The sequence below is a fragment of the Myxine glutinosa genome, chromosome 8, assembly GCF_964187855.1.
Source record: "Myxine glutinosa chromosome 8, kmMyxGlut1.1, whole genome shotgun sequence".
Taxonomy (NCBI): domain Eukaryota; kingdom Metazoa; phylum Chordata; class Myxini; order Myxiniformes; family Myxinidae; genus Myxine; species Myxine glutinosa.
In genome coordinates, this window is record NC_136268.1 from 87,624,650 (window position 1) to 87,696,738 (window position 72,089).

Genomic DNA, 72,089 nt, shown 5'->3' on the forward strand with positions numbered 1-72,089 from the left:
TCGCTCTCCTCCTGTCCCTCATGTCCCTCAATTTGGTCCTGGACCGACCCTGCCTCACTCTCCCCTACCGGACCCCAGCTGTCTTGGTCTGCCATAGCGCGACTTTCAAAATTCGGGTTTTTATACAACAAAACAAATTTCGGCCGTTATAATTTCGTCGAGCGCAGTAAACGCGCTCTGAATCGATTCTCCCTCCCTGGTTTGGGCCTAACAACGCGCGGGAAACGCGCTCCGAATCGATTCTAATTGTTACAAATTTGGGCCTAATAAATTTAGTCCCGGGTTCGAATTCCACTCCTCGACACCAATTGTTACAGACGTGGCTTAGATGTTATTTACCGAGCGGTTTTGGTATGACCACGTCTGCACAAGTTACCCGATTATACTCGAACGTTGACTAATCGCGCTACGCTAGGTCAATAAAGGCAATAAAGGAAAAGGACACACGGCTGGGTTTCAAATGACACGACACCCAGGGTTCAGTTCTCAAGACCTCCGGAGGAGGTTATATTAAGGCGGAAGGTTAGATTACAACTACAAGAGGTACAGCATAGAAAGACAAGCACTTAGACACACTCTTATATTATTCCCAACAGACGACAGATAAACGGGACAAAAGGCTGACTCACACGGGGTTTGATGGCAAGGAAAGGCAGAATCGATGGCTCCAGGTGCACCTGGGCTCGAGGCAGAATCGACTCGGTCCGGTCCAGAGATGCGGGAAGGTCACAGCGCTCGGAGATGGTGACTTGTCTGCTCAGGCTGGGGGCGCATCTGACGTCACGTCCGCTACGTGGCCGCGTATATCCGGCGGGGAGTGACACGCCCTCGGCTCGTTAGCTCCGCCTCGTGGAATCGGCACGTTGCTTCTCATTGGGTGCGTGCGGGGGGGTTTACCAGGCTCCGCCCTTGACGGGGGACTGACAAGGAGCCCCTTCGTGGTAACCCCGTGGAGCGCATGGTCCGGCGCGCATTGTCAATGGCGGCTAACCGAGCCGGTGTGATGACGCACACTCCCCCCGCGCAGCGTCGTTGTTGTTGTAATTGTTGTTGTAGTTGTAGTTGTAGTTGTAGTTGTTGTTTGGGGAAGAAGATGGAAGGAGGTATGGGAAATGTCCTAAACTCACTACTGGTGCCATATAATCACATTCTGGTGCAACGAAGAGTCATAATTAATGGAAACGAGTCCTTAACTGACATAGACTAAGAATAACTAGCAAGATGTCCGAAAGTTGTCTACGTGTGATGCGGTGGACCTGGGCACGACATTTAATGGGGGAAAAAGGGGAAGGTCGGCTCTACTGATTGTTGTTTACAGACAATGGGACTAGGGAATGGGGGATTGGGGATAGTTGGGGAGTATTGGGGAAATAGGGGAATATTTACAAGCGGATATGGAGGCCAAATTCCATATTCGCAACAATATATATATATATATATATATATATATATATATATATATATATATACTGTATATATATATATATATATATATATATATATATATATATATATATATAAATAAAGCAGTAAAGTATGTTTGTTTGTTTGTTTGTCCTCCTATAACTCGAGAACTACTCATCGCAGAGAAAAATCAAAGGCATATTCGGAATCAGTACGTCTCAGAGCAACTACAGCACACCTTAAATTTTAAAAAACTTCGGGTTTTAAAATTAGCGTATTATGCATAATTAGCACTAGCAGAAGAGGGAGGGAATCGAATGGAGGGAGCGCAGTGCTCCCTCTAGCGCTTCGCAGCGCCAGCGCTTCTGTTAGCGTAATTAGCGTATTTCGGAACGTAAATTTTTCAACTTCATTATTCGGAATCAGTACGTCCCAGAGAACCTTCGTAACGTTAATTTTTCAACTTCATCCGATTGACATGGGACCAACGGCATGTGAGAAAGAGTGAAACATACATGCTACATTTATTTGGACTTCCGGGTTCGTGCCGCCAACCCTGTTAGGCGCCTCTTGCGGCACATAGGGAATTACCAGTGAACTGGTACTCAATTTGCCGACCTCGGTGGGATGACAGGCTGAGTCAACCCCCCTGGTGTTAAGGGGGAGGAGGAGGGGAGGGGGAAGAGAAGGGGAGGGGAATGGGGGGGAGGAGGAGGGGGAGGGGGAGGGGGAGGGGGAGGGGGGTAGGGGGGGAGGAGGAGAGGAGGGGAACGGGAGGGGGGAGGGGAGGGGCCCTTCTTCCCCCCAGGGCACCCCCCGCACCCTCCCCTCCCCCCACTTCCCCTCCCCCCCCTCCCCCCCCTTCCCCCTCCCCCCCCTCCACCCCCCATTCCCCCTCCACTCCTCTTCCCCCTCCCCTCCTCCTCCCCCCCCCTTCCCCCTCCTCCCCCTCCCCCCTCCCCCCCGTTCCCCTCCCCTCCTCTTCCCCCTCCCCTCCTCTTCCCCCTCCCCTCCTCCTCCCCTGCCCGGCAATGCCGGGTACTTCTGCTAGTATATTATATATATATGTATATATAATATATATATATATATGCACATTATACACATATATACTGTTGCGGATATGAGATTGGCCTCCATCCATATCCGCTTGTAAATATTCCCCTATTTCCTCCATACTTCCCAACTATCCCCAATCCCCCATTCCCTAGTCCCATTTTCTGTAAACAACACTCTGTAGACCCGACCTTCCCCTATTTCCCCATTAAATGTCGCATCCAGGTCCACCGCATCTCACGTAGACAACTATAGGACATCTTGCTAGTTATTCTTAGTCTATGTCAGTTAAGGACTCGTTTCCATTAATTCTGACTCTTCGTTGCACCAGAATGTGATTGTATGGCACCGTTAGGAAGTTTAGGACCTCCCAATACCTCCCCGCAGCTCTTCCTCACGGTTCAGCAACAACAACAACAACAGCAAACAACAACGGCGGCGGCGCGGGGAGTGCGCGTCCTCACTCCGGCTTGGTTGGTGGGGGGTGTTGGGAGGGCACCAAGCCTTTCCAACGAGCCGCCATCGGACATGTGCTCGACGGGGTTACCAAGTAGGGGCTCGCTGTCAGCTCCTCGTCAGGGGCGGAGCCCGGTAACCCCCGCACCCAATAGAAGCGGCGGACCGATCCCATCTGGGGCGGAGCCAACGAGCCGAGGGCGTGTCACTCCCCGCTGAGCATGCGCAGGAAGAGGGAGGTGACGTCAGATGCGCCCTCAGCTTGGAGAGAGAAGGACGCCACCTCCGAGCGCTGTGACACCTCCCCGCATCTCTGGACTGGACCGTGCTTGATTCTGTCCCTGAGCCAAGGTGCACCTTGTGCTATCGACTGCCTGTCCTTCCCTGCCATCAATCCCTGTGTAAGTCAGTCTTGTTCCGTTTGTCTGTGGTCTGTCTGGGATAGATAAGATTGTGTCTAAGTGCCTATCTCTTCTGTGTCTTTACCTCATTGCCTTGTAATCTACCCCTTTTCTCCCCCACTAATTATATCCTCCTCCGGAGGTCTTGAGAACTGTACCCCTTGCGTCGTTTCATTTATCCCAGTCGTTGTGTCCTTTCCTTCATTGATTTAGCATAGCGCGATTTGGTCAACGTCGGGTGGAATCGGGTAAGTTGGGGAAGAATCGGGGGAACTGTTAGGTCGCGGCAATACCACCGCTCGGTAAATAACATCTAATCCGCGATCCGTAACAATACATCCACACACACACACACAAACACACACACATATACACATACAGACACACACATATATACACATACACAAAAACACACACACACCTACAAAATTCATCAATTTATAGCAGAAGGAACAGCTGGGCAAGTCGTTTCACCAGTTCCTCTATCTGACCATTAGTCATCGCGAATCTGTTGAACTGTTGGACCAGGGAACAATGCAAGGAACTGCAGAAATTTCCAAGAACGCATGAAATGCCGTTTCTGACGATCAATTTTTAAAAATTTCCTGGGGGAGGACCCCCAGACACCCCCCCCCCCCCCAGCGCTATAGCTTCATGCACCCCACCGTCTTGAAATTCCTGGATCTGCCCCTGCAGCTACACCAACTTCAGTTTTCCGCCAGCTATACCGACTTCATTTAAGCCAGGTACACCGATTTCAGTTTTCCACCAGCTACACCGGTTTCAGTTTTCCGCCAGCTACACCGAATTCAGCTACACCTAGGCCTACAGATGTTTGCGAGGGCTGCGTACTCGATCGACTGACCATTGTCGACCAAGCTCTCACTCTACGCAATGCGTATTCATATTAGAGAGCTTCGTAAGCGAACCTCCATGGCAATTGCATGTATATGTAAATCCATTCAAAATTTCACTGTCATTCCCCATTCCCTTGGGAACAAAATTTCATGTTGTCATTTCAAATGTCCCTTCCATGATCCACCATCTTGCTCACGTGATCTTATTCGCAGTATGGTGATATATCTTTTTCCGGTGACGTCAAACGTTTTGTATACACTAGAATCCCACATTCTCTGATTTGAGTTTTTATTTAATTATAATAGGTATTGTTTTTAATGTTTACTTCATCTCTTGGCCTTGCTGTGTTTTAATTTGTTGGGTGTAGTGACTAAGGTAGTGTAGCTGGTGGTACCTCATGAGATGGTTCATATATCTTTCGACTGACCATTGTCGATGAAGCTCTCACTCTACGCAATGCGTATTTTCATATTATATAAATGGATATATAGCCTACCTGTATCACTGTATGACTGTATATTATTACCCACTGATATCCAGACGATCATTCTTGAGGTCTCTCAACGTGACTCGACAAAGGGTTTGCCTTTTAAATGGGTGATCTGGTTACTTTAGATCACATGACTATATTTTATTTTCAGATCATTGTACAGTGAAGTACAGTAATGAACGTTCGGTGGTAATATTCTGCTTAATGTTGTACAGTGCGCATGCGCAGAACGCTGCCCTCCTGCCGTCACGTTTCCATGACGACGCACAAGCCGATCAGACGGTGCGGTTCCCCTTCCCCATATAGAGAGGTGTTGATCATGCGGTCTATCGGGATTTGGCTCAACAAGACCAAGGTAATAAAAGTACGACCTTTGATGCTGAATGTTCGATGAGACCAATCGCTGACGCAGATTTTGTTGAAAGCGTCATGGCGAACGGTGCTGGTCCTGGCACACGTTCCACGGCAGTGCGGGGAGGCGACGCGATCTGCCCGACGATGCAAGAAAGGTTCACGAAGCTCAATAAAACGGTACACATGCTGGGTAAGGCTCCACCCGCATTCACCATTTCGTGCTCAATCATACACCATATATGTTACTGTTTGATACGTTTTGCAACAGCGTGCTCTCAATGCTCGGCCGTGTGAATCCCATTTAATGGGATTAAATGGGATTATACATACTGCAAAAAAAATTAAAAAGTAACAAACTGATCTTAATTGAGTTTGGGCAAATAATTATATGACAAAAATTAAAAAAGGAACATGTTTAAATATAATCAGTACCCCTCTGAAAACTGAGAAATTTAAACGAAGAAAACATAAATTATAGTTACGATGACGGGATTTATTATCTACTCAACTCTATGTCACCTCAAATCCCATTATAATATTACATAGAAAACTGCGAATTGTTAGTTTTGAATTGCGACCAAAGGAGTTATATCACCTCCACCTAATTTTCTGAGTAATTCAATCTTATTTTATAATCACCATCCACTTTTGACTTTACTATAACTCTGAACCCACCCTGCATATCCACAAACATTTCCAACTTCTTTTAAAATTAATCATTAACTCCAAAGTAAGGCGACCAATGACGCATGGCACACGGCAAGCTAATCGAGGCTATTCACTGGAATTTCCGAACACCTGCAAAGTCCAAAATCCAGTAAGTAAGTAAGCAAGTAAGCACCATCAACAGAATAATTAGCAAGTTGCTCATTGATTCAACTTACTACAGTCAGTGTGAAACAACTTATCTTAAACACAGACCAGAGAAACCATGAATGGGATGGAAATACAATTACAAATAACATTTCCATTCGTTCGTAACATACATAGCAAATAATAATAATATTAATAATAAGCGTAATTACACATAGATTCAAAATTGATACAAAACTAAAAAAAAAAAAAAAAAACATTGCAATGCGTTTCGAAGCCTACTCCGAAGCCCTGAGACTGGCTCACTGAACCCCTGGGGTTCGGTCGAACCCCAGGTAAAGAACCACGGCTCTAGAGGCTTCTGACAGGGAAAACAACAAGAAATTCAGATGCCATGCCTAATATCTGAACAACGTTGAAGGGCAATTGGGATGCTTGAGGCTGGTGTAAGCCAGTGAACAATTGCCCAACGTCCGAGTCCAGATTTTGCCTCCATGCTGCTGATGGGCGTCAACGGGTATGGTGCAGAGGTGGGGAAAGGTATGCATCATGCTGTATTCAATCGTTGGGGAGGACCCAGTGTGATGGTATGGGTTGGCATTTCCACCCATTTCAGGACACCTCTGGTCATCATCGAAGGCAATCTCACAAGTCAGCGTTATGTCAATGAAGTTTTGAGACCTCATATGCTGCCATTTCTCCAGGCTCATCCTGACATCGCAGTTTTCCAGCAGGACAACGCTCAACCTCCCGCGATGGAATCTCCCGCGATGAAGCTATCTCTGAGGGCCTTTCACTCACTCACCGCAGGCAGGTAGGTGGTCTTTCTGTCTTCTACCGACTCCTCTCCGGCCTTGCTCCCCCAGCTCTCTCTGTGCTCTGTCCCCCAAATATTCCTACAGGTCGCACAAGATCTGCCAGCAACCCTCTGATGGTTAAACTGCCGAAATCTCGGCTCTCTGCTCACCTTCACTCTTTCATTCCTCTTTTCTCCCGCCTCTGGAACAAACTCTCACACTCCCTTCAATCCCACTCCTCCCTCCAGGTCTTTATATCCCCCATCCAAAACCTTGATATTTTCTACCCCCACTAATTCACCCCAGATCCACCTTGTTTGAAATTCCAACTTCTTTCCTGGAAGTCCTGGCAGTGTCCATATGTTTTATACCTCTCCCACCTCCCCTGCCCATGCCCCCCCCCCAAAGCCCTCTCCCTCCCACAGATCTCTCGATGTCCCCATGTCTCTCGGTCCCTGCTCTCAAATGTTGTGTTTGTGTCCTTCCCCCTCTCTCCCCATCTTGTCTACCGCTCCCGATGTTATATGTTTTATGTGTCGGTTTGTCTTTCTGTGTGATTAATGTTCGCTCTTTCACGAGCCTCGATCTTGTATACAAAAAAAACCAAAAAAAAAACCCCATGCTGCTCGCCTGACCGCCAACCTCCTCCAGGAACAGGGTGTTGAAGTGATGCCTTGGATGCCTTATTCCCCTGACCTCAATCGCATTGAGCATTTATGGGATGACCTTGGTCGACGTCTTGCATTGAGGAGATCAACAGCTGTCAATTGGAAAATGCTCATTCAAGGCATGCAGGAGGAGTGGGACAGACTTCCCCAGGACCGCATGAGACGTTGGTACAGAGCATGCGTCGCAGGTGCACAGCCTGCATCACAGCTCAGGGAGGACACACACGATATTGAGGACTGCTGTCATTCTGTCCTTGACTGTTAGGAGTGTTGTGTCCATTCCTGTGTCATTTTGTTTTGACTGTATTCAGTTGCGTGCCTTTGTGTTGCAGTGCTGTGACTTTTGTTGCACCACCCCTTGTGATGTTCATGCTTTTTGCTTTTTTGTGATTGAGGCACCCTCTTGTTTATTGACATGTGTTTAGTAAAAATAGCTGAACTTACATATGTGTTCAAATATTTTTGCGTTGAGGATTTCAATGAGTGTCCTTCTAAGGATGTGATAAGTTTCTCTTGATGTTGAGTATGTCTTATTATAATAGAGCAAACGCATATGGTTATGTCGCTATGTTTGTCACTATGTTTATATGCGACGAAAACATCATCTTCTTCAAATAAAATTACCACCCCCTCAATTAACCCTCTTAATTGCGTTGACTGCTGTGACCACTCAGACCTTTGATGACCCTTTAATTCCCCCAAGACCCTTCAGACCCTTCAGACCCTTCAGACCACCAAGACCCCTGAAGACCCAAATTACCCTGAAGACCACCAAAGACCCAAAACCCCAAAGACCCAAAATACCCTTCAAGGCCCTGAGGCTCAAAAAGACCCTGAAGACACCAAAGACCCTGAAGACCCAAAACACCTCAAAGACCCAAAATACCCTTAAAGGCCCAGAGGATCCAAAAGACCCTGAAGACCCAAAACACCATGAAGACCCAAAAGACACCGAAATGGTCAAAGATGCCTACCCCTCTGAAACGACGTGTGGTGAGGCGTGCAGAGCGTGCCGAGTCACGCTAGTATATATAATGGTATAACTTTCAGTACTAAAGCTCTGACATTGTAAAATTGTGATAACTGTGCTCTAACTGTGCTAATTGGGTGGCTTATTAGAAGAGGAGCAGAAGACCTTCCATGACTACACCCAGAATGTTATCAAGAAGAACCACGAAAAGATCTGTTTTCTGCGCAAGGACAACCAGCGAGTTCGCCACACCCTCACCACCACATTGCAGGTGGGACGTCGCTGGTTATTCCTTAGTGGTTAGATGGCACCCTCTGCTGGCAGGCTTTATATGGCGTCCCCTGTGACAACCTCAAAGGAGAGTGACAACATTTATCGTTATTAAAGTTGCTTGATCTAGTTTATCCAAGCTAAATAGCCTTTAACTTGTAAAAATATTTCTCGACCCTACAATATCTAATTTGCCTAAAAGGACCAGAAGGATGTCTCACTTGGTTGTCTGCTTACCTTTCAGCAGCTGGTTCTGAGTGCAGTTGTAAGGAGAAACGAATCTGACTCTGGTAGGGGTACCAACCTGGGGTAATAGGTATTCAGATGTTAACAATCAAGAGGCCAAACCTTTGGATGTATGCGGGCAGACAAATTGGGATTATAGATGACGTCACCCATTTTCAATGAGAGCGATGTATTTGGGGCATACGATTTTGAAGCAAACACAGAGTTGAGGCATTCAGCCTTTTCACAGGAAGTGTCAGCTGTGTAGCCATTTGAGGTGAGGGAGGTTATGGAGGGAGAACAAACACCAGAAACATACTTGACAAGGTGCCACCAGGTTTTAGAGGAGGGAGACAGGTTTGAAAGCTCATTCTTGGGATTGGGCAGATGCTGTTTTCTGGCTCTCCAGAGAGTAGACACACTTGGTGCGAGCTTTGTGGAATGATTTGAGGTTGTCGTCAGTTGGATTTGCCTTCCAGAAGAATGCAAGTTGATTCAAGGCAACTGCCTCACCACAGGATTGAGTGTACCATGTGCGTAAGAGGATGGGTATGATAAATGAAGACAAGATGGGATTAATCTGTGCATAAAGGAGAGCAGGTGGCTGTGGAAGAACTTTCAGACTGAGATACTATCAGGGTTGGTAGATATAGGAGACTAGTCTGAAGTATGATGGCGTTTTGCAATCCATGCCAGTTTTCTGCCAGACTGTGAACTGCCAGACTCGCCGGCACTGAGATTGTACTCTGAGAATGGCCAGAGAGATATTGACCTTGACATGATATTGATAAGCACATGATGAGATTAATCAATTGGGCAGAGGAAGAGCAAGATACTTTGGCAGGGAAGTTTGTGATCACGAAATCCAGCAGGGAGGATTTTCATTGACAAGAAATCCAGGTGGGAAAGTTTACAGATTTGGTCAGTCCAATGGATTCACAGAAGTCTTTTGCAGAAGTGCCATGGATGGTGACAGAGGTACCAACAACCAGCAAATTAGAATGGTGACAATTTAAATCACCACATATGACGAAGCAAGAGTTGGGATGAGTGGATAAAAGTTGGTCCATGTTGTCTGAGAGAGAGATGGCGATGGAGTAGTCACTGTTTGGTGGAGGAAGGTACAACACAGAACAAACATGAGTCGGGAGCGGAGGGTTTCTCAGACATTCTTGCTCTTTTATTCTGATGAAGGCTAACACTTGAAATGTCAGCCGTACCTCATTTCCCCACATATTCTTATTGACTTACAGTTGATATAATTCATTGTTTAACTTGTCTGACAGCATAGACTGACCCGAGCCTCCATTCAGACTTGTATTCAATGAATACGTGTATTGACAATTGTCGGAAAAAAAACTTTTTCTCCTTTACCATGCTCATTGAAAGCTGTGCTTGCCTGAAGCAATTATACTATATAAGGCAGTGTTTGCCTAAATAATGAAAATTAAACTGTTTTTCAGCATGAAGATGAGAATGCTTTTGAGAGAATTATACAAGCAAAACCAGTAGAAAAGGCAACATTGAAGCACAAAAGTAAAGAGGTAAGGCTATTTGTTCACCTCCTTGTTCTTCTCTCCTTTTTCTTTTTAGTATTTCTTTCTTCTATCCTTCTCTTCTCCTCCTCCCCCATATTCTTTTTTTTCACTTTTTTCTTCCACTTCCTCTTCATTGTATTCTTCTTTCCTCTCGCTCCTCTTTGTATCATGAGCAGTACAGGCATCACAAAGTGTTTTAAAATCCTTAACAATGCCCAATACATCAACAACAACAACAACAACATGCATTTTAAGGCCATTTTCCCTGCTAGAGCGGGGGTTAGCCTTGCGGTCCCCATGACAATCTTCTCCATTTTGCCCTATTTTCTGCATCTCTCCTTGTTAACCCCCTTGCCCGCATTTCTTCTTCCACCATCTTTAGCCAAGTCTTTCTCGGTCTTCCCCGTCTTCTACTTCCTTCTACATTCATTTCCATCACTCTTCTCAACCAGTCACTTTCATCCTTCCTCAACACATGACCAAACCATCTCAACCTGTTCCTCTTCACAGCATCAATCACAGGCTCTATTCCCATCATCTTTCACAATTCATCATTTGTCTTCCTCTTTCTCAACTATACTCGGCACATCCACCGAACCATTCGCATTTCCACCCTTTCCAGCCTTCGTTGCTGCTCTACGTTCATTACCCATGTCTCGCTCCCATAAATCAGAACACTTCTCACACATGCAGCATACACCTTTCTCTTCAGCTTCAATGACACTCCCCTCCTCATCAGCACGCCACTCAGTTCCCGAAACGTCTTCCATGCACATCTCACTCGAGCAACCGTTGCCGAGTCTGATCCACCTTCTCCATTCAGCATGTCTCCGAGGTAGCAAAATGTTTTCACACCTTCCAGCTTCACGCCGTCCCCAAGATCCAACTCAACATTTCCGCCATCTGCAGCTTCCTCTGTGCACACCTTACATTTGAATGTAGCTGCCACACTGGTTAATGACCCTCTCAGACCACTACATTTTTGATGAACCCACTCACCGCACATTGTACATTGAATGGAGTTCACTCCGACACCCTTCCTGCACACAGCACATGGCCACTTCCCAGTTCTTTCCACCTCACCACATGCTTTACCACTTGCCATCACCTTCGTCTTTCCTATATTCACCTTCAGACCTTTTGTCTCCATACATTCCTTCCACTTGTTCATCTTTTCCTTCAGTCCATCCATACTTTCTGCAATCAACACCAGATCATCTGCATACAACAACTCCCACGGTAAACCCTCCTTTACGTTCTGAGCCAGCACCTCCATCACAGCTACAAATAGTAGTGGACTTAGTACCGACCCCTGATGCACTCCCACCTTCACCTCAAACTCACCACTGTTCCCGTTCTTCGTCCTTACAGCTGTGCGCGCTCTTTTGCACATTGCCATCACTACTCTGATCAACCATTCCTCCACTTCTAACTTCCTCAATGCCCATGTCAATACTTCGCGTGGAGTCTTATGTCTTATGTCTCTTATGTCTTATGTCTTTCAATCCTGACAAATCTCACACTCTTACGATGTCTCTCCGAAAAGACCGACTGTACAACCCTCCCATCTACTTTCTGAATAATCCTCTCCAAGAAGTTCTGTCACTCAAGCTTTTGGGTCTCACTATCTGCCATGATCTTTCCTGGGAAAACCACATTTCCAAGCTGGCCTCCAAAGCCAGTCGCCGACTGGGCATCCTCCGTCGTGCGAAGTCCTTCCTTGGCACACCTGAGCTCCTCACCACATACAAGGCTTTCATCCGCAGCTCAATAGAATACTGCTCTCCCCTCTGGGCTGGTGCTCCTGCCTCACACCTAGCTCGTCTTCACGCTGTTGCAACCAAAGCGTTCAGAATCATTGGAATCTCCCGCGATGACGCTATCTCCGAGGGCCTTTCACTTACTCACCGCAGGCAGGTTGGTGGTCTTTCCGTCTTCTACCGACTCCTCTCCGGCCTTGCTCCCCCAGCTCTCTCTGGGCTCTGTCCCCCAAATATTCCTGCAGGTCGCACAAGATCTGCCTGCAACCCTCTTATGGTTAAACTGCCAAAATCAAGACTCTCTGCTCACCTTCACTCCTTCATTCCTCTTTTCTCCTGCCTCTGGAACAAACTCCCTCACTCTCTTCAATCCCACTCCTCCCTTCAGGTCTTTAAAACGGCTGTTCACCACCATCTCTTATCTTCCCCAATCCAAAACCTTGATCTTTTCTACCCCCTCTAATTTCACCCCAAATCCACTTTTTTGAGGTGACTTTTGTCTTCTTTCCTGGAAGTCCTTGGTGTCCTTGTGTTTTATACCTATCCTGCCTCCCCCCAGGCCCTCTGCCTCCCACACATCTCCCGATGTCCCTGCCCTCAAATGTTGTGTTTGTGTGCTTCCTCCCCTTCTCTCCCCATCTTGTCGACCGCTCCCCTTTTTATATACTTTGTTTGCTTGTTTGTTTGATTTGTTTGTTTGATAAATGTTAGCTCTTTCACGAGCCTCGACTCTGTATACAAAAAAAGAAAAAAAAGAAAAGAACCTTATTGAATGCTTTCTCCAGATCAATGAACCTGAGAAACAACTTCTCCATGTACTTCTGCTGCAACTGCCTCACAATAAAGAGCGCGTCTGTCGTTCCTCTTCCTGGCATAAATCCAAACTGCATTTCGTCGATCTTCACCTTCTTCCTTATCCTCCTCTCCGACACCCTTTCCAATACCTTCATTCCATGCTCCAATAACTTTATCGCTCATTACGAGCCACACTCCAGAGGGTCACCTTTCCCCTTGTATAGAGGGACGAGGGTACTCAGTTCCCATCCACTGGAATGCGGCCTTCTTTCACCACCAGATTACAGATCTCTGTCATTCTCTTCACACCCCAACTTCCTGCTGCCTTCAACATATCTCCCACAACTCCCGTCGGCCCTCCCGCTTTTCTACTCTTCATTGCTTTTATCGCTTCCTCAACTTTCTTCTCAGTTATCTTCTCTGCCGGTCCTAAAACTGGGTTACTCCCTATGTTGCCATCCCATTCATTCTCTGTATTCAACAGCATTTCCATATATATCTTTTCCATCTTCCTTTAATTCCATCTGGGTCCACAACGATTTGTCCCACTTCATCCTTCAAGCAACTCACCCCCATCACATCACACCTCTCTTTCGCTATCTGCTTTGCAATCCTGAATACCGCTGTCTGACCCTCTTCCAAAACCAAGCATTCTCCGAACATTTTCCTACATGCCTCCTGCGCCTTTGCTACCTCTTTCTTTGCAGCCTTCTTGGCTGCCTTATAACTTTCATGCTCTGCTTTTTCTGTTCACGTACCCTTCGCCTTCTGCCACTCCTTGAACTTCTTCCTCTTCTCGTCAATCCTCTTTCCAACTTCATCATCCCACCACCATGTTTCCGAGTGCCTCGGTGGTCCTTTTGTCCATCCACATACCGCACCAACGGCTCCCAACAGACTATCTTTCATTGACATCCAACCACGTTCAGCTCAACCACATCATCGTCTACCCTACTCAGCCTCTCTTTTAATGCCTCCCTTACTGTCACCTCTTTCAACCTCCACACCTTCATTCTCGGTTGGTACTTCACCCGCCGAGCTCTCCTCGCACCTTTCACCCTTATGTCGCAGACAACCAAGTGGTGCTGTGAAACAGCCTCCTCCCCCGGGATCACCTTTGTGTCCCGGAGGTGCCCCCTATCTCGCCTACGCACCATCAGGTAGTCAACGGTTGTCGTCGACCCACCTGACGTGTATGTAACAAGCTTATTATCCCCTTTCTGGAACTGAGTATTACAAATCAACAAATCAGCTCCATCAGCAGACTCCAAAATCCTTTCACCTTCTCCATTTCTCACACCATATCCGTAACCCCCATGAACTCCCTCAAAACTGTCCATACTCCTTCCCACATGGCCATTTAGGTCTCCTCCTACCACAACAACTTCCTCATCTTTCACGTTTTCCATCAGCTTCTCTATCGCACACCAGAACTTGTCCTCTTCATCGCTCTGACCAACCTGCGGAGCATATCCCGAGATGACGTTCACCAAGAGCTTTCCAATCATCATTTTCACCATCATCAACCTATCACTCACTCTAGTCACACTCACCACACTGTCTGCAAACTCCTCAGAAAACAGGACACCAACACCATTCACGCCCTCCGGGCACCCTTGCCACACAAACTTGTATTTCTGTCCCTGCCTACCCTTCACCATTCTCACACCACTTCCCTTCCATCTCGTCTCTTGCACACAACATATGTCCACTCTTCTTCTGACCAATACTTCCACCACTTCTCCTGATCTCCCTGTCATTGTCCCTACATTCCATGTCCCAAACCTCAGAAACCGATCTCCACTTCGGGCTGTATCCTGCCCATATGTAGTTGTAATTGTCATGGTTGTCTTTTTGAGGCAATGTTTTTATGGCCGGATGCCCTTCCTGATGCCAACCCTCTTTGTCCCCTCTTACGACATGCAGGGATACAGTGTACCTATTCTAACCAGGGTACACACCGGGATAAAGCTTTGAATAATACCAAACGGGTTTAATCCCGAACAAATAAACGGAGAATGAAATCAATAATAACTATATACAATATAGTAAAATAATCCGATAAAAACTAAGGCGTCAAGTCACAAGCACAGACGGGGCGAGGGACACAAAATGGCGACTTATCTCTGCTCTTTCAGATGACATAAGCTTCCCAAGAGAAACCAGCACCCAAAGCATTTTGAACAAAACCTCAATGCTGGTGTCCATGTTGCATTCAGTGCCGTAAGCTTGCTTTGATAGAGCTGATATTTTTGGTGACGCATTCTTGTGAGCTGACGGAACCAGGAGCCCTATGCCCCCGTCCGTCTAGGCCCTTCGGGTTGAAGGCACGGCCACATTTTCTTTTCCTTGGCACGTCGGTGTTGGTGAACGAGATCGTGAGGACGAGCACGGCCGGAGCGACTGAGCGGGTGCGGCCTGTTCACTTCGTGCACGGAGCCAGTAGTGAGCGGACCGTGCAGTGAGGCCTAGTTCCCGCCCACGGGCAGTGCAGCCTGTGGTTTCCTGCGTGCACGGAGCCAGGAGTGAGCGGACCGTGCAGCAAGGCCTAGTTCCCGCCCACGGGCAGTGCAGCCTGCGGTTTCGGTAAATCGCGCGCAGGCGCATTGTCACATCCTCGCAGGTCATGCACATTGCTGATAGAGTCTCAGCTGATAGTGCCCAATAGAGTCTTATAATTCTTGAATATACTGACCAATAATTTATTTGTACGACGGCATTATTAATTTGGAATTTTTTCATTGTGAGGAAGAATGGGATTAATATTGACTCCTGGAGGACTTTCCGAATTACAAACGTATCTAATTAAGGTAGAATGTGTTATCAATCGATTTGAGTAGATCCAAAATGAAATATTATGGAAGCATGCAAAATGCATACTTTGGTGAAATTTTTTTGGACCATCTATCTATAATTCCAGTAATCTCTGTGTGTATGTTTGTATGTTTGTATGTTTGTATGTTTGTATGTCTGTGACCGCTGTTTCTCGACAACCACGGGTCCGATATACTTTAAACTTGCCAGGTATATTGCTGGGGACCCGAGGATGTGCCTTTTCAAGGTTTGAAATTAATCGGACAAGTAGTTACCGAGCTATGGCGATTTAGCCGTTCGCCGTTCGCTTTGGCGTTGCGAATGGACCAAACCATTTCATGTAAATAGAGGGGGGGGGGGTTCTGTGGTCGTTGCGAATGGACCAAACCATTTCATGTAAATAGAGGGGGGGGATTGTCACTGTACTCGCAAGCCGTTCGCCGTTCGCTTTGGCGTTGCGAATGGACCAAAACATTTCATGGACCAAACCATTTCATGTAAATAGAGGGGGGGGGGGGGGATTGTCACCGTACTCGCACCCACGTACCCACGTACGGGCATTGCACCCACGTACGGGCATGCCCTAGTACATACAATGCGTTTTATCTGTAATGTTTAGACAATACTTATCTGTCATTCTAATTCTTGCTTTTCATTCTTCATATCTTGCATATCTTGCATTGATACATACCCGACTTCCGCTTCCGGTCCGGTATGAAGAGGACGCAGGCATCACATGCTCGCCGCTTCTTCGACCGGGCCACTGTCAGTTGCTTGCTTTTTTGGTGGTCGTGCGGATTTTTTGGCCATTGAGTCTGCCCTCTGCATAGCCCCGGCTCTGCTCCCTGCTTCGCCTGCCCGGCTCCTTCGCCTGCTCGCTGTTTCCTCGGGCACGCTCTCGTGGGTTGTGACCATCGCAGCGGTTTGGTGGCGGTTTCCCGCCGTGATCTAGATTTGTAGCGGCGGCGGTCGATTGCCGCTGCATTTGCCGCTTTGCCGTGATCAACCTTGGCCTCGTGATCGTCTCTTTGCTCCTGCCTGCCCTCTGCTTGGTCCCGGCTCTGCTCCTGGCTTCACCTACCTGGCTCCTTCGTTTCCTCGGGCCCGCTCCTGTGGGTTGGGACCATTGTTTCACCTCCTCAACCTTGGCCTCGTCTCGTCTCGTCTCTCCGCTCCTGCCTGACATGGCTCTGCGGTACTCCGCCGCAAGGCTCCTTCTGCTCAATACCCGCTCCACCCCATCATGCATCTCTGCCATCAAATCAAATGGACTCCTCCGACGACCCAGGTACATTCACCGTGGCTCCGGTCGTAAGTTTGTATACTTGCAATCAGGTCACTCCATCCCCGTCCTCTGGTCGGCTCAGCGCACTCTCACTCTTCGTCCCAGCGCACCTGGTCACAGCAACGCACACAATCGCACCTCCTGCCTATGAACACTGGCTAAATCACCTGAATTCATCCCTGCTGTTCAAAACAACATCAAGCTCACCCTGTTCAACACCCGTACCTCAACAACAAATGCCTCATCCTGAACGAATACATCCTGGATAACAAACTGGACTTTCTCTGTCTCACCGAAACCTGGCAACAGCCTCTGGACTACTACACACTCAACCTCACCACACCCAATGGATATTCCTATGTCAATAAACCACGCTCGGGGGGCCGAGGTGGTGGAATTGCCGTTATCCACCGTCAAGACATCAGGACCAGCCTCATCCCCATCGCCTCATCCTCATCATTTGAACACATGGCTTTTAAACTCTCTGGTCGCACGCAGTCAGTCATGGCTGTCGTCTACCGCCCTCCCAAACCACACCCATCATTCCTGTCTGACTTCTCCTACTTTCTGACCCAGCTATGTTCCCTCTCCCCCTCAATCCTCCTCCTTGGTGATTTCAATATCCACATGGACTCCACTGACTCCACAATAACCACTGACTTCACTGATTTACTCACCTGCTTTAACCTCACTCAACATGTCGACTTTCCTACCCATATCCGTGGTCACATTTTGGACCTTGTCTGCTCCACTGGATTAAATTTGCACCATCTCTCTGGCTCCGACCTCACCCTCTCTGACCACTTAGCTATCACTATGACCATCAACATCCCCACCCCAACACCAAGACATTATCGCACTATCAACTTCCATAAGCGAAACGCTCTTTCACCTACCTCATTCTCATCCACCCTCTCTGAAAAAATGTCCACTTCTCCCTTCGTTGACCTCCACACCCCTTCCGACCTCACTGACTACTACAACCACACTCTCTCCTCCTGCTTTGACCAGCTTGCGCCTGTAAAAACCAAAACAGTTTCTTTCACCCATACTGCTCCCTGGTTTACCCCTGAACTCCGCCTGATGAAAACTCGTGCTCGCCAACTTGAAAGACTCCGCAATAAAACAGGTCTCACAGTTCACTCCCAAGCCTACAAGGACCACCTACAACACTGCAAAGATGCCCTCTCCCGCGCCCGCTCCGCCTACTACTCTCAAATTATCCACTCTGGCTCCGGAAACCCAAAAGCACTCTTCTCGACAATAAACAAACTCCTCCGCCCCCTGAACACCACCACCCAGTCATTCACAGTAGACAACTGCATCTCCTTCCTCTCTTTCTTCCAATGCAAAATTGACAACATCTACAACAGCTTGACCACCGCCGCACCCGCCCCCCCTCCAACCACCTGCCCCCCCTTGTCCTGCCATCCCCTGTCTCGGTTCTCCCCAATCTCCCCTACTGACCTCTCTGAACTCCTCATAGGAATGAAAACTGCCACCTGCACTCTTGACCCCATCCCCTCCAGCTTTGTCAAGGCCTCCCTCCCTGCTCTCTCTCCACTTATCATTGCAACAATAAACTCCTCCCTGTCTACAGGCATCGTCCCACCTTCCCTCAAAATTGCTGCTGTTACCCCCGTTCTAAAAAAACCTGGTCTAAACCCTGACAGCCTAAACAACTTCAGACCCATCTCCAACCTACCCTTTCTGTCAAAACTTTTGGAACGCGCTGTAGCCACTCAACTCAAACATCACGTCTCTGCCAATAACCTGTATGAAACATTCCAATCCGGATTCCGCTCCAACCACAGTACTGAAACTGCTCTCCTCAAAATCACCAACGACCTTCTCCGCTCCTCTGACGCTGGCAACCTCAACATTCTCATCCTCCTCGACCTCAGCGCTGCCTTTGACACCATCGATCACATCATCCTCCTCACCCGACTTGAATCCACCTTTAACGTTACCGGCACTGCCCTCTCTTGGATGAAATCATACCTCTCTGACAGACGCCAGTTCATCTCCATCAATAACTGCAAATCCCCCACTGCTCCCCTCCCCCAAGGTGTCCCCCAAGGTTCAGTTCTTGGCCCCCTCCTCTTCATCCTTTACCTGTCCCCCCTCGGTCACTTAATCCGCCGTCATGGTCTCCAATTCCACTGCTTCGCCGATGACATCCAGCTTTTCATCTCCACCAAGTCCGTCTCCACCGACACCCACTCTATCCTGACAAATTGCATCACTGAAATAAAATCCTGGCTTCAAATAAACTTCCTCAAACTTAACTATGATAAATCTGAAATAATCATCATTGGCCCAAAAACGCTCACAAAATCCACCCATAACTTTGCCCTCAACATCGACGGTATCCCAGTATCCACCTCCCCTCACATCCGGAATCTTGGCGTCATCTTTGACCAAACCCGCTCCTTCGACAAATACACTAAGCAGATCACAAAGTCAGCCTTCTTTCACCTGAAAAACATTGCCCGTCTCCGCTCATCCCTCTCCTCCACGGCTGCAGAAACCCTCATCCACGCCTTCATCACCTCCCGTCTGGACTACTGCAATAGCCTCCTCTATGGTTCACCCTCAAAAATCACCAATAAACTCCAATACATTCAGAACTCCGCTGCCCGTCTACTCACCCATTCCCGGACCCGTGACCACATCACCCCCGTCCTTTACAAGCTTCACTGGCTCCCCATCCCCCAGAGAATCCAGTACAAAATCCTCCTCTTGACATACAAAGCCCTCCATAACCTGGCCCCATCCTACCTGGCTGACCTCCTCTCCAGACACACTCCCACCCGCAACCTACGCTCTGCTGGTACCAACCTCCTGACCCCCTCCATCCGGACCAAATTCAGATCCTGGGGGGACAGGGCCTTCTCCATCGCTGCTCCCACCCTCTGGAACTCACTACCTCACACCATCAGAGACTCCTCCTCACTCACCACATTCAAAACATCACTAAAGACCCACCTGTTCAACACTGCATTCAACATTCAACCCACAGCATTTAACCCCTGACTATCACTTCTCCTTCTCCCTCCTTTTGCTTTAAATATTTCCCTATTGATTCTTGTCTTTTTGCAATTGTTGTTTTCATGTATTGTTATGCATTATGTTTTCCACTCTGTCAAAGCGCCTTTGGGCTTCTTGAAAAGCGCTATACAAAATAAATGAATTATTATTATTATTATTATTATTATTATTATTATCTGTCTCGGGTGAAGTTCATTCTTACAAAAACGAAATGTAGGCTCACTCGGCTGCACCTCGATGTGTTTTCAGGATAGAGGAATAGCAGCTACAACCCGAATCCTATCCACTTTCCTCCTGATGACTCCAAAGCAGTATTTGGTCTTTCATTTGATTAATATTGAATTAAGAATACAACCTCATAATTTTCAAACACATTTTTTTTTTTTTGTATACAAGATCGAGGCTCGTGAAAGAGCTAACATTAATCACACAAAAAGTCAAACCGACACATAAAACACAAAATAAAGGGAGTGGCAGACAAGATGGGGAGAGAGGGGGAAGGACACAAACAACATTTGAGAGCAGGGACCTCGAGAGAAATGTGGGAGGGAGAGGGCTTTTGGGGAGGTGGGAGAGGTATAATACATATGGACACTGCAAGGACTTCCAGGAAAGAAGTTGGATTTCAAAAAAGTGTATCTGGGGTGAATTAGCGGGGGAAGAAAAGATCAAGGTTTTGGATGTGGGAAGATAAGAGATGGTGGTGAACAGCTGTTTTAAAGACCTGGAGGGAGGAGTGGGATTGAAGGGAGTGGGGGAGTTTGTTCCAGAGGCAGGAGAAAAGGGGAATGAAAGAGTGAAGGTGAGCAGAGAGCCTAGATTTTGGCAGTTTAACCATAAGAGGGTTGCTGGCAGATCTTGTGCGACCTGTAGGAATATTTGGGGGACAGAGCACAGAGAGAGCTGGGGGAGCAAGGCCGGAGAGGAGTCGGCAGAAGACAGAAAGACCACCAACCTGCCGGCGGTGAGTGAGTGAAAGGCCCTCGGAGTTAGCTACATCGCAGGAGATTCCAATGATTCTGAAAGCTTTGGTTTCAACAGCGTGAAGCCGAGCTAGGCGTGAGGCAGGAGCACTGGCCCAGAGTGGGGAACAGTATTCCATTGAGCTGCGGATGAAAGCTTTGTATGTGGTGAGGAGCTCAGGTGTGTCAGGGAAGGACTTCGCACGACGGAGGATGCCCAGTCGGCGACTGGCTTTGGAGGCCAGCTTGGAAATGTGGTTTTCCCAAGAAAGATCATGGCAGATAGTGAGACCCTAAAGCTTGAGCGACAGAACTTCATGGAGAGGATTGTTGAGAAAGTAGATGGGAGGGTTTTCCAGTCGGTCTTTTCGGAGAGGCATAGTAAGAGTGTGAGATTTGTCAGGATTGAAAGACATGTTCCACTTGTTTGACCAGTCTGTGATTTTGTCCAGGTCTGCAGAGAGTGAGTAAGCTGCAGACTGCCGATCTGAGGGATGAGGAATGGAGCGGCAGAGAGTGGAGTCATCAGCAAAGAGATAGAGAGGATTTTCCAGAGAGTCGGAGAGATCATTGATGAAGACCAGAAAAAGCACAGGGCCCAGAACACTACCTTGGGGAACTCCAGCCGGAACAGGAAGGGGGAGATCAGAGAAATCCATTCAGGGCCACACGTTGACTACGACCAGAGAGGAAGCCCGCGAGCCATGCGTGGAGAGTGTGGGAAATAGTCAAAAATAGTAAATATGTGGGAAATAGTAAAAAAAGAGGATTGTTATCATGTGCCCTTGTGTCTTTGTTTTGTTTATCAAAAGGAAACATTTTTATTCTTGCAGGAGGTTCTTCAAATAATGGACCAGAAAGTGTGCGATAGGATAAAACGTCTTGATATTCTACACTACCAGAGGCAACAAAAGCAAAAGAAGTTGCAGCACCTTAAGAACATGTATGACAGTGTTTTACTTGAGAAGCGGAGAAATGATACTACGGAGGGAGAAAAGTGTGAAGAGGAAAAGGTATGTTTTAAAAGTAGTATAGAACAGCTCATTCTGTAGTGTGCTTTATTTGGGTTGCCTAGTCCAGGTTGGATCCCCAATGGGGTTGAACTATACCAAAGATTGTCATTCTGATTTAGTGCCAGAAGGAGTGTTGCATATCTGGGTACATTCTCCTTTGGGTGTGGAAGTAAAGCCCAAGGGGTGTCAATTACAATTCAAAAGTGTTTGGGTGGGGGAGGGGAGGCTACATGCTACAATATAAATGGTGCACATTTTCATTGAGAATATTGTTACGTATGTGGGGGTTGGTAATGAAATACCTTAGCCAAAATAGAATTGTATAGATTAGCATGCCCCGAATGTCGCGAAAAAGAATCTTCATGTATCTAATTTAGGCCGACTGTCCGGTAAGATCGTATATGTGTGTCCATACAAGGGGTGGAGCTATGCTAATTACAGTCACGTGAAAAAGTAAGTACACCCCATGTAAAGTTTTGACTTTTTCAACATATCTCAACATACAGCTATTTGATCTTCATTTCAACAATATTGATAGATAAAGGTGATATAATATAACAAATATCATGAAACATTTACATTTTGTAGTCCTTGTATAATTTAAACAAACATAAATGCAAATTTCGCATGTGGAAAAAGAAAGTACACCCTTGGCTCAAATAGGTGGTATTGCCCCCCTTTGGCAGAAACAACCTCAGGTAGGCGTTTCTTATAACTGTCTACCAGTCTCTGACATCAAATGGGAGATATTTTTGCCCACTCCTCCAAGCAGAATTCTTTCAGCTGTGCGATGTTTGAGGGGTTTCTTGCATGCACAGCTCGTTTCAAATCCCCCCACAACATCTCGATAGGATTTAGATCCGGGCTTTGACTTGGCCATTCCAGAACCCTCCATTTCTTTCTTTTCAGCCATTCCTTGGTGGATTTACTGGTATGTTTAGGGTCATTGTCATGTTGCAAGGTCCACCTTCGGTTGAGCTTCAACTTTTGGACAGATGGCCTCACATTCCTCAAGCACCCTCTGGTACAATGAAGAATTCATCGTGGATTATATGATGGTGAGCTTCCCAGGTCCTGATGCAGCAAAGCTACCCTAAACCATAATATTTCCACCACCATGATTTACAGTTTGTATCAGGTTCTTGTGGTCAAATGCTGTCTTTGGTTTTTGCCAAACATGTCTTTTGGCACTGTGGCCAAATAGCTCTACCTTTGACTCATCTGTCCAGAGCACATTGTTTCAGAAGTGCTGGTCTTTGCCTAGGTGTTCATTGGCAAACGTTAGTCTTGCCCTGATGTTCTTTCTGGACAGTAAAGGTTTCCTCCTGGCACACCTCCCATGTAGATCAAATTTATCCAGCCTCTTTCTAATGGTAGACTCGTGCACTTTGACATTAACAGTGGCAAGAACTACCTGTAGGTCCCGTGATAACATTCTGGGGTTCTTCGAGACTTCTTTCAGCATCTTGCGGTCTGCTCTCGGGCTGAACTTGCTGGGGCGGCCTGGCCTGAACAAGTTGGCAGTTGTTTGGAATCTTCTCCACTTGTAGATGATCTTCTGGACAGTCGAATGATTGATTTCAAATTGTTTGGAGATCTTTTTAAATCCCTTCCCAGACTCGTAGGCATCTATAACCTTCTTTCTGAAGGCCTCAGAGAGCTCTTTTGATCTAGGCATGGTGACGCCGCACACTTCAACAACAAAGAGCAAACCAAACTAAATGTCTGAGGTTTAAATAAGGCAGGTTCCTCCAAGATCCTCTCTGACGATGTTCTAATCATTTGCATCTGAGCTGGTGCACCTGATTCTAATTTTAGGTATTTGAAGTCGTGATAAATGTAGGGGTGTACTTACTTTTTCCACAAGCGAAATTTGCATTTATGTTTATTTAAATTATACAATGGACTACAAAATGTAAATGTTTCATGATATTTGTTATATTATATCACCTTTATCTATCAATATTGTTGAAATGAAGATCAAATAGCTGTATGTTGAAATATGTTGAAAAAGTCAAAACTTTACATGGGGTGTACTTACTTTTTCATGTGACTGTAGGTAGTGCTTAAGAATAATCCCCAGTGTGTAATTGCCCTGTGATTTCCCCTTATGTTTTATTTCATCTAAAAAGCTCGCCATTACAACCAACCGAATCGCCAACAATATGACCGGACACGCTGATCGGCAGAGGAACCCTGCCCAGCCGAACATTCCCGAAGGACGGCTAGGCCACACCTTGAGCTTCGTCATTGGGTGTCAAGAATGGCCGTGAGGTCACGCCCATAAGGACGATTGGTAGGGACGATTCGACGGCGCTGGGCGATTGGTCAAAAGGATGATGTCATCGAGACCCGAGAGAGGAAAAGAAAAGGGACTGCCATTTTCTCTCTCGCTTGGCTCTGGTTGTGTTGGCGAACAGTCGCATTCTGTCTTGCTCATCTCTACTCTCTTGGTCCCGGCAGTGTTGGCGAGCGGTCGTATTGATATATCTCTCCCTGTGCCCTCGACGGAGGTGGCTGCGCTTGGAGCGGTGCACGCTAGCGAAGCGAGTGGTGGGAGCTCGGTGGATCGTGATGATCTGTGGAGGAGGGAGTTTGGCTGCCGCTCCGCCGGTCGGTGGCTGCTATGGGCGCCATCTTGTGTGGTTCCTGCGCGGTGGTTCAAAGACTGGTTGAGGACGCCGGGCTGAGTACCGGACAATGCACCACACCACATTTTATTTTTGTTTATTTTTCTCTCATCTGTTTTATGAGTCTGAGTGGAGGGTCCCTCATTTAGAAATTTTAGTTTACCTTACCTTTGGTTGTTCCCTTGCGTTATTTTAATAAACCCATTATCTGTTGCATGTTACCTTGTGTTCTGTCTCGTTTATTCGTGGTGAGTTCGAGGAAGCCCAGTGAACTCTGTTCAGGTAAGCACCTCGGTATCCCTCCCCCGTGCGTGCCAAAAGAGATAACACCGCCATATTTTTTGGTATATGCCTCGGAGTTAAGGCTCCTTTGGTCATCCGTCGCCCTGAGGTCTTCACTACAGGGTCGATGCGACAATATGCATCGACTCCCACCACACCCTTCAGAACTACCAGGGAAGGGGGCAAACCAAATAGTGACAAACTTTATCTTATGAGTTACTAGTAGTGGTACACAGTGTTGCCCGGTCTATTTTTTGTGGGGGCCTAAACACTACCCTCCACTCAGTAAGGAATGGGGTCTTTCACATAGCATTCACATACCAAAGGTCATTGTTACCTTTTACCTTGTGTTTGGTTTGAGTCTGTCATTTGGTTCGAGTTCCAGCAGAATCTGCACCTTTTTTGGCATAAAGCTTCAGTCTTTGATACAAAATCTTGTGTACCGTGGTGGTTGGTAGTCCCAATTCACTGGATGCGCATCTCCCGATGAACGTGTGATGCACGTTCTCTGGATAGAATCAAAAAATGATTTTCTGGGACTTTTTTCAATTGATTCACACACTCGTTCAACTTCTGCTGCACTTGTGCTTGGTCAACCAGTACTTTTGTTTCTGACAACTTCCAGTCTTCTTAAACCTCTTGTATCACTCTCTGATACTAGTCCGCAATGGCAGATTCCTTCCATACATTGTATGGAAATTACGCTGAACTTGTGTGTCGAATCTCGTCTCAATGAACCATTCGACGCGCTGAGCTTTCTCCTGTACAGTCGCCATTTCTTTTACATTAAACCACCATAAAGAAAACTTTATGAATGTCTGTATCATATAAAACAAGGGTATCATTGTATCATTTGTGGTAATAAATATAGTAACAACCACAGTTGTCCAGGTCTTTTTGGAACACCCTGTACAATCCTTGGATTGAGACATGGTGGCGTAATAGTTAGAGCATCCGTTCTGCGTCTGTGAGGTCGGAGGTTGGAACCCTGGTCGAGTTCATGCCAAGGACTTTTAAAATGGTGTGAGTTGTTGATGCTTAATGCTAAGCATTTTAAAAGGACAGAATAGAAAAATGATCGAAGTTACTAGGGGTGCCAACACTAGTGCAGAAGTACAATATGCTCTGATGGTAGATGCACAGTGTGCGTGCAAATGTGTGCATGTGTGTTAGTTCATAAGAGTAATCCTAAGGCCAAATTAAACTTCTGCATGGCCAAATATATAATTTGTGTGAGTGCAGGATTGACCATCTTGACCTGTTCTAGCACGACGCTTCAGCTCCTCCATGTCTGCATATAATGGGTAATCTGTGGATGATATGATTCTACTTCTTATTTTTATATTTGTTTGTGCCTGAACACCATGCCACACAGATGCTGCGGATACTAGAAAACCGATTGGACAAGTCCAGCATTAAAAAACAACAGGCAGAGCATATGTCTAAGCTGTATTTGAAAAAGCGAGTGCATCTGCAGAAACAAAGACCTACCTTTCCAGTGCTGCTGAACTCTCTTGAGGCTCATTTACTCCAACAGCATGCAGAGCTTGTACAACTCCAGGAGCAGACTGCCGATGCAATCGAGAAACGCAATTTGGCCGAGGTGAGCAGTAAAACTGTAGCTAAATTTCATTCATGAGATGGAATATAATAATAATAATAAATCTTTATTGTCCCATATTCAGGGAAATTATTCAACCCATATTCAAGGTCCCATATTCAGGGAATATCATTACTGCTGGAATCACGAAATAAACTATATGATAATCTTCTTGCCCCAAAGTATCTATTATTAAAAGGAGAATTGTCTGTCTGTTCCAAGTGTATATCATGCTTGACTACCTCTGCCACCAAAGGTGGGCGGAGGTTATATTTTCACCCCTGTCTGTTTGTCTGTCTGTCTGTGAGCAAGATATGTCAAAACTTGGACAGGTTGATTGTGTAACAATGACAAATTGATTAGATTTTGGTGAAGATCCAGTTCCAGATCTGACCTATCAGTGGGATAGAAAGGTAAACTGTTCAGGCAAGCAGAGTTATGTGCTCTGCCGAGTGCTGTTCGAGTAATTAAGGGTTCCCGCTGTCATAGAATAATAAAAATGGTACCGTTGGAATGCTAATAATCGATTTACTTGGAACAAAAGTTTGTGTCTTTCCTGTCTTGGTTTTAAAAGTCCGTCTTTCCTGGATTGAAGAAGAAGTAGTGAGAATGGGAGCTTAATGCATCAGTTCCAGCGGTGACATTCATTATTCAACATCTAGGATTGCAGGAACCATCTTTGAAGGGCATGAAAGGATGACACAAAATTACATATAGTAATACTTCTCAAAGCTATAGAAAAATATATATAACTAGAACGGCACTCAGTAGAGAGCATACATACCTCAGCCTGGTTGACTATGTCACTCAATGGTGAAGAATCACTTTAAAAATTATACTAGCTAGATCTGGATCTTGGTCTTCACCAAAATTTAATCGATTATTCCTTGTCACACACACAACCTGTCCAACAAGTTTCGTCCAAATCCATCCATAACGTTTTGAGATATCCTGCTATGTATCGTTTTTGGCCCTATCTCCCAATGGTGAAGAATGACTTAAAAATTAAATAATTCTCATATCCGAATCCATATTCAGACCTTCACCAAAATCGAATCGAATCGTCCTTGTCAGACACCCAACCGGTCCACCAAGTTTCGTCCAAATCCGTCCTCAACTCAGCTGTTTTGAAGTATCACATTTTCACCAGCCTTGGCAGGTTTCACATCGATCGGTGAAGCACTTTCAGAGAAGAGATTTTTTGAAATATCGGCTTTCAAGCTAATATGGCTGCCACACCACATGACATATGATATGCAAAATGTACACACTGCATATGTATGGGTAGAGGATCACGTTTGTGAAACTTTCGTGCTGATCGGATAAGGTTCGTTTTTCTATCCAAATGGCTGCCAAACCACATGACGTATGTTGTCATTATTTTCAAACGATATGCAACATTGGTGCTAAATGATATTTGTAAAATTTTGCATTGATAGGGTAAGTGGTTTCAGAGATATGATTATTTAATATTTTCTTTCAACCCAATATGGCTGCCACACCATGGGACCAATGATGTTTTTGTGATCATCTTTTAATCGCCATACCTAGTCAATGACACACGTAAAGTTTCGAGTCAATCGATTTGGTGGTTTGGGAGAATATGTTTTTATGAGGTTTTCGATTAAATCCAATATGGCTGCCAAACCATGTGACATATGATGTCATTAATTTAATATTTCAATACAAATGTGTCATAGATCATGTGCATGCAATTTCAGATTTTTAGGATAAGGAATTCGATTATAACATTTTTGGCTGGTATACTACTTCAACTATGATGTCATCATTATCATGCTTTTGTTCCCCGTTGGGAGTACTTGACAATGTGCCAAGTTTCAAATTTTTCCATTCAGCGGTTTCCGAGAAATAATTTTTTTATTATTTGCATTTATTCCCAGATGGCTGCCATACCACGTGACCTATGACATCACGATTGTGATAAAAACATTCTGCATTGGTGTCACTCCTACCCTCTAAGTTTCGTCTTAATCGGACATGTGGTTACTGAGAAAAACGAGGTTGAGCACATACGGGCGGATGGAAGGACCCACGGACAACCCAAAAACATAATGCCTCCTGCCACCTTTGGGTTCTTAGGCATAAAAATTCTATTAGCCGGATCCAAATCCAGATCTTCACCAAAATCTAATCATTTAGTCCTTGTCACATACAGTATGCTATATCTCTGCCAAATTTCATCCGAATCTGTCCACACCTTGTTTTAGATATTTTGTTCACAAACGGACAGGCAGACAAATGGACAAACAGACAGACAGGGATGAAAACATCACCTCCATCCACCTTTGGTGGTGAAGGTAACGAGAACTGCCATTTTATAACTGCCAGCAGTGATGACCGAGTACCGCAAGTCATCCCGCTTTGTTACAACCCCTCTTTAATCGGACACGTGTGACACATGACGTCCTCTTTATAAAACTGAATTCAGTATTGGATCTTAAATATAAAAAAAATGACTGGTCTTCTGGATATTTTCAGTCCTCGGGGTTTTTTTGGATTCCCCAGGGTCTTTTGGGTTTTCGTCTTTCGGGATCCTCAGGGTTTTTAGGTCCTTGGGATCTTTTGGGTCTTTGGAGTCCTTGAGGTCTTTGGAGTTCTCGGGGTCTTTGGAGTAGCAGTGATCTTTTGTGTCCTCAGGGTCCTCTGGCTCTTTTGAGTCCTCGGGCTCTTTAGGCCCATCTTGGTATTTTGAGTCCTCAGGGTCTTTTGAGTCATCACGGTCTTTTTGGGTCTTCACGGTCTTTTAGGGATCCTCGGAGTCGTTTGGGTCTTCGGTACTTCTGTACTTTGGTACATTATTTTGTAGTTTCACCTCAATGGATGGAGTTGTTCAAGATAAATATATTTTTACGATTTTCATTCAATCCAATATGGCCGCAAGACCATGTGAATTATTATGAATTATTCGGGAACACCATGGTATCCCCAAGGCATGGGGAACATATGTATGAAGTTTCCACTCGATCTGTCCAGCCGTTCTGGAGGCGCTGATTTTTAAATGTTTATTCTTCCAAAACTCACAGCTATCAAACCATGTGACCTATGATGTCAGGGGTGGGGCACGTTTGTTCGTCATGGATAGGTGATCATGTCTATGAAGTTTCCCTATAGATCTGTTCAGCTGTTTATGAGAAGTTTTTAGTTGTTTTTAATGGTTTTGTGTTAAAAAAAATATGGCTGCCGAACTACATGACCAATGACGTCATCAATTTTTTTTTCCTTGACCAATTTATCCTTAAATCACACTCAAGAAATTTCATACAGATCGGATCAAGCGTTATACTTGTCGAATTATGATGTCATAATGGAAGCACCTGTGACATCATCATTAACATATGTTATTTCTGATAGAGAGTACTTTACAATAAGCCATGCTTACATTTTTTCCATTGAGCGGTTTCAGAGATATAGAGGGCAAATTTTTTTTGGTTTTCCAAGATGGCGCCCATACCACGTGACCTATGATGTCATAATTAGCATTTTTTTAAATTCACAGGTGGAGCCGCTCCTTTGGTGAAAATTTTGTGTCAATCAGAAAAACGGTTGCAGAGAAAATGAATTTTAAAGGGAATAAATCCGCAAATCCGTGGTGGAATAATAATAGGGTAACACAGCCTGAAAGGAATGTGGTACTCTAATTACATGGAAGGAGCACAAACAACAACTTCAGCAACCACAACAGGAGCAACATCAGCAACTATGTATTTTAATAGATCCCTTTTTCACGTGTTTCACTTCATTTTACATCCTCAATGAGAAAGTCTCGCAGAAACGCATGCAATATGTTTGCGAAGTACATGCAGTCTTTTGATTAAATCTATTAGCAAAGCAATAGGTCGGCACTCCAAGTAACTCTGTCTCTCCAACAAGGTCTGAGAAGGGGAACACTAAAATGAGCTCCGTTCGACCGACCGACCCACCGATCATCCGTCCATGTACTTTTGTAGGCACAATATTTCAAAAACCACTGAAGATTTAGCTTTCATATTGCAAATATCTATTCCTCATTACATTATTTCAAACTGATTAGATCACAGCTGAGATTTGGCTGAATTATGTTGCCATGGCAACCATATCGGTAACTTGGCTTGTGTATGCGATATCTCAAAAAATGTTCAAGATTTAGCTTTCATATTATAAAGATCTATTCCTCATACCAGCCAGAAGGCAGGGGACCTAGAATATCAGTTCCTTGTTGATATTTATGTACATTTTAGTGATGCATTATCAAATTAAAATGCAAATTCAAATGGATAACCATGATGTGTTTTGAAACAGGCACGGCTTCAACATCTACAGGAGATAATGGGAAAAAGGAAACAGGCGAGATTACAGGTCCAGTTGTCCTTCAATGGGCAGTTAAAGAAAGAGAGAATGATATTTGAGCATCTGGACGAGGAGGTAAGGTTTATGATTTTGAATAAATTCACATATAGGTATGGTTAACCCAGCAGGATTTGGCCCAGATTTCCACTAATAAGTTGTTGGTGAGGACTCTTTCATGTTTGCATAAGTTTAACACATTTTGATCCTTGCATGAGCAGTATTTGAATTGTAATTGGCCAGGATGTCAGCTCGATGTTGATAATCTCATTTACAATGTAATTTTACTATAATTCACCAAATGTCCATCCGTCCGTCTGTCTGTCTGTTCGAAGGTACTGTAAAAACTGCTGAACCGATCGCAACGATATTTTGGGTGGATAATCCTGGGATCTCCAGGAGTAAAATAGGCTCTTTAGTTTTCCCAATTTCAGGTTTGGACTCACGCATAACATTCGCGTTCGCATAACGTTCATTGTGACGATGTTCTCATTGTGACGATGTTGTTTTCCCGGGTGCTGCACAAACGGCTGCACCGATCGCTGCACAGCTGCACCGATCGGAATCGGTGACCTCGGACAAAGACCTTTTATAAGGACACGGGTTGAATCCCTGCTCGAGAGAATTCCAACCCCCTCGCTCGCCGCCATCACGGCCGTCTCTCCAACTTACAATCCCACGAGATATGTGGAAAGGATGACCCAAAACCAATATAAACATCATTAAACATCATTCATATATAAACATCATTAAAAGTAAATAATGACCTCGGCTAAAGTTCAAACGACATTTAATCTCCACATGAGAGAATTCCACATAGCTATTTGAGCGGTGAATACGCTAACAGATCGCTGTCTCCATCGATCTTGCCAAGGCCGTAACAGCTATCGGCTCAAAATCCTTTCAACTGTTGACTTGGTAGTTTTTACAATGAAGGAAACATTAACAATGTTGTTATAAGTTTATTTTGTGATTAATTTGTGATTGGAGATATGTTGTTTGGAATTAAAAAAGAGATATCGAGTTCAAGTGAATGACGACATGCCGTGATGGTTTCTACTTTCTGAACGTGAACTTGGCGGATCGCAATATGCAGATTCGCCACGGTCCCACGGTCGATGTTTCTATACGTGAACGTACCCGTTTGTTTGCGAACGGGTACATTTTTCATGGAAGTCCTTCACGAACTTGCTGTCCATGTCTGACGTGCGACTGAAGGTGCTACAGGAATGGAATTTATTGGTTTCATGCTTTAGCATTCGCCGTATCTGCATTGCCTGTTTGCTTCTGGCCTCCCACCCGTGCATAGCACGGGTATCTCCCTAGTGCTTTTAATCTTGCACATTAATTATGGTGGGGACAGTGATGAAATGAGCTAATCGTTTTGCATGCAGCTCGTGCATCGGAATGAAATGCAGAGTCAGAGAAACTTGACAATATTAGACGATTATCAATCAAGTATTTTCATTGTCGAGCAAGAGAAGAAGAAATGCATTCTCGATGAGACGATTGGGTGCATTACGAAAGCCACTGGTGTGTTCAATGTACAGGTAAGTATTCAGAATTATATATGTAAATCCTATTAACAAAATAATGTCAGCTTACTACATTTGTAAAATGTTGGATGTATGGAACATCTTTTTATCCCAGGTACTCTTAGAAGTATCCTTCATTCACATTTGATGTAATTGCTTTGAATTGCTTACACCCCCATACTTGTTGATGAGGACTAATATTGGCTCAAAATACTGATTCCTAAAGAAGAGTCACATTTTATTTAGTACCTGATGGGAACTATCTCTGGCACAAATTATTAATTCTGAAGGATGAGATTGAGATCGCTGAAGGAAGTACTTATACACCATTCAGCAAATCTAACAGGTAGAAAATATCACAAGACGTTATATACATACTCTATGCCAAACCACTGATGGAGACACCTGAGCAAGTTTGAAACTGTTTACTAAAGAAAGGTATGGATTTACAAGCAAATATTTCCAGGTGCTGTATTACAAAAAAAAGCAATTATCCCTTAAGAACGTAAAGATCCCCTTGAATAATCTTACTTGTCTAAAGACAGGACAGGCACGCCACAGTCATACTGGGAAACGTGAAGAGAAAGAAAGAGAAAGAAAGAAAGAGCCTCTTGCTCACCCCACGCAAGCACTTGAGCTTGCGTTGATCCTACGTAGGAGGAAGGGAATGCATTGCATGTGTCGGTGTGGTGTCTGAAGAGGTGCAGCATATGCGATGTAAGTTGGAGAGGAAAAGGTGTGAGGCACGTGTCAGTACCTCGCCCAGACGAGTCGGTCCAAGGTTAATCATTGTTGACTCTTTCATGCATTGGTGTTTTCGGGTTCAAAGAACATTGGGGTTCTTTCGTGCAGACACAATAGTGGGGTTTAGAGATAGAAAGAAAAGATCATGTATGTCAATTGGAGCTGCTGCAAACCCTTCTGCACACTAAACTATTTGGTCTGCAAAACTCGAACAGACAGTGACTCGTCCCAGGCAATGATTCATACAGACATGTCTGGCAGTAACTCGTAATGGCAGGAACTCAAAATGGCAGGCAGCAAGGCAAGTTCGGTGTCTCGTTCCTTGCAGGCCACTGCATGCGCTCGAGAGGTGCAAAACTCTGGCATGTACCAACTTATATCGGCGCTAAGATGGCGCCTTTCAGGGAGCAAAGGTCGCCGGAACATGCTTTAACCCCTGCCACATCTGCTCCCATTGGCGCACATGCACCATTGTTCACCATGCAGCCCCGTCTGCATCGTGGTTTTCACCGTGGCCCTGCAGCTTTCCCTCACTGGCAGTGCAGAACTTGCTCTGCATATGTGTCGGTGTAATTATGGTGTCTGTATGGTTGTGGTGTCGTGGAGGCTTGCGCTGTGGCAAGGTGCAGGGGGGATAAGTTGGGGGAAAGGATTCAAAGGAATTGAGGACGTAAGGTATTGGAATGGATTTAATGAAAAAGGGGGCTTGCATGGTTTGAGAGGTCTGAGAGGGGTGAGGGTGTGACATTGGGATAGATGGATGGATTGGGGAATCTCAAGCAGTTAGGTAATCACAACGGGCACTCAACGCATTTTCCCTCCGTCCCTAATAGAAGGGGAAGGTACCTGACTAAGCACAATTACTAATGAGATATCTAACTAAGAGTTCCTTATGTAGTGAGTGTAGTGTAACACCTTGGGGTTTTTTTTCCAGAACCACAACAATATAATGCTCCAGGGTAAAGGGTAAAGCATCACCAGGCTAAATCTTCTGTTGCATTGAGAAACAAATACAATCTGTGTATTGGCATCATGCACTACTGCCTTCTGCTAGAGTTGAGCCTATAATCTCTGAGATCCTGGTCCAGTGTCCTTCCCGTTACACTGCAACTTTTCCAAAAGAGATTGAGGATTGAGAGAAAAGAGTATTGAAAATAGGTGAAGGAGGGAAGAAAGTTGGAAAATGAAATAAGATGTTATTGGAGGAAGGGATGGTGGGTGAATAAAGGGTGGGAAGAGACAAAGAGCAGGAGGTTGACATAATAATATTGAAGCAAAGGGCAGGAGGTTGACATAATATTGAAGCAAAGGGAGGAGTGGGAAGGGAAATCTTAGAGAAGAGAAAGATTAATGCAGAAGTGCCTGTTTTGAGAGGTTTGGTAGGTGGGGGTCAGGTGGTGTTGGTTGCTAAAGGAAGAGGCAATCGACCAATGCAAAGCAAAGCCTTCTCTCTTTCCCTCTACCACTGAGTTTCCCCATCTCACTCAACTCCTTACCTTACCTAACTCCGTTTTGTCATTTCATTCATATACAGGATATACTTCATAGGATTCGGTCCCAAGAGGAAACAAATTTAAAGTTGGAGAAAATCAAGCAAAAAAATGATGAAGAGCTTCAGTGTGTCATACAACAGAAAGAGTATCTGCAGAAGGCATTTGATCAAGTGAAATACTCAAGGGAATCGAAGTATGTGAGATACTCCAGATGCTGTACTGAGATACTCCACTCCAAGTGGCATTGTTATTTGATGAAGATAAATTTCACCCTCATTGTTTCTCTTTGGTTTTATTTAACTTAATCATTCTCTTTTGCTCAATAATTTAGCAACAGAGTTATGTTTTTTGTTTTTAGTTCTGTTCTAATTTCAGTGACAAGTTATTCACATAAAATATCAAAATGTTCTTTTCTGCTCTTTGTATGCTCCACCATCAATTGGGAGCATCTTATATAACTTGTTGCTTGTCCTACCAACTAATTTCTCATTAAAATGGTGTTACAGGCCTGCAAGCCAGTTCAGGAGTGGCCTCTCTCAGGCCCGCTTCCCGACCTTTGACCCTGAAGCTGACAAGCCACGGATAACTACGCAACCCAGCAACCACAGACGCTGTCTGAGGTGACTAAATCTGGCAGGGTCCCCATGCCCAAGTCTCGCGTTACCTATCCGGTGATTTAGTTATCCCAGATGTAGAACCATGCACCGATGCCCCACATTTTTTTTTTTTTTTTTTTTTTTTGTATACAAGATCGAGGCTCGTGAAAGAGCTAACATTAATCACACAAAAAGACAAACCGACACACAAAACACAAAAAACAAGGGGAGCGGCAGACAAGATGGGGAGAGAGGGGGAAGGACACAAAAGAGAGGGGGAAGAGGGGGAAGGACACAAACACAACATTTGAGAGCAGGGACATCGGGAGGACTTGGGGGTAGGTGGGAAAGGATTAAAACATATGAACACTGCAAGGACTCTGGGGTGAATTACCGGGGGTAGAAAAGATCAAGGTTTTCGATGGGGGACGATAAGAGATGGTGGTGAATAGCTGTTTTAAAAACCTGGAGGGAGGAGTGGGATTGAAGGGAGTGGGGGAGTTTGTTCCAGAGGCGGGAGAAAAGGGGAATGAAAGAGTGAAGGTGAGCAGAGAGCCTAGACTTTGGCAGTTTAACCATAAGAGGGTTGCAGGCAGATCTTGTGCGACCTGAAGGAATATTGGGGGGACAGAGCACAGAGAGAGCTGGGGGAGCAAGGCCGGAGAGGAGTCGGTAGAAGACAGAAAGACCACCAACCTGCCTGCGGTGAGTGAGTGAAAGGCCCTCGGCATTGACTACATCGCAGGAGATTCCAATGATTCTGAAAGCTTTGGCCTCAACATCGTGAAGTCGAGCAAGGTGTGAGGCAGGAGCACCAGCCCAGAGGGGGGAACAGTATTCCATTGAGCTGTGGATGAAAGCCTTGTATGTGGTGAGGAGCTCAGGTGTGCCAAGGAAGGACTTCGCACGACGGAGGATGCCCAGTCGGCGACTGGCTTTGGAGGCCAGCTTGGAAATGTGGTTTTCCTAAGAAAGATCATGGCAGATAGTGAGACCCAAAAGCTTGAGCGACAGAACTTCTTGGAGAGGATTGTTGAGAAAGTAGATGGGAGGGTTGTCCAGTCGGTCCTTTCGGAGAGACATTGTAAGAGTGTGAGATTTGTCAGGATTGAAAGACATGTTCCACTTGTTTGACCAGTCTGTGATTTTGTCCAGGTCTGCAGAGAGTGAGGAGGCTGCAGACTGCCAATCTGAGGGATGAGGAATGGAGCGGCAGAGAGTGGAGTCATCAGCAAAGAGATAGAGGAGCACTTTTCTGGTCTATACTGCGCTCAAATTGCACATGAACTCTCAGCAAACTACTCCGTCAGAGGTTTTTATTGTCCCCAACTCTGTCTCTAATCACATCCGCTTTCAGCAACCAACACTGATTGGCTAAAGTGCACTGTGATCCAGCCGTTGGGATTAGTCCCCCCCAAAGCATGGGGGGCAGTCGCTTTGGGAATGCTTGTTCGCTTCATCCATGCTGACTGGATTTCCAGAAGGTGTAAGGTTATGACAATTGCAACACTGGAATGGCGACTATTTGGTCGAAATACTGGTGAGGTTAAGATGTTTGAGAACGTGGTTTGGAAATGAAGCATGAGAATGGAGTTTTGATTATTAGTGTCAGAAAATGAGGGTTTGAGGGTGGGTGTTTGAGAATGAGTGTTTGAGCATGAGTGTTTGGGAATGAAGTTTGAATACGGAGTTATAAAATGAGGGTTTAGGAATGAGAGTTGAACAATGAGAAAGGTTCTAACTACAATCACAACACATTTCACTATCCCTGATATGAGGGGATGGGTAGGGGAAGGTGGGGCAAGTTGAGCATAGGGGTAAGTTGAGCCACCACCTCCCAGCCAGTTATGAATGAGTCAGACTTTGTGGTGGCGCCATCTATAGATGCCCCATTGCATAACTCCAAATTCTGCCATATTGTTTTCTAAATTTAAACAAACCAGTGTTGCAGAGGGAAAAATCCAATTTTCAGCCATAAAAGTAAAAAGGTGTAAAACAGGTAAGTTCACGTTTCTTCCATATGCAGCATAGATATAATATGGATATCAGATGACAATTGTTAGTCCAGGTATGTGTCTCCATTCTTGTCATAGACTTTAATGCGATGGATGCATAGAATATGTGTGTATGTGGAGACATCTCAGAAAGTTCAGACTGGGGCAAGTTGAGCCATGGCTCAACTTGCCCCGTAGGGTCTGGCTCAACTTGCCAACTCATGTTGGTGGAGATAATAATAATTAGCATTTATAATGCGCTTTTCCCCAAAGGCTCAAAGCGCTTACAGAATACCATATTATTACCCCGGTCATTGGATACATTGCGAGCCTGCACCACACTGGGTGTACCATCTCCACTCCCCGGGGAGCATTCCTTGCCGTGCTGCCATTTCAAGCGCTCCGAGCAAAGCTCGGGCAAATGTGCTGGCAAATCAAGATTTGTGCATTACATTGCTCGGGTTGATGTACTGAATGGAGAGGAATTTCAGTTTGAAGGTGTCTTCCTGCAGAAGGTTGCTAGAAAAGTTGGATCTGACAACCCAGTGTTTGTTCCAAACCCAAAGGATGAAGCAGGATTTGAATTGGAAGACATCGTGCGTAAGCTGCCACAGCCTAAGTGCGTTGGCAGTTCTGCCCGTTGTTCTGGACAGCTTGTGTTCAATTGTGACTTGTCAGTTTGGCAGCTTAATTGACTTGATTTCTGACATGTTTTAGTTTTAGTTCCAGATCCAAATGATGAAGCTGGCATTGATGAGCAAGATATTGTGCCTTAATTGCCACAGTCTGACTGTTGGCCTTTCTGGGTGTATTTGGGACACTTTTGTTTTATTGTGACTTAAAACTGTGGCAGCTGTTTTCAACTCAATCCAGCTGCCACATTGAATTATAACCATGTACACAAGGCACATGTAAATATTTCGTTCAGTGTTGTAACAAGTACATTAAATATTTTTTCAGGCAGACCAATTTTTGTACTTCAGTTATCTTTATTTGGGGCAATGATCAACTATTTGGGATACTTTTTGTTTAATTGTGACTTGAAACTGTGACAGGTGGATTGAGTTGACTTTTCTTACCACAGTTGACAATCTTGTTTTTCTATGAGAGTGACTCAATTTGTTCGTAATGCCTAAGTCATACAAAGGCGGATTTGTCGGTGACTACTGGCGACTGGAAAATCGCCACCACCCGCCGACAATCGTAATGAAACCGTAATGGACGGTCGCCTGTAGTCGTGGTTATCCTCCCCAGGTCGGCTGCAGTCCGCAAGAGCCGCAAAGGGGCCAAATATATTTTTTTAATGTTTAAAAACGGCGCGCTCAGTCGCACTCGAAAAAAATCCGCCATGCTGTCGTGATGGAACCGCCATGCTGTCGTCGGTATCCGTAATAAGAGCGTAAAGCGGCCGCAACCCAGTCGCTCATAGTCTTCCGCAATCGCCCCACCAGGTAGCACGGCAGAGATGCGAATGCCATACGGCCTTCCTGCGGCATCTTCCCGACTACGGGCCGACACTGTTGCGGCTGCATATCGACTACAGAAGAACTACCACGTCTCCCCTGCGGCTATGGGAGACTGACGACGACAGCAGTAGGACTAGTGGCGGCCGAGTTACGGCTATTGGCGACAAAGATACGACTGCCTGGCGACTGCATTACGACATACCACGATTTTCAGGCCAGGTATAAATAGGGGTGGACATTTCAGCTCACTGCAGTATGGTCAAGGTCTACCAAGGGTCTCTCTACCAACATCTATCATGGATGATGAACATAGGATGAAGCTGGTCCTTCTGAATGACTTGGCAGCACTGGACCAAGATATTGCTGCGAATGACCGACTGCTGGCTCATGCTGAGCTCCATTCCATGGCAAGACAGGATGGTGTGAGGGTCTCCGTGGAGTGAGGTCCTGTGGTGCCGACAAGGATATGGCTTTATTGTTTGGACTTGGGACTTTTGGGAACTTTATTTTTGGGACTTTGGTCCTTTGGAAACTTTATTTATGGGACTTGGGACCAGTGGAAATAATTTGTTGGACTTTATTTTCATTCTCTCTCCCTGCAGAAAAGTTTGATTATTACATTACAATGATACATCTTTATTATTTGTTATTGCACATCAAACATCTTTATGCTTCATGTCATACATCATTGAAATGAATAAAGGCAAATGTAAAATAGAGAAATAAAGATTTAAAAAGTTGTGTGAATCGTCTCCAATCGCCGGCGGTCTTATTGCAGTCTTGCGGACATCGGAGTAAACCGCCACCCGGCCCCAATGCAGTCGCCGCGATCCGCCATCGGTCGTAATCTAGCCGCCAGACTGTCGCCATGCTGCCGCCGTGCATCCGCAATGCAGTCGTCTTCGATCTTCAACAGTCGCCATCCCACTCGGGGCGTCGTCGCAATGCAGTCGCAATGTGGCCGCCTGCAGCCGCCATACTGCTGCCTGACCATATTTGACCGCCCGAAATCGCCAGTGGTCGCCGAAAAATCTTGATCGCCGGCAGTCGCCGGTAGTCGCCAAAATATCCGCCTATGTGTGACTTAGGCATAACTGATTACTATAACCATGAACACAAGGTAATCATTTCGTTCAGTGTTGTAGAACTTTACAACATTAAATATTTTTTCTGGCAAAACAATGGTTTTCTACTTTAGTTATCTTTATTTGGGGCAATGATCAACTTACCCCTATGTGGTACAACTTACCCCAGAGGTTGGATCAACTTACCCCTCGGGCGGGGCAAGTTGAGCCATTTGGCCTCCGTTTTTTCAAAGGTCACAGTGACTTTCAGTGTGGGGATAGAAAGTAAGAACTAGCTACAAAATGTTTCCCAAGGATTAAATTAGAAGGCAAGATACTCATTTGTGCAAGATCATCAGTAAGTTCAGTCCTAACATTCCAAGAACAAAAACTGTCTCAACTTGCCCCGCCTTCCCCTACACGAACTAAACATAATCACTATGGAAAGATCTAAACTCCTGGGTTCTTGTATGAAGTATGAAGTCTTTCCAAATCCATAACACTAGCTAATAGCTAAAATTGCAACTACCATTCAACACACAAATTTACACCAAGGTGTTACATTCTCTTTGTTACTGATAAATTGAATTGTCATTTAATTTGATGAATGAACAATCTAGCTTTTAAGTTTGATTTCTAAAACGACATTTGGTTTGTGGCAAAAAAAATTTTTTTGTGAGCAGTGACAATGAAAATCATGCTGATTTGAAGACGCAGCTGAAAAATATACAGAAACGTTTGTTCTGGGGAAATGAAGCCATATTGAAATCTAGAACTCTGCTGGACTCTATCAAGACTGGAATTGAACATCTTCAGGACAAGCTAAACAGCATCAGTTTGGTCAGTGCTTCATTATGGAATCCTCCCACCTATAAAATATAGAAAATCATAAAATATTATTGTACTAATCCCTAAAGATAATGTATCTCTCAACGAATTCCCATTGGATTTGCACAAGGCAGCATACGGTTAGGATAAGAGACAATGGTATGGGCATGAGACAATGGCATTTGGATGAAACGTCCTTTGCTGACCACATCATGGTGCACAGGAGGCACACTTTGTAAGACATCATGTTTCGTGCATTGGAAACCCATGAGGCTTTTTCATGAAACATTTATATAAATGTACAGGATGAAATGCCCTTGGTTGGAAATGTTATGCCACTTTAAATTCATCTACTACTACTTTTACTTATTTAATGACCACATTTATTCACACTTTCTTGTGGGGTCGGCCGGTGAAAGGTTTTTGGCTTCAGTCTTCACAAACCATTTGGCTCGGCTGCACTTTCAACTGCAGGTGATTTGGGTAGGAATTTATAATGTGTTCAGGGTGCTTGCATACTCTTTGCAAATGACACTGGGATCTTTAACGCAATGGGACATTCAGCTTAACGTCGATCCGAAGAAGGGTGCACTTTGTGATGCACCAATCCGGCAATTTTTACTTCGGTCTGGAATTTTGCCCAGATGTGACAGTGCACATACCATCGAGCTATCCTGTTTGATACATTTTACCTGTTCGATACATTTTACAATTACTATATTTACAAAAAATAATGTTATGTGCAAGCATTCTGTTTCATAAATAAAAAAGGTTATATGTTATACCTACAATGCTGTCGTGTGACTACCCGTTGGTGAACACCGCAGGGTGACACGGAAGACCAAACGAGCTTTATCTCCGAAGTGTTCAATCCAAAAATGACGTATTCTTTACATGTCAGGGAAAGGGGGATGACGAACTTACCTGGATGGCCTCCACCAACGTCTTCACACCTGTATCAATTAACTCAAACAACACGGGATAAAAATGTACAAAAATACCGGATTTATTAAAGAAAATGCCGGTAACATAGAAAACACAATTAAATTGTATTCCTAAATGTAGCGCTACCAGACAGACCCAAATACAGACAAAGGATAAAATAACTGGAAAATAAATAGGTGTGATTTGTGGCACTTATCCAATCGGCTGGTGTATCTCGTCAGGAATCGTCAAAGATCGTCTGAGGCCTTGGCGGGAAACGCACATTCGTTGGCACGAACTAGGCCTCACTGCGCGTCTGCTCACTCCTGGCCTCACCGAGAGTGTGAAGCGAATGAGCAGGCAGCGCCTGTCCACTCGTCATTCTTCCTTGGGAAACCGCAGTTCTCAGTCCGCAATTCCGCCTCCTCACGACCACTATCAAGATGTCGGAACATGACCGCCCGCGATGAATCCTCCTTGCGCAAGAGAACAAAGTGTGACAGTTCGCTATGGGGTCCAGAACGAGAAGAACCAAGAGAACGTCGATGCTGGGAGAGATAAAATGTCAATGCTGAGAGAGAGCTTTTCGGCAACCGTTCACCAACAAAGTCCGGACCCAAGAGAGAAAATGTCCGCCGTCCTAATTATTTTGCACTTGAGGCTCTGACGTCATCTCAAGACGTCTCCATCTCCGCTCCTATCAGCCAGTCTCATCTTACCAGTCTCTGTGCCAATCAAATCCCTGCCAATCACTGCTCTTTGGGGCATGGCTTCCCGGACCTTTTGTGCCTCTGCACTCACCAAGTCGGTGTTATCAGTGATAGTGCTTGATGCCTCGTTTCCGGTTGGTTTTTACTTAGTGTGGTTAATGGCCGATTTATTACTCGGTGGCTGTGTCTGGTGTCTGGTGTCTGAAGTGTGGTGTCATAAGGAACACAGGAAAAGATTACAGAGGCAATTACATACAGGGGATTGATTACCCATAATCTCTCGCTAATACGGTCCACACAAAGCACATACGGTCTACACAAATTTCCTACTTATTATACATCAACGTTTCCTTTCCTCACGACAGTCGGAGCACACTAATCTATACACTTTACCTGGCTCTAAGGTAATCATTGTCTACCCTCTACAAACGTAAGAATACATACAATGGTCTTTTAACTAATCGCCAGCTTTTTGGTCATTGAAGTAGAAATCCTTTCAGTAAGTAGAAATAAACATTAAACCTTCACATTACAAAAATATAGTACGAGTATTATTGTACACAAGACGTTGTCTGTGGCATTATGTTAGGTGCTACTGAAGTACTGAAGTAGTCTCATGGTAAAGAATACTAGTTAATGCCATTGCCTCCGCAGTGGCAGTCAGGCCAGGAATTTGAAAAGTGGCCAACGGTTACCTACTCTTTTCATAATTTGACTCTGCAAAGGATTGTACCAAATATCTAATAAGATTGTGCAGAGGTAGTGCACCTACTTTCAAGTTGGCTTGCCTGAATTCGTTTATTGACCTGTTAGCATTTATTTCTGGTGGATGTTAAAAATCACACTGTGTTTCAACAAACAGTTTGTGAGTTATTGCCAGCACCCTAAACAATTCCTGCCTAGTCATCTCCAGTTAAACAACAGGCCTGGCCAGCCATTTTGTAAAAGACTTGGTACAACAAAACTTGGTACAAGGTACTAACAATCCCAATGAGATAATGAAGAAGAAGATTTGTGCCACATATCAATTTCATGTCCTTGTATTGGTTTGCTGCTGCCCTTTTCCTGTCCTATTGAGTTTATAGCTTTGTTTGTTGGAATATTGTTTAAATATGCACCTTGTACACTGCACAGTATTTTAAAGATGCTTTTGAAGTGAAGATGATTTTCCTTTTGGATTACATCTCTGCCAATTTCTCATGTGTTCCAAACTTTCCAAATTAATTGCAATTGATAACGTCAAAAGTATTTTATTTAACCTCTCTGTGACTGCAGGGTGAAGGTGAAGAGCTACTGGAGAACCATGATTTGGCATCTGATGAATCTGTGATGGGATTGTTCAGTTTGATCGAGAGAAAGCTCAGGTGTTTGCTTGAGGGTCTGAAAGAGAAGGACCACGAGGAAATATTAATGCTGATGGAAGAGGAAGGGGTAATCTGATATTGTCAATTACAAATTTCCATGTAATAATTTTCATTCACTGTGATTTATAAAATTTTTGTGTATCTAAAAAATATATAAATAACCCACTGAGTGAGAAAAGTGACGTCATATAGGCTCATATAGGCATAGCTCATAACCAGAGTACCTCTGGGAAGTGATGTCACTTTCCCTAAGCTCAGTGGCTGTTTGTCGGAATTCACGTTCAGTGTTGTCTCATGTATCTGTCTACATGTGCGTGACTGATTTGTGTTGCAGCTCTCTCCATGAGCCTAGACCCTGTAGAAAATAATAAAAGCAGGAATAATATTAATAGCTGTTGAATCATTATATACTGTACAACTAGCGAGGTACCCATGCTATGCACGAGTAGGAAGCCAAAGGCAAACAAACAATGAGGAAATGGTGAATGCTAAACCATGGAACCAATAAATTCCTCATTCCTGTGCCACCTTCAGTCGAACATCAGGCATTGACAGCTTGTTCATGAATGACTTGGGCAAAAAACGTACCCCGTCTGAATGGTTCTATACCCAGTCAATGGCGAAACTGCATATGGCGAATCCGCGAATATCACGGTTGGAAAGTAGAAACTCACGTCATTTCCTCATTCATATTTAAACTCAATATCTCTATTTTCATTCCAAACAGCATCATTCCAGTCATACATTATTACTATTATAAAATATTGTGTTAAATGACTATTGTATTGAGATGTTATCAAACCAGTCCATTGTCGTCATCTGTTCACTTTTTCGTATTGAGTCAGTTTCATAATCATAATTTTATTGGGGTTTGAATTTATGAAACCTCTTGCCTACCTTACAACATCCGCTGGGACCTCAAAACGTTCCACAGAAGGTTTGGCAGGACTAGCCCCAAACCTGAGGGAGTAGTTTTGGGATGGACTGCTGTTTTATAATGTCTCGCAGTCTCTCTTCAGCAGATATTTGCCCTTGATGCAAAAGATGTCTCTTGGCAGCCGAAATTGTTCTTTCTTACCACTCCAAGAGAAGGTTTTGTGTGATACCAACATATACTATTCAACTCGAGTTTCCATTGATTGCCTGCCATAGCACCATCGATAAATGTTACTTTGGCCTCAGTTGGCAAGACCCTAAGACAGCTTCTGCATGAGATCTGTTACGGGGTCCCCCCCCCCCCCTTACCCCCGGTCTCGGTGGGCTTCCGAACCCCAAGAGGGTCCCCGGCAGAAAGATGTGTTATCCCTGGTTGAAACCCAGCAGATAACGTCCCTCAATGGAACCAGCAAATGAAACAGCCGAACCAATGGTGCAACCACACCAAGTTATAAGCAAACCATACTATATTGTAAAGCACACACAAAGCCATACATCAATGGGGCAATCACCCCTACTTTCAAATCTTATGATAATATCCTTGTCAAGCCCCTCAACCCCACTCACGGCACCTCCCCCAATGTCTCTGCTCTCCTCCAAGGCGAAGTCCCAATGTCTCTGTGCGCTCCCGCAATCGGGGAGTCAAGGCCCGGTGGTCAATTGAGGCATGGACGAGCGACACGACCCCGAGGTCACGTGCTCAGCCCCCAGCAGCACCACGGTGGCGAGGAACCTCCCAAAGGTGTGCTCCCTCCCGCGATCGGGGAGTCAAGGCCCGGTGGTCAATTGAGGCGTGGACGAGCGAGACGACCCTGAGGTCACGTGCTCCGCCCCCAGCAGCACAGCGGGGGCGAGGAACCTCACAAAGATGCGCTCCGACGTACACGTTGCGGTTCCACCCGCGAGCCTCCGTATAATTCTCACGTGTCCCTTTCTGGCACAGCTGTTCCCGGCAATCCACCAGGGAATACTGTCCAGTCGACACGACGAAAGCCGGTTCACGGCCGGGTGCTCGCGTGTCCAAGATGACGGACGGCTTTCGCTCCAACCCGGATTCTCAAGGCCTGGATCCTCCGGAACCTCAAGGAGAATTCCTGATGACACCGACTCCCCGCACTCCGGCGATATTTCTTATCAACCGAACTTCCCTTCAAGGATGCAAAGTTCCCTCGCCCAGTATGTCGAACGCTCGGCCCGGAGCTTCAAACCCCACGTCTCTTTTTGATCTCCTCCCACGTCCTTTTCTTCGCTCCACCTCTTCCGGTCTCGATCCGGATTTCCGGCCACATTTTACCAAGAGGGCTTTTAAATCTTTTACTCACAACAACCCTTTCCCTTAAGTCACAATAAGCCTAATATCTAGAATACTTTGAACCAGCAACAATACTCATAACCACAATCATTAAGGCCGAGTCCGTAACACTTCCCCCCTTCAGGAAAGAAAGTTTGACCACAGCGAAAACTTTATTTGCAGGACAACTTGTCAACAAACCACCTATTGCCTCCTGATAGCACTTTTTCCCCCTGGAGGCCAAGCTGAGTATTCCCTACATGGATGCCTTTATGAACGTGAAGTTCACGGTTAGTCCGTGCAGGAACGTTTACTACATGGACGCCTTTAGGAACATGGCGTTCACGGTTAATCCATGTAGGAAAGTTCACTACCTGGACGCCTTTAGGAACGTGGCGTTCACGGTTGATCCGTGTAGGAATTTTGGCTCGGCTGCTCCGCAGATTCAGTGCTTCACCTCTTTCTAACTTCCCTAAGATTCACGGTTGGACCACCTGTCACTGTAGTCACGTGAATAACGGTCTCCTTCTCGGCCGCTACCTTGATAGTCGTCATTGCGGGAGCTGCCGTAACTCTGGGAGCCTCCATAGCAATATCAGCTGCGGCCACCACCAACACTACCGCCAAATTGTCCTCTTCTGTAGCCCCCTCGACGCCGACGAAATGCCTTCCCTACTGTTATGGTCCGACCCTCCAACTCCTGGTTATTCAGATCCTTTTCTGCATTTCTGGCGTCCTTTGAGTTTTCAAATGTGACAAAGCCTAAGTCACATGTGACTAAGTCACAATAAGCCTAATATCTAGAATACTTCGAACCAGCAACAATACTCATAACCACAATCATTAAGGCCGAGTCAGTAACACTTCCCCCCTTCAGGAAAGAAAGGTTGACCACAGCAAAAACTTTCTTTGCAGGCCAACTTGTCAACAAACCACCTATTGCCTCCTGATAGCACTTTTTCCCCCTGGAGGCCGAGACCGGGGGGATCTTGTCGGGGCGGTCACGGTTTTTCGAAGCTGTTCCACGATCTTCACGCACGCTCGAAGTTAAGTAAGTGTCACATTTGTATTTTTGTCGAAACTGTATTTATCTTACGTGTGTGTACCTTTTGCGTGTCTCTCGGAAGATTTATCGGTGTTATTCTTTCATACCTGTAAAAAATAGTCGAGTATTTCGCGCCACGCGACCGAGTTGTTGAAGCTTCCGACCTTGAGGCCTGGTTCTCTCCGGGCATCCAAGGCGGTTATTTTTTCATTCGTGTGTTTGTCAAATTTCAACTCGTTATTTTATCGTCGATGCGTTATTGTTTGTTTATAGTTAGTTTTGGTTTGAATTTCCTGTAACTCGTAATTAATTAATCGTGTTCTGCTCCTCGTGTGCGGCCTTGTACCCCTGTCGGTGTTTGTTAACTTAAGTCCCCTACATCGTGTTTTGCTTGGCTCTTAGTTTTTTCCTTTCTACCCCGAACATAATACTCTTTGTCTAACGTTTTAACTCCCCCCCCCCCCCCCCCAAAAAAAAAAAAAAAAAACCAAAAACATTTATTTTCCTTTCTCCACGTGTGCTGTTGTCTCATCCTGTACTTTCTGTCCAGGTGTGCTGTTTGCCCCGCCCACATTATCTCCTTGCCATCCACCTTTTGCCCTGTTCACGTGACTCGTGGCGGTCCCTCTCGGCTCTCCCCCTGTTGGTATTTTGTGCATATAAGATTGTTCACGGTTCTGTTTCAATATAATTTAAATATGTTTAACCTTTCCCCTTCAGTGTTTTATTCAGTGGTATATTACAACACGCTGTTTTTCTTCCTATTTAAAAGGCTTTTCTCAATTTCCTCTCCAACTCATTCCACGTCAAAAAAAAGAAATTCAATCTCTTATACGTCTCCCTCACTACATGGTCTAAATTCACATTCATTCCACCCCTCCTCCATCGTTCTGAATCGGATTGCTAACTTGAAAATCACAACAAACCCAATTTGTTATCAATGTTCGTCTTTCATTAATCATACACTTTCTAAACTCCCCTCTTGCCCCTCCCCTCCAAATCCCCCCCCTTGCACCTATACTCCTAAACTCCCCCCTTGCCCCTCCACTCCTAAACTCCCCCCTTGCCCCTCCACTCCTGAACTCCCCCCTTTCCCTTCCCCTCCTAAACTCCCCCCTTGCCCCTCCCCTCCAAATCCCCCCCTTGTCCCTCCACTCCTGAACTCCCCCCTTGCCCTTCCCTTCCTAAACTCCCCCCTTGCCCCTCCCCTCAAAATCCCCCCCCCTTGCCCCTACACTCCTAAACTCCCCCCTTGCCCCTCCACTCCTAAACTCCCCCCTTGCCCCTCCACTCCTAAACTCCCCCTTGCCCCTCCCCTCCTAAACTCCCCCCTTGCCCCTCCCCTCCTAAACTCCCCCCTCACTCCTCCCCTTCAAAACTCCCCCCCAACCCCTCCCATTCAAATCTCCCCCCATACCATCCCTCTCCAATTCTCCCTCCTCCCCCCTCCGCCTCAAAGCTGCCTCCTCCCCACTTCGTCTCCCTTCTATCTCATACCTCCACCCCCCCAACCTTCTACTTTCCTCTGCCCCCCCTCAAACAACCCCTCACTGTGCCTCATCCCTTCACCATCAAACCTTTCATCCTCCTCATCCTTCCCTTTCTTGGAACTCTTCTGTAATCTCTGACACACTATCAACTGCTCTCCCTACCTCCCCCTCTCATCCTTCATCTTACCCTACTCCTCCCCTCCCCTGTCCTGTACCCGATGCCCCCCCCCCTCTCTCTTCATTAACGGTATGGACCTCAAACATCCGGGGCCTTCGCTCAAACCTGACTGATCTCTCCATACAGGTTGCTTCTGACAATCCAGACTTGATCTGCTTAACAGAGACTTTCCTCCTTCAAGATGTCTCTGATTCCTTAATATCTCTTCCTGGTTACTCCCTCCTCCGGTATGATAGACCTGAGCCTCGTCCTGGTGGTGGGGTGGCTATCTTTATCAAAAACTCTCTTCCTCACTCTCCTTGCACTGCCCTCTCTGCTCCTCACCCCCAGGAGTACCTCTGGCTACGGCTTCCTCTCCGCTCCCACCTTTTGTTCATATGTGTTCTGTACCGTCCCCCAAACAGTGATGACTCCATTTACATTTCACTGTCTGACAACATGGACCAACTTCTATCCACTCATCCCAACTCTCTCTTCCTCATATGTGGTGACTTCAACTGTCATCATGCCACCTGGTTGGGTGTGGGTTCCTCTCTCACCAGTCATGGCACCTCAGCAAAGGACTTCTGTGACTCACTGGGATTGACACAATCTGTCAATTTCCCGACCCGGATCTCAGCCAATGGAGTATCTTCTCTTCTAGACTTGGTTATGACAAACTTCCCTGCTAATGTCTGCTGCTCTTCTTCTGCTCCAATCGGTTCTTCTGATCATGTGCTTGTCAAAGTGGACATCTCTCTGGCCATTCTCAGAGAGCCTCCTCAGCGTCTACGAGTCTGGCATTTCACTCAGGCCGACTGGGACGGTCTTCAAGCAGCCATCGATCGTCTGGATTGGTCTCCCATCTCCACTGCCTCTGACATCAATTCTTCCTGCGAATTCTTCCAAAGCAAACTGCTCTCTCTCATGCACAGATTTATCCCATCTCGTCTTCAGTTGTCTTACCCTTCCTCCCGTCCATGGTACACTGAATCTTGTGGTGAAGCAGTTGCCCTGAAACAACTTGCCTTTGCCTCTTGGAAGGCTAATCCAACTGAAGGCAATCTCAGTTCCTTCCACCAAGCTGGGAACAAGTGTGTGTCTACCCTCAGGAGTGCCAGGAAGCACTATCTCTCCTCACTCAAGAATGAACTCTCAAACCTGTCCCCTTCCTCCAAATCCTGGTGGCGTCTGGTCAAATCCGTTTCTGGTGTTTGTTCCCCCTCCATCCCCTCCCTTACCTCAAATGGCCACACAGTTGACATCGCACGTGACAAAGCCGAATGCCTCAACTCTGTGTTTGCCTCAAAATCTTTAGTCCCAAACCCATCTCTCTCTGTTCCCACCTTTCCCAGTCGAACCCAACTGCTCCTGGATTCTGTGTCCTTCTCTCCTGATAAGGTGGGGGAGTTTTTGTCTAACCTCGACTCTGATTCTGCAACTGGACCAGACGGCATCAGCCCACGGGTCCTAAAATCCTGCTCTGCCGCTCTATCTCACCCTCTCTCTGTTCTTTTCACCCTATCTTTTGCTCAAGGTCATCTGCCAGCATCCTGGAAATCAGCAAACATTACCGCTTTACACAAAAAGGTGCAAAAACAGATCCTTGCAACTACAGACCAATCAGCCTGCTCCCAATTATCAGCAAAGTCATGGAATCCATCATTGCTTCGGATATGAAATCTTTCCTCTTCTCCAATGGCTTGATCTCTGATCATCAATTTGGTTTCAGACCAGATGTCACTCTACTCTGGACAGTGGACATGCTGCTTCTGCTGTCTCATCAATGGATGGAGATCCTCAATACCAAACAGGAAATCAGAGCTGTCTCCCTTGACATATCACGTGCCTTCGATACGGTCTGGCACCCAGCTCTGCTCACCAAACTCTCCTCCTATGGTATCCATGGAAATCTCCATGCATGGCTTGCGGACTTCCTCTCTGGTCGTAGTCAACGTGTGGCCCTGAATGGATTTCTCTCATCTCCCCTTCCTGTTCAGGCTGGAGTTCCCCAAGGCAGTGTGCTGGGCCCTGTGCTTTTTCTGGTCTTTATCAATGATCTCTCCGACTCTCTGGAAAATCCTCTCTATCTCTTTGCTGATGACTCCACTCTCTGCCGCTCCATCCTCTTCCCTCAGATCGGCAGTCTGCAGCCTCCTCACTCTCTGAAGACCTGGACAAAATCACAGACTGGTCAAACAAGTGGAACATGTCTTTCAATCCTGACAAATCTCACACTCTTACTATGTCTCTCCGAAAAGATCGACTGGACAACCCTCCCATCTACTTTCTCAACAATCCTCTCCAAGAAGTTCTGTCGCTCAAGATTTTGGGTCTCACTATCTGCCATGATCTTTCTTGGGAAAACCACATTTCCAAGCTGGCCTCCAAAGCCAGTCGCCGAATGGGCATCCTCCGTCATGCGAAGTCCTTCCTAGGCACACCTGAGCTCCTCACCACATACAAGGCTTTCATCCGCAGCTCAATGGAATACTGTTCTCCCCTATGGGCTGGTGCTCCTGCCTCACACCTAGCTCGGCTTCACGCTGTTGAAACCAAAGCTTTCAGAATCATTGGAATCTCCCGCGATGAAGCTATCTCTGAGGGCCTTTCACTCACTCACCGCAGGCAGGTAGGTGGTCTTTCTGTCTTCTACCGACTCCTCTCCGGCCTTGCTCCCCCAGCTCTCTCTGTGCTCTGTCCCCCAAATATTCCTCCAGGTCGCACGAGATCTGCCAGCAACCCTCTGATGGTTAAACTGCCGAAATCTCGGCTCTCTGCTCACCTTCACTCTTTCATTCCTCTTTTCTCCCACCTCTGGAAAAACTCCCACACTCACTTCAATCCCACTCCTCCCTCCAGGTCTTTAAAACAGCTGTTCACCACCATCTCTTATCTTCCCCCATCCAAAACCTTGATCTTTTCTACCCCCACTAATTCAGCCCAGATCCACCTTGTTTGAAACTCCAACTTCTTTCCTGGAAGTCCTGGCAGTGTCCATATGTTTTATACCTCTCCCACCCCCCCCTTCCCATGCCTCCCCCCCAAAGCCCTCTCCCTCCCACAGATCTCTCGATGTCTCCATGTCTCGGTCCCTGCTCTCAAATGTTGTGTTTGTGTCCTTCCCCCTCTCTCCCCATCTTGTCTACCGCTCAGGATGTTATTTGTTTTATGTGTCGGTTTGTCTTTCTGTGTGATTAATGTTCGCTCTTTCACGAGCCTCGATCTTGTATACAAAAAAGAAAAGAAAAAAAGCCAAATCCTCTTGACTTTTGGCTCTCCCTGTCTTTTATCAGCAGCACTTCCAAAAGCGGTCCATATTTGTTGAAGGTAGACTCCAGAACCTCTTCCTTTGTTTTGAAGTTCAGTCCACCTACAAAAAGCTTGCCAACTTTGCCTCCATCCCTGACTGGTGTGGTGTTATTTCCCCTATCGGACTTTTTCACAACCATCAGGTTACTATAAACTTGACCCCCGGCCAAACCATTCCCAACCACAACTGATACTCCCTCTACAGGAAGAGTGGCTTGCAACCCCATGCTGACCGGTCCTGACACCAAATCAGACTCTAGATTGATGACATGAAGGGGAGCGCTAACCCAGCCACCGATCCCTTGTAACCGAACACTATCACCAGTTGCTGTACTCTCCGACAATGGCAAAATGCCTTCAAGCATTAACGATTGATGTGCTCCTGTGTCCCTCAATACCCTAACAGGTCTTGGGTTAGTCGAGTCTCCCTCCAGTGAGACAAACCCCTCATAAATAAATGGTTGGTAACTCTTCTGCGGGCAATTTCTCACGTTTGCCATCGCATTCAGAGTTGTACTCGTCGGACTCCGCTCCTGATTTTCCTTTCCCAAAGCATGACAGTGGGACATCAAGTGTCCTGGTTTATGGCAAAAAGCGCAAGTAGGCCCGGAGGAGAACCTCGTGGTCTGCCTCGAGGCCCACGGAGGATACGTCTGCCTTGAAACCGTTGACTTCTGACCTCTAGAAGTCGTGATATCAGAGTGGTCTTCCTCTCGAGGCCGCCCCCATGAATTTTCGTTCTCCGCCCCTGCCGTACCATAGCTCCCCTGGCTAAGTCTAGGCGAGAAGTTGGGGTTGCGGAACCCCATCCTGTGGGTTAAGGCATAGTCATCTGCCATGGTCGCTGCCTCATACAACTTTGGTACTTTCCTTTCCTCCAGGTGTATTTTAATGTCCTCATGGACACACTGTTGGAATTCCTCCACCAGGATCAATTGTCGCAATAGTTCGAAGTCTTTCCCAACTCCTTTCGAATCGCACCACCTATCAAACATGGTTTCTTTCAATCTGGCAAACTCCACATGGGTCTCACTCCCCCTCCTCCTGGCATTCCGGAATTTCTGCCGGTAAGCTTCCGGGACCAATTCATAGGCTTTGAGAATGTGTTTCTTCAATACCTCATAATCTGCACACTGGTCAATCGGTAAAGCCGAATAAATCTCTTGAGCTTTACCCACCAGAACACTTTGCACTAGTATGGACCAGTACTCCTCAGGCCAGTTTAACTGTCGAGCCACTTTCTCAAAGTGTGGAAAGAACTTGACTACCTCCTTCTCATTGAAGGGTGGGACCAGCCTCACATGTCTGCCAACATCCCAGGTGTTCTGACTAGGTGTCGAACCAGTCAGCAGGAATGGTACCTCTCCCCGTTCTCTCATTAACTCCAGCTCCTTGACTTTAATTTCCTGCTGACGCGCCAATTCACGGTCCTTTAACTCCCTTTCGGCTCTTCTCTCCTCTGCTTCGAGTTCTCTTGCAGCTCTCCTTTCCTCTGCTTTTTTGTCTTCTAACCTTTCCTGGAGTTCTCTTTCCTGTGCTGCTCTTCTTTCCTGGAGTTCTTTTTCCTGTACTTTTAACCTTTCCTGGCTCTGTAATTGCATCTCCAGTTTCCGGAGCTCCACATTTTCCTGTTCTTCTGGTAACCAATCCCAGGCTACCTCTTCCCATGCTTTTAATCCCACCATAGATTGTATCACCACTGTCTGCAACTCTGCCTTCTTCATATTAGTTCGGACCTCCAAGCTAAAATGTTTGGCCAATTTCCAGAGGTCCGATTTTACTAACGCTCTGAACTGTGCTTCACTCGGGGTCACCTTAAACTTCTTTGCGTCAAACGCCATCGTGACTACTGGTAACACCTGTTAACCTTCACACAATAAATTTCTAACAAACAAAAACAAAAGTATTATTTTGTTGTTGTTGTTGTTTGTTTTTGGAAAAAAATTGGGAATGCTGGAAAAAGTTCCAAACTTGGGAATTCTTTCCCGGACTAAATTTAGGAATTTTCTCAGCTCCCGGACGCAGACCCAATTGCGAGTCCACGAATATAAATTGGACGAGCCCCCAATTCTGTTACGGGGTCCCCCCACCTTACCCCCGGTCTCGGTGGGCCTCCGAACCCCGAGAGGATCCCTGGCAGAAAGATGTGTTATCCCTGGTTGAAACCCAGCAGATAACGTCCCTCAATGGAACCAGCAAATGAAACAGCCGAACCAATGGTGCAACCACACCAAGTTATAAGCAAACCATACTATATTGTAAATCACACACAAAGCCATACAGCAATGGGGCAATCACCCCTACTTTCAAATCTTACGATAATATCCTTGTCAAGCCCCTTAACCCCACTCACGGCACCTCCCCCAATGTCTCTGCTCTCCTCCAAGGTGAAGTCCCAATGTCTCTGTGCGCTCCCGCGATCAGGGAGTCAAGGCCCGGTGGTCAATTGAGGCGTGGACGAGCGACACGACCCCGAGGTCACGTGCTCAGCCCCCAGCAGCACAGCGGTGGCGAGGAACCTCCCAAAGGTGCGCTCCCTCCCGCGATCGGGGAGTCAAGGCCCGGTGGTCAATTAAGGCATGGACGAGCGAGACGACCCCGAGGTCACGTGCTCCGCCCCCAGCAGCACAGCGGGGGCGAGGAACCTCACAAAGATGCGCTCCGACGTACACGTTGCGGTTCCACCCACGAGCCTCCGTATAATTCTCACGTGTCCCTTTCTGGCACAGCCGTTCCCGGCAATCCACCAGGGAATACTGTCCAGCCGACACGACGAAAGCCGGTTCACGGCCAGGTGCTCGCGTGGCCAAGATGACGGACGGCTTTCGCTCCAACCCGGATTCTCAAGGCCTGGATCCTCCGGAACCTCAGGGAGAATACCCGACGACACCGACTCCCCGCACTCCGGCGATATTTCTTATCGACCGAACTTCCCTTCAAGGACGCAAAGTTCCCTCGCCCAGTACATTGAACGCTCGGCCCGGAGCTTCAAACCCCACGTCTCTTTTTGATCTCCTCCCACCTCCTTTTCTTCGCTCCACCTCTTCCGGTCTCGATCTGGATTTCCGGCCACATTTTACCAAGAGCGCTTTTAAATCTTTTACTCACAACAACCCTTTCCCTTAAGTCACAATAAGCCTAATATCTAGAATACTTCGAACCAGCAACAATACTCATAACCACAATCATTAAGGCCGAGTCCGTAACACATCATATAGTACTAACTTCCTCGAGTGAACCAACCAAATGGCGTCATGATTTTAAGGTGCTCGCACCACCTTTATGCAACTGATTCGGACTCCCTCGTTACTTTGAGAACATTTGCTACTAATTGTAACATTGTTTTATCTCCTAATGAGAAATCTTGAGAAGCAAGCTGCCAACACACAATCACATGAGTGAAGCTATTTGCACAAACTGTATTTTGAATTAAAATACGGACTTTTATCACTTCAGAAACTTCTTTATAAATCCAACCTTGAAGCACAAGTTCATGCCATGAAATTGTGCTTTATAACATTAATAATTTGAATGTCTGGTTTTTTTCTTGACTCTCCTTGTAGTTCCATTCTATTATTGAAGGAAAGCAGCCTTTGTACATTACACATTTCGAGAGTGCCTCATCAACAGAACAAATGGATTCATCAAATGGTATGTATGGTGATCATGAAAGATTTAGCCTGTATTTTTGCTGCCTCTGTTGTTCTTGACCACATATCATGGTTTATTCTTTCCTGCAGAGAACCAAGAAATTGCAAGTTTTACCAAGAGCCGTGCCATGCTCAAGAAGCGCTCTCAGAAAATTATTGAAGAATGTAAACGGAAGCGAATCCGTTGCAGGACTTGAAACCATAGGAAACATTTTCAAAGCAAATCTACAGCATAGCCTTAAGTTCCACTATATATTTTAAGGTACAAAGCTGTTTCATTTAAGTCATCCAGCCTCCTAAGGTGACACTTTTCCTAGTCATGACAGCAGAAGCTGTAAAATCCTTAGAACTGTGTTTGACAAGAGTTATTTGAAAAAGTAATGCAGAAATACTTATTGCAGATGCTGTGATGACTTCAGTGAACCATAAATGAATGTCTTAATTTTTCATTTTATGACACAAACCTTTATGTGCGGGGTTACTCTTTAATATTCCCTTTCATAACTGTATCGTGTGAAATAATAATAGTTTTTTTGTCCGATCATCCATATATACATAGCATTACGGTGGCGGGTTTTGGGGTATACTATGAGAGGGAGCTTCAGTTCCTCCCGGACTGCCAGACCTGATGCCACCGGGCGCAGATATCTCCATGATCCGGCAAGTTGATAATCAGCCGCGCACGCCAATTAGTCGACCAAATCTCCCAGGGTCCTCCATCTAGTTACGGTTTACCTGGGGGTGACATGGCTCTCTAACTAGGTTTTGCGCCCTCAATGTGCACTGATCTTACCTTAGGTTTTAATCAGTTGCAGCAAAGGGCAATGCTCATCACCTCCAAACCACCACGTGGGAAATGCACAAAATGGCGCGGAGTGCTCTTTGACTTCCAGAGGAAACGCGACGTGGACCCAGTCCACCGCCGCCGTCGATCCTGTGCCTTATAGTTCCGAACCGCTGTTTCTCACCAGCCCTTTTCCAAGAGCGCACATGAACCAATGACCACACGCCTGCAACCAAGCCGGAACAAGGAGGAAATGCAACTACCTCCAACCAGCGCAAGGACAGAGAGAGACAAAATGGCGAGACCGCGTTTTTTTTTCCTGCTCTCCCTAATGTTCCACAATGATGTCACACTCTCTGTGCAATCACCGAGTGCTACTCAATCATGAAGGCTGGGGCGTGGCCTCCCCGTTATGATTCGTCGGGGGGAAGAGTCCAATCTCTCTTTGAGAATGTTCGGATGACGTCGAAGGCTGTGAGATAGGGCTTGACTGGCACGATCGGCAAATGTGCCGGGTTTGTCGGGCCTGGAGGCACTGTGAGCGACTGAGTCCATTTGTTATATATTGTTGTAATGGCAGCCCTTTTTGATACAATAATAAATTTTTTTATCCAAGTTGATGCACAGGGAAAAATCACAGGGTAATTACACACTGGGGTTTATCTTTAAGCCCTACCTAATTAGCATAGCTCCACCCCTCGTATGGAGACACATATATAATCTTACCCAGACCTTTGACACTACTGAGATACATTGAGGTGGGTTCTTCTTCTTCGGGACATTCGTAGCATGCTAATTTATACGATTCTTTGTTTACCCCACATAAGTAATACTTTCATTTCTTTGTGTACCCCCACATATGTATATGTATATGTATGTGTATATATATGTGTGTGTGTGTGTGTGTGTGTATATATATATATATATATATATATATATATATATATATATATATATATATATATATATATATATATATATATATATAGTGGTTTTCATCCACTGTAAACATTTCTGATTCCATGTACTATTATTGTTTTCAAAAGGTTTATTGTTTATGAACTGTTTTCAAAAGGTGAAAAAGTTAGTGTTAAAAGAAATCAGAAACCGGATCGGGAACCGGACGACGAAGAGGAAGAGGAGAAAAAGAAGGCGGAGCGAGTGAGTCAGACAAGAAGGAGCCGAGCTATTTGCGGTCTGGAGCAAACGTTGGCGAACAACAGTCACTCTACTTTCGGGTTTCCCAGGAAAGGGATTCCTGCGACCGAGTGGTTATCGCTGTGACAGATTAACCTGCGTGTCAGGTTTTGCGATCGGTTCAGGAGAGAATCATCGTCGTGCCGTTGCGCCATGAGACCGGGCCGTCGGCCATTTTGACTCGCGCAGGACTTGCGCTTCGCTCACGGTTTCGTCTCGTTTCGACCATTGTCACCGCATTCAGACGTCGATCTGGGGTGTGTGTGTGTGACGTGGCTTTTGAGTAGAAAGTCTGCGTGTCGCCGACTGTGAGCCGGTGAAACGTCCATACCCGAGGGTGTGATCTCTCAGTCGCCTGGAGGGCGCCTTTGGATTTCCCAGTCGCCTTGAGGGCGCCTTTGCCCCGCTTTGGCAGCGGGACTGTTCTTGCCATCCGAACGGGATTCTGGTCTCGATTGGACATTGATCTGACGATCGCTGGAGCGAACAACTTTGGCTTGAAGCCGGGAATAAGAGACATTGGGAATGTTCTTGGTTCACTCACTTGGAGCACAGTGAGTTATATATTACAAAACTGATGGCACCATCATAGGACATATTGATTGTACTTTTGATTACCATTATTGTTGTACTGTTATTCTTGTGTGATCTTAATACAATATTTGTTTGTGAGTAACAATTGGGGTGGCTTCTCCATTGATCTTTGACATACAGAATAACACATTTTTCTGCCATGACTCCTCTCGGGGCTCGGAGTGACCGAGTACACCGTGACCAGGGGGTCGGGGAGGAGCACGTAACAATATATATATATGTATATATATATATATATATGTATATGTATATATATTATGTATATGTACATATATGTACACTACCAATCAAAAGTTTTAGAACACCTCAATTTTTCCAGTTTTTCTTGAAATCTACGCAGTTTAATGTCCAGTGAATAACCTGAAATGGAACAAAGGTAGGCAGTAAATTGTTCGAGGTTAAAAAAAAAATTTGGGTTCGCAAAAACGGGAAAACAATGTAAATTGCACAGTTATATTGTTAAAAAAAAAGGCCTTCTTCAGGGAACAAGTAATGGGTCAACAACTTACAGCTGTTCTTCAGCAATGTACATAAATTAAGACTTGAAAGTTGATGCAAACAATTCCTACAGGTGTCCCAACCTCTGCTGATTACTTGATTACAAACCCCCTGTTTGTATAAAAGCAGGATTGGAGCAGACTGTTATTACACCCTCTGAAGCATTATTTGGACAATATTGCACTGCAGGAAGCAGTATATTGGAAACTGGAGGAAACTCTGACAGGAAGAGGTCTGGCAGACCCAAAGCCACAACAGAATCAGCAGTCAAGTTTCTGGGAGTCAACAGCTTGCGTGATAGGTGGCTCACAGGACAACAGCTTCAAGCACAGCTTAACACTGGTCTCAGTCTCAGTTTGTTTGTAAAAATTTGTAAAATGTTTGTAAGTTTGTAAAAATGCGATTTGAACTTGTCATTTTCAATGAACATGTACTCGGTCATGTGTGACAGCAATGATGCATGGAAGGTATCAATGGAAAGCTGAGGATCTCCTCTTAATTAGTAAACTACATGTAAATTGTCAAAATAAATAACCTTTGCATATTAACCCCTTGAATTCGGATTAGCTTTTTTTTTTATACGCACTGTATATAAAAAAAAATATATATATATATATATACATATATATATATATATACATATATATATATACATATATATACATATATATATATATATACATATATACATATATATATATACATATATATATATATACATATTGTTACAGACACGACTTTGATGTTATGGTGGGCCGAGCGGAATGGCCGCCGTGTCCGCACAAGTTACCCGATTATACTCGAACGTTGCCGAGTCGCGCTATGCTAAATCAATGATGAAAAAGACACAACGGCTGGATTAAAATGACACGACACCAAGGGTTCAGTTCTCAAGACCTCCGGAGGAGGTTATATTAGGGCGGAAGGTCAGATTACAACGACAAGAGGGACAGCATAGAAAGGCAGGCACTTAGACACACTCTTATATTAGCCCCGACAGACGACAGATAAACGGGACAAAACTGACTCACACGGGGATTGATGGCAAGGAAAGGCAGAATCGATGGCTCCAGGTGCACCTGGGCTCAGGGCAGGATCGACCCGGTCCGGTCTAGAGATGCGGGGAGGTCGCTCAGCGCTCGGAGGTGGTGACTTGTCGTCTCAAGCTGGGGGCGCATCTCTCGTCACGTCCGGTCAGTGGCTGCGTATATCCGGCGGGGAGTGACACGCCCTCGGCTCGTTAGCTCCGCCCCAGATGGAATCGGCCCGTTGCTTCTCATTGGGTGCGTGCGGGGGGGTTACTGGCTCCGCCCTTGACGAGGGGCCGACAGGCAGCCCCTTCTTGGTAACCCCGTCGGCGCACATGGGTAATGGCGGCTAACCGAGCCGGAGTGAGGACGCACACTCCCCGCACGCCGCGCCCCTCTGTTGTTGTAGTTGTTGTTGTAGTTGTTGTTGTAGTTGTTGTGGGGAAGATGGGAGGAGGTAAGGGGAGGTCCTAAACTCACTACTGGTGCCATACAATCACATTCTGGTGCAACGAAGAGTCAGAATTAATGGAAACGAGTCCTTAACTGACATAGACTAAGAATAACTAGCAAGATGTCCGAAAGTTGTCTACGTGAGATGCGGTGGACCTGGGCACGACATTTAATGGGGGAAAAAGGGGAAGGTCGGTTCTACATAGTGTTATTTACAGGCAATGGGACTAGGGAATGGGGGATTGGGGATAGTTGGGGAGTATTGGGGAAATAGGGGAGTATTTACAAGCGGATATTGAGGCCAAGTCCCATATCCGCAACATTGCACCCTTCTCTACCCTCGGGGCGCTCCCGACCCAATAAATTTTTACCTATTTTAGTGTGGCACTCAGATGTAGTTCCCTCTACTATTAACTCTACCCTGAGTGCGACAGTTTTACAGATATTCACAAATGAGTAAATATGTCCCCCTGCGACGTTGCACCCTTCTCCTCACAGAAACACACCCACAGGATAACCGAATCCGGAAAGAATTCGCAAAATAAACATACAGCCGGTAGGGAGCATTATTTACAAGACTACGCTGATATTTACACTACGATCCAGGACCTGTTTTTGGAGGAACACATGCAGATGTTATGCATAGAGAGAGCACGCATGCCAGCATCGATACACCAACCCACGAGTGCTCTGTGGCCTTACGGCCTTTAATAACGTGCAGAGCACCCCTTCCCAGCACCAAAAGCACCACCCCATAACACAGTCAGCACCATCCGGTGCACCAATAAAGTGTTTATAAATCACCGGTGGTGTCGCAGCCGGCCGATGTTCTGCCGCTGGTCTTGCCTTCATGTGGTGCACTTGGCCTTCTTACTTCTTTCAAAAATAAAGAAAGGCGCCAACCGCGTCCATTTCTCTATTGTGGCCGTCAGGGGGCCAACTGTTAGTGGTTCACCTTGTATGGCATAGGTGCCACGTTGACCCATAGGTCCATCCACGGGTGGTGCTTGGCCGCAAAAGAACTGCGGTCCATTGTGGGTGGCCACCAACATTGCGGTCCATATGGTGTATCGATCCAGGCAGCAAGCAGCGAAAGTGCAGGCCCACAACTGCGTAGCCAGCACCTCTCTCTCCTCTCTCTCTACCCCAAAGCCAGATCCTCGGAGGCGGGAGACAAAAGAAGAAGACAAGTGAGTAAGGTGGTAAGGGCGCAAAAGTGCACGCAATATAAGATGATGCACACTGGGGGCACATGGGAACCAGGTGAGACAGGTACGTTCCTATCGTACGCCCCCCCCCCCCCCACCAGGTAACCTACATGGCCCCTCCCTTACCCCCTTACTGCATCCACAAAACACAACACTACCCATAAACATCTACTTTACAAATCAACAAACATCCCTACTGTCTTCCCCGTTCCTCCCATAAACCAAATTCGTCTTCTCTCCCTCCTAACCAATCAAATTTGCCATTTTCAACTTTCATCAAAATTTGCCATTTTCAACTCAACATCATAATTTGCCATTACCAATTCATCATCAGTCCCTCCTAGGGAGGGAGAGATGGAATCACTCCAATGTCTCATCCACGTCGTGATGCGTCTCACAAATCCAACAGCAATTTCATTTCCTGCAACAAAACAAAGAAAACACAGGTGTGGAGTCATCATCATCACCACAGGTAAGTGGCTGCGTATGGTGCGACAGGTTCATCAATCCTAACTATTTCCTAAATGACTTTAACAACTTTACACTACCCGGGGTCTTTCTCCGGCCAAACCATTGGCCCTCTTACACTATGGGTTCTAAAAACCAATTCCCATTGGCCAAACTGTGGTGCTCTTCAATTTGGGGTCTCACTCCCCCGATTCATCTCCCGGTGCCCTCGCACAATTTCTGGGCTGCGGCGTGTACCTCTCCCAGTGGGTCTACCCACCTGCACACCTCCACCACTGCAGTTGCCTCCGAGCTTACCTGCTCCTTGCCCTAACCTAACTACCTGGGGAAGGCCCTCTGGCACTCTCCCCACTCGGTGCCCTCTCTGGCACTGGGCTACCCGGGTCCGTCCTCCGGATCCTCGGGCCCCATCCACAACTCTACCGGCTCCCAGAGCCCACCTGCGGCCTCACCTGGCCGACATCCTCACAGTGGTGGAGTGCCCAACCAACTACACGCACTAACAGGCTACACGCCCAGCCATTTCCACAACACTAATGCACCCATTCACAACACCATTCTGCAACCGCACCACAAGTGCCAATATCCAACCACAATTTACCTGTACCCTCTACCTAACACTTACACTACCCGCCCCGGGTACTCGTGAAAGGGGGTCCACTCTTCCCCCATCCACACCTTCGCACCATGCACACCACTCCGTACCACTTACTCCAACTCTCTCCACACACCTGTACTTGCACACCTGTGCTCTCACACCTGGTGCCACCTGCACCCTTCTCTCCCCAAGCGCATTCGCGCTGATCCACACACTCACTACTCACACACTGCTCCACACACCTGTCCAGTTGCACACCTGTGCAATCACACCTGTTCCATCCTCACACACACACGGCATCATCTCATCTAACTACTCCCTTCTGAAACTTGCGCTTCCCAGTCGTCCCTTTAAACTATTGCGCTCCCTCGTCATTATCATCCATACTAATCTACCTGCGTCCCCACTACAGGTATCAGTCACTAACTAATCTTAACGTCACCTAATGTCATCTTCTAGGGCCCTATCAATATAACCTAACCCACCCGGGCTAGTTTTCACTGCCATACACCCCATAAACTATTGCTCCTTTGCCCCCCACCTGTGAGGGATGGTGGATTTGCCATCCCACCACATTGGGGGTCTCTCACTATCAATTTTGCACGTCAAATTTCAACAAATCAAAAATTTTCCAATCACTACCCATCATCTGCCAATCACTACTGCCAATCCCTTGCCAATCATCAAATTTTGTTTTTCTCTAATTTTGGGTCCAAAACACTAACCTCATCACCCAGTCTACTCACTAATACCTCTCGGTGCGCCAATTCCTGTCCAAAGCCCGGCTTCGTAAAGCCAAGCCATGAATGCGGGTTGTTTTGTGCTGGTGGCTGGCTGCATCCTGCCTTCGGTGCAGGGAAGGAGGTTTACCCGGCCCGAGATCCCACGCACCTTCTCGGCACGGAGCCATCCAATGTCCCGATCTCGACCTGCCGGAATTCCTCAACAAAAAGTGGTCGCCATGACGACTCTTTCTATCGGGCCGCCCGCTCCGCCTAGTGGAGCACGGACGTTCAAAGCGAGGCCAGCACGGATCGCGCACGGCGGTCCTTTTGAACCCGCCGTGGCTCGGATCCCCGCTGGTTCTCGCGGCACGCGAAGCCCGGCACGCACCGAGGGCCCGCTTCGGCTAAAAGTCGACCTAACCTCTAACCTGTGTAACGTCGATGCTTCACCTGGACGCTTACACCCCGCAGCCCGTTCCTTGCTCACACATCCAGCCGTGCCCATGCTCCTCGTACCTTTCCTTACACACCCAGGTACACCCATTCCACTCACAGCCTTGGTCACACACCTGACCACCGAACACTTTGGCACACATTCGTTGTTCGCACACCTCACCAATACACCGCTTCGCGCCCCCTCCTCTGTCACCTCCTCTGTGACAATCACAGGTGTGCCCTCATTCGCACACCCAACCACGTGCCTCACCACCAACTCCAGCGTGCATTCCCACTCACGCTCTACCATTCCAGGTGTGCATCCTTCCATCCCAGGTGTACATCCTCGCTCACCTGTCACAACTAACTCACGCTCCATGTCACTCTCACTACTTCCACCTCCATTCCTGACAGCGCACTCACCCTTACTCTTGACAGCGCACTCTTTCCTCATGCACCTGTCCGTCACACACCTTTCTCGCGCACACTCTCCCGTTACACCCTCTGTAACACTCACCACAGGTGTGCATTCTTCCTTGCCTTTGACAGCGCACTCTTTCCCCATGCACCTGTCCGTCACACACCTTTCTCGCGCACACTCTCCCATCACACCCTCTGTAACACTTACCACACCGCGCTTCCATGTGCTTCCTCGCACCCGCGCTACGACCGACTCACTCTCGCCAGCACCCTCACTCCTTGGCACGCACTTTTTCCTCACACACCCCAGAGTCGGACTTTCTCGCACACCTCCTTTTTCGCACACCAGACCTGTCGCACACTTCACCAACGGCCTCTCACGAACACCCGGGTCCATCTCGACCCCCAAGCTTCTTAAATCCCCTGGCGCATCATACGCACGACCATATTGGTCACCACTTACACCGGGTCCTCTTCCTCTTCGCTTCTCCTCCATCACCTGCGAATCCCTCATCCGGTTAATGGGCACATCATCACGATTTGAACACAGACTTTGGACCAATTCTTTTATCTCCTCTTTTATTTCTTTCTTATCCCCTCTCCGTCGCTTCTTAATTTCACTCATCCCTTCTTCCACTTCTTCTAATTTGTGCTTCACCTCTTTTATTCCCCGGTACGTCTCCTCAAGCTCATCCTCCAAGGCTACCTTGACCGTTTCCATGTGCGTCCTCACCTGCCGGTCCTTCGTCTCCATTACCTCTATCACCTCGTCCAACCTCGTTGTCAGTCCCTCACGTACCATCTGACACTCTTTTTTAATTACCCCTACGTCCTTTTTCATCTCCTTCTGCGTCGATTTTAACCCCTCTATTACCGCTGTGTTCTTCTTTACCTGTTCCCCCAACTCCTTTTGTCCCACTGTCAGTTGTTCTACTCCCAGCGTCAACTCCTCTATACCCCCTTGCAATTTTACAGTCCCCTTTCTCACCTCCTTCTCCATGCGCTCCTTACAGTGCCTCACCTCCTCGCGCACTCCTCCGACCTCCTCACTCACTCCTCTTCTGATCTCCTCTCCCATCACTTGCATCTCCTGCCCAGATGCCACCCTCATCTGCTCCATTTCCTCCCTGTGAGCATCCAGTTTGGTTTCTACCCCCATTCTGACCCCCTCTATCTGCTGCCCCATTTGGTTAACTTCCCTTTCCGCTTGGTCCCTCATGTCCCTCAATTTGCCTTCCATACTGTTTTCTAACCCCTCTAACCCAGTTTTCACTCCCTCTATCTGATTCTCCTGGGCAGCCATTCTATTTTCTACCCCCTCTAACCCAGTTTTCACTCCCTCTATCTGATTCTCCTGGGCAGCCATTCTATTTTCTACCCCCTCTAACCCCTTTTGCATCCCTTCCATTTGATTCTCTTGAGCGGCCATTCTGTTTTCTACCCCCGTTAACCCCTCCTGTATTTCCCCTAATCTATCGTCTAATTTCCCAAATTTCATGTCTAATCCCTTAAAATTATTGTCTAATCCCTCACTGGTACCCCTCGCTTCGTCCCTCATTACCCCCATTTCGTTTCCCATTACCCCTATTTGCTCACTATTCTTTTCCATAAGGGCCGTCATTTGCATCATAAATTGCTCCATGAGGGCCTGCATTTGGGCCATCCCTCCCACTTGTGCAGCGGGTGCGGCCGCCGTAGCTATGTGCGAGGCGCCATTTTGCGCGCCCGCCACCTCGTGCGTGACGACGCTATTTTGCGAACCTGCCGCCCTCACTGCTTCGCTCTCCTCCTGTCCCTCATGTCCCTCAATTTGGTCCTGGACCGACCCTGCTTCACTCTCCCCTACCGGACCCCAGCCGTCTTGATCCGCCATAGCGCGACTTTCAAAATTCGAGTTTCGTAACACAAATCCAAATTTTGCTGTTATAATTTCGTCGAGCGCAGTAACCGCGGGACCGCGCTCCGGATCGATTTTGTCGAGCGCAGTACGCGCTCCGAATCGATTTTCCCTCCCAAAATTTGGGCCTAACTAATTTAGTCCCGGGTCCGAATCTCACTCCTCGACACCAATTGTTACAGACACGACTTTGATGTTAAGGTGGGCCGAGCGGAATGGCCGTCGTGTCCGCACAAATTACCCGATTGTACTCGAACGTTGACGGAGCCGCGCTACGCTGGATCAATAAGGAAAAAGAAGACACACGGCTGGATTATAATGACAGACACTAATGTTTCGATTCTCAATTATATTCGTACGGAAAAGGTTAGATTACAGGGGCTAGAGGTAAGGAAAAGATGGGCACTTAGACACAGGCTTATCTTAACCCCGGACAGACGACAGGTAAACGGGACAATGGCTGACTCACACGGGGGTTGATGGCAGGGAAAGGCAGGTATCGGTGGCTCCAGGTGCACTCTTGGCTCAAAGCAGGGTACAGTCCGGTCCAAAGATGCGGGGAGGTCACAGCGCTCGGAGGTAACGTTCTTTCACAGGCGGGTTCTCTTCCTCTCAGCGATCGCAGGCAACGTTCTTTCTCAGGCGGGGCGCATCTGACTCAGCGCGCGCAGGTACTTCTTTCTCTTCAGCTGGGGGCGCATCTCCCGTCACATCCGGCGCGGGGCCGCGTATATCCGGCGGGGAGTGACACGCCCTCGGCTCGTTAGCGCCGCCCCAGATGGAATCGGTCCGCCCTTCTGATTGGGTGCGGGGGGTTACCAGGCTCCGCCCTTGAGGAGGAGCTGACAGCCAGCCCCTCCGTGGTAACCCCGTGGAGCGCGTGGTCAATGGCGCTAATCGAGCCGGTGTGAGGACGCATCCTCCCCCGCGCCGCCGCCATCTCCTCTGTTGTTGTTGTAATTGTTGGGGAAGAAGATGGAAGGAGGTATGGGAAAGGTCCTAATCTCACTACTGATGCCATATAATCACATTCTGGTGCAACGAAGAGTCAGAATTAATGGAAACGAGGCCTTAACTGACATAGACTAAGAATAACTAGCAAGATGTCCGAAAGTTGTCTACGTGTGGTGCGGTGGACCTGGGCACGACATTTAATGGGGGAATAAGGGGCAGGTCGGCTCTACTGATTGTTGTTTACATGCAATGGGACTAGGGAATGGGGGATTAGGGAAAGTTGGGGAGTATTGGAGAAAATAGGGGAATATTTACAAGCGGATATGGAGGCCAAATTCCATATTCGCAACAATATATATACATACAGTATATATATATATACATATATATATGTACATATATATATATACATATATATATACATATATATATATACATATATATATATACATATATATATATACATATATATATATACATATATATATATACATATATATATATACATATATATATATACATATATATATATACATATATATATATACATATACATATATATATACATATATATATATACATATATATATACATATATATATATACATATACATATATACTTATATATATATACACATATACATATATGTATACACATATACTTATATATATATACACATATACATATATATATACACATATACATATATATATACACATATACTTATATATATATACACATATACATATATATATATACATATACTTATATATATATACATATACATATATATATACATATACATATATATATACATATACATATATATATACATATATATATATATATATATATATATATATATATATATATATATATATATATATATATATATATTATATATATATTATATATATACTGTATATATATATATATATATATATATATATTATATATATACATATACATATATATATATACATATATATACATATATATACATATACATATATATACATATACATATACATACATATACATATATATATACATATATAACTGTGAGAAGTAGAAGAAACTCCACAGTACGAGCAGGGCGGCTCATTTGCATTGAATAAATAATCGGGAGATTAAATCAGACGCGGACGTAGCTTCAGGACTTCGATCTTTAATTTTTGACAAGCTTTCGACCAACAAAGGTCTTCTTCTGAGTTGGCCCCAAGTTCCGTTGAACCCCTTCCATTCCAATTCAACGGGCGACATTACATTCAAACTCAAGGTACCGCTATGGGTACCCCTGTTGCACCATCGTACGCTAACATCTTCATGGGAATGATAGAGGCCAAGATCAATGCACAACCTCATCACGGAATCTTGGAAAAATCCTGGGTACGTTATATTGATGACATCCAGTTCATCTGGTCAAAATCCCCCCGTAGTCTCACCCAATTCCAAAATGAATTAAATTTGATTCATCCGACCATCAAGTTCACATTCGACAGCTCACAGTCCGAAGTTCACTTTCTAGACACATCACTCACGCTTCAAAATAACAGACTCGAAACAGAACTATACACCAAACCAACAGACACTCACTCTTACCTTCTCCCTTCTTCATCTCATCCTAAACATACAATTGCAAGCATACCATACAGTCAAGCACTCAGAGTAAGACGCATTTGCTCAACAAAAATGGCAGAAGAAACTTCTCTCTGCCAATTAGAAACACACTTCATTGCAAGAAACTATGACCCTCACTCTGTGCAAGAAGCAATAACCCGAGCAAAACACATACCGAGAGCAGACCTTCTGACTTACAAACCCAAACCTGCAACTAACCGTGTCCCACTGGTAACCACCTACTCTGCTACCTCATCCCAATTGCCAAGTATTCTGAATAAGGCCCTTCCTCTCCTCCATCAATCAGAAACACTCGGCACCACATTTCCTCAACCTCCACTAACATCATTTCGACGTGGTCGGACACTCAGGGACCTCTTGGTAAAAGCAAAGCACCCACAGCCCCACAACAAAGAAACTAGGATCCCTGGCTTCTATAAATGCACAGCAAACAAATGCATTATTCACAAGCATTTACTAGAAGGAAACAAATTCTGTAGTTCTAGCACTGGACAAAAATTCCCCATCACCTCCTATATGAACTGCAAATCTACATGGGTCATATACCTAATCACTTGCCAAAAGTGCACCAAACAATATGTTGGAAAAACTGAAAATACACTCTACACACGATTTAATAACACCCGGTCAGAAATCAATAACTTCCACACCAGTCAGGGCAAATCTCTACCTTACACGATACACTTTAATCAACCGGATCACTCTGTAAATGACATTCAGATCTCTGCCATTGAATCAATCACAAATCGATCACACACCACGATTCTGAAACGTGAGTCCTTTTGGATACACAAACTTCGGACAAAAGTCCCTCATGGCATAAATTTTGATGACTAAAGCATGTTCCCACATCAACCCAATCAAATTGTTAACCGTAACCCATTCATTCATTCATTCATTCATTCATCATTCATTCATTCTACCTTTATATGTCATTTATATAAATATATAAATATATTATATGAATATAAATGGGATATGAATATATGCTTGTGTGTTTATGTATGTATATCTCTATATTTGTATATGCACGTGCACCCTAACTGTAACGCAAACGGTCACTTCCGTTGAACTTGGGGCTGGTGAGTGAACTTTGGCGTGGCTCTTCCTTCTGTATGCATTTTCTACACACATCACACATCTCACACACATATCACCATACATACTTGACTGATATACATGCCTGATGTTTTTGTAGACTCAGAAGAAGACCTTTGTTGGTCGAAAGCTTGTCGACAATTAAAGATCGACGTCCTGAAGCTACGTCCGCGTCTTATTTAATCTAACGATTATTTATTCAATACAAATGAGACGCCCTGCTCGTACTTTGGAGTTTCTACTATTTCTTACAGTTATATATATATATATATATATATATATATATATATATATATATATATATATATATATAATTATATATATATATATATACAGTGGAACCTTGACTTACGAGTTTAATTCGTTCCGTGACCGAGCTCGTAACTCAAATTGCTCGTATCTCAAATCAAATTTCCCCATTGAAATGCATTGAAATGCTATTAATCCGTTCCAGCCCGCCAAAACCACACCAATTTTTTTTTAAATATACAGTATATATAAAAATGTCTCGCGCTTTATATTTCACCTGTATGCAGCATACAAGTTGGCAGGATGGCCTGGACTGGAGGTACGCACACTTGACTCTAAAGTCTAAACTGTCCAGCCTGGGTTTGAATCCCGACCCAGCTATAACCTGTCATGGGTGAATCACAGGCAGGGTGATTCATCAATGTGTGTACCGCTAAACTGGGCGCCCCGTTTGCGTCCCATTAGTTGTTGGATGTTAAGGATCTCACCGTGTTTTCCACAAAGAGAAGGCGAGCTATCGCCGGCACTCTGAACAAGTTGTGGCCTGGCATGGCATGAACATGAAAACATGAACATGAAATGTTCGACATGAACATGAAATTTTCCGAAATAACCAAAATGCGAAAACTAAAATGCATCGCTATACGACAGAGATACGTACTGTACTTGAACGGCAAGATAACCACGTGACCAGAACCTACCTGGCGGCGTAAACTCGAAATAACCAAAATGCGAAAACTAAAATGCATCGCTATACGACAGAGATACGTACTGTACTTGAACGGCAAGATAACCACGTGACCAGAACCCACCTGGCGGCGTGAACTCGAAATAACCAAAATGCGAAAAAAAAAAAATGCAGCGCTATACGACAGAGATACGTACTGTACTTGAACGGCAAGATAACCACGTGACCAGAACCTACCTGGCGGCGTAAAATCGAAATAACCAAAATGCAAAAAAAAAAATGCAGCGCTATACGACAGAGATACGTACTTGAACGGCAAGATAACCACGTGACCGGGTGGCGAAAGCTCGTAACTCGGATCTCGGCTCGCATCTCAAAGCAATAAACTGCCGGAGCGACGGCTCGTATCTCGAAAAACTCGTAAGTTGGGGCACTCGTAAGTCAAGGTTCCACTGTATATATATATATATATAAATACTGTATATATATATATATATATACACTGTATATATATATATATATATATACTGTATAGGGAGAGAGAGAGAGAGAGAGAGAGAGAGAGAGAGAGAGAGAGAGAGAGAGAGAGACTTTTGTATCCTTTTATTATAAAAGTATAAAACCATTCCACAAAGCAGTGTTAAACCAAGCAACGAGTTCAAAGAAACATTGTATAAGGATCATGAACACACCAAAAAAGAACAAAGGATATTCAAAAGAAACCAGCAAGTATAAAAATTTTACAAACCAAAGGTGAGGACACAAACAGAAACCACAAACAATTTTAAAGGAAATGCTCACGCAAGTGCGATGAACACATCAAGAGCAAATTAAGCGTTTAATTAAATTAAGCGAAAAATTGAGAAAGGGAAAGAGAGAGGGGGAGAGAGAGAAGGGGAGAGAGAGAGGGAGAGAGAGAGAGAGACTTTTTTTTTTATTGGTGATCCCAATGCGATCCAAATGGACAGACCAGGGGATAAACCTCGCACAACCAGTAGCCGGGAGCGACAGAGCATCCGTGTCCTTCCCAACCATGTTCCCTTCTGAACGCACCATGTAACACGTCACCGTGTTCACTGATGGAGGAATGTTTGTGAACGCATCACATCATATCACTTTTCCGATATGTTTTCCTTGATGAACTTGGGGACTCGTGAGCCACTCCAGAGGTGTTGGTAAAAGACCGATCGTAATGGGCAGGTGCTCCATCTTGGAGGTGCTCCATCTTGGAGGTACGCCATCTTGGGAGGTACGCCATCTTGCAGGCACGCAATGTTGCAGGTTGTCCATCTTGCAGGTTATCCATCTTGCAGGTGCTCCATTTTGCAGGTTATCCATCTTGCAGGTGCCCCATCTTGTAGGTTCTCCATCTGTATGACGCTTTGGAGTTGCAGGCTTTCTGGGGCTACAGCGTTGATCCGTTCACTCATTTACCCCCGGGTCGAGCTGTAACCCACCCCCCCCCCACCCCCCCCAAATTTGGAGAGAGAGAGAGGGTGGAGGGAGAGAGGGTGGAGGGAGAGAGAGGGAGAGAGAGAGAGAGAAACATTTGACATTTGTCCCCGTTTGTTGCCAGGAAAACATTGTTCACAGTGAAAACCCAAAAAACAATTCAACGCAATGGCTGTACAAGTTTAAAATGGGAGACAAGATAAATCATAAATTCATTGTAAGAGAACCATCAGCCAGTTGACATAAGGATGCCTTGATACACCACC

General features: G+C 45.8%; 1 protein-coding gene across 1 annotated transcript; it reads left to right on the forward strand.

Annotated features, from left to right (window-relative positions):
- The first annotated feature begins 4,954 nt into the window (after positions 1-4,954).
- LOC137432679 (outer dynein arm-docking complex subunit 3) lies at positions 4,955-57,058 on the forward strand. Its single transcript, XM_068124776.2, has 13 exons — positions 4,955-5,209; positions 8,417-8,538; positions 10,226-10,306; positions 21,801-21,980; positions 26,268-26,495; positions 30,792-30,914; positions 32,231-32,386; positions 34,650-34,801; positions 35,115-35,228; positions 40,412-40,568; positions 43,466-43,621; positions 55,349-55,436; positions 55,526-57,058. The coding sequence occupies exons 1-13, from the start codon at positions 5,056-5,058 to the stop codon at positions 55,630-55,632; spliced, it is 1,818 nt and encodes a 605-aa protein (XP_067980877.2). The 5' UTR covers positions 4,955-5,055; the 3' UTR covers positions 55,633-57,058.
- The last annotated feature ends 15,031 nt before the right edge of the window (positions 57,059-72,089 follow it).

Coding starts and splice junctions, on each gene's coding strand:
- LOC137432679 (XM_068124776.2), top strand. CDS start 5,056: ATGAGACCAATCGCTGACGCAGATTTTGTTGAAAGCGTCATGGCGAAC. Junction 30,915..32,230: donor TTGAGCATCTGGACGAGGAG/GTAAGGTTTATG, acceptor TTTTGCATGCAG/CTCGTGCATCGGAATGAAAT. Junction 55,437..55,525: donor ACAAATGGATTCATCAAATG/GTATGTATGGTG, acceptor TCTTTCCTGCAG/AGAACCAAGAAATTGCAAGT.